The sequence below is a fragment of the Telopea speciosissima genome, chromosome 1 (genome assembly GCF_018873765.1).
Source record: "Telopea speciosissima isolate NSW1024214 ecotype Mountain lineage chromosome 1, Tspe_v1, whole genome shotgun sequence".
Classification (NCBI taxonomy): Eukaryota; Viridiplantae; Streptophyta; class Magnoliopsida; order Proteales; family Proteaceae; genus Telopea; species Telopea speciosissima.
The window spans coordinates 28,445,007-28,517,095 of record NC_057916.1 but is presented as its reverse complement, the minus strand read 5'-3'; the positions used below and the strand labels follow the sequence as shown (position 1 = coordinate 28,517,095).

Sequence of the window (72,089 nt, the reverse complement as noted above, 5' to 3'; positions counted from 1 at the left end):
TTTTTGGGGGTAAAATACTAGAAAGAATTGAAACTAGCTAGAGTCTAACAAAATACAACACTATAAAGAATCCAAATTGTTGGGTCTAGCCAGTTAGACTATGTTGAACCACTAAACATGCGTCGGACCGAGATGTTTCAGTCTCTAGTCTGGTTTTAGAATATTAATGTGATTAAGAATATCCTATAAGCATTTTGGAAGAGTCATCCAATTGGTTCTTGGACGATTGCTTGAAAGTACTCAATCGGTCCTAATTACGCGGGTGTTCAGAGAGAAACTACTACGATCCCATATCAGTCATGTGGGGGCTGCTTCCACTCATAAAATGATTCGATGTGGGTTGATATATTCTTGGGTTCTCTCATTTTGTAAGCCTGTTTATGGGATTGAGTTCTTCCAAAATTCATATCAGTGGTATGCCCAGAAGAGATGAGCTGGTGCCAAAGTGAAATAGCTAGAAAAGACTATCTATCGTCAGGTAGAGAACCTTAGAAAATACTCTCCGTAATTCGGAGTGGACAGCCGTGGACGTTGGTTCAAAAACATGATGGATTGTTACGATTCCTCATCTTATAAAAACTTGATTATTTGGATCCTTATGCTTGAGAATGAAGAAACAAGCTTTGAGATTAGCTTGGTAATGAACACTTATTCTTCAATTCTGGGAGTTTGGAGACCTTTCAGCCAATTGCTTCGCGTGATAGAACTCTATTATTAACTCCTGAGCTGGTTTTTCAGGTCTATGGTCCCTTCGTTTCTTAAAGCTTTACGGATCTTTGCAACATTTATTTATATAATAAAGGTTAATCTCCGTGTAATTATGCATGGTTAAACCCATATTATAATCATTCTTTTTTTGTTGGTTTATCTGTTATTTTTTTGGTAGAATGTTGGCTAATTATCTCAATTGTATAAAATTCTTTAATTATTTGAAAAAAAAAAAAAAAAAAGGAAAAGAAGAGAAAACACCATACACTTGGAATAAATTATGAGAAGTCATGGATCACGTTTTAATAAGTATCCAACCTACCAAGTACCAAGAGATAGGCTAGCTGCACCTGCACATGTGCTTATATTTGGAAAGAATCTCCATTTCCACACACTTACAATGACTACAATACAAGAACCATAATAAAATCATAATGTAGCATCCCTTTTTATTATTATTTTTTTCAAATGAAATAAAAAACCATATAGTAATCCTAATATCATTATTTATTTTAAGGGAAAAGGCTGGGCATACCATTGATGTACCGTAACCTAGCGCACCTTGTGTCTATCTTGCTTTTCACTATCTTTTGAAATGACCTCCTGCCCCTCTTGTATGATACTCTTGCATCCCCCCACTAGTTTACCTCACATGGGTGGTGTGTCTATCTCTCTCCATTTTTTTTTTTTTTATAAATTTAAGAATAAAATATAAAATACTTGTATAATTCTATCATAGCAAGATCATTTCAATATATAGTATACCCATTTAGTTGGGTTTTGAGTTGATATGAGTTCTTCATTAGTGCATAGACCCCGGGACTGAGTTTTGTTGTCCACCAAGAGTACCAACAAGAGCTTCGTGCATAAGGGATATATAATATGGGAATCTTCTTGTGTAACCAAGTGCAAAAAGAAAGGTCGTAACCTTAATTTTATGCCCTTTTAGTGTATGATACTTTTTTTTTTCAAGGACAGTAAATCTTGTCATGCTACATGCCTAGTCAAAAAATGTGCAATTTTTAATAATGATGAATCATTTAAAAATTATTTTGAAAATATTTTTTTACCCCTACACTAAATAACTTTTGAGAATGGACAAAGTACGATCAAGAGAAGGTTTACAACTTCTCACTCCATTTGGATGACAACAAAATCCACACTATATAATAACATGGGAAAGGGTTATCTGAGTAAAAGTACGCTATTTGACAATGTATTTTTTATTCATTTTTTTTTTTCAGGAAAGTGAAATAATAATAATAATAGTAATAATAATAATAATAATAATAATAATAAAACATATGTGAGAGGGTGTAAAAAACGCCATTAGGCTCCCCTAATAACATATGGTAAAAGGTTTTCTTAGCTGCTAACTGTGGGTACGCTAACACTCTCTCTCTCTCTATCTTTCACCTCATCTGAAATGATCTCTCTATCCCTTATTTACGAAAATGTACTGTTGCACCTCATTGGTGTGCTCCCTATGCCGCTTGCTATAAGAGAACCTTTTCCCTAACATAGTATAAATAACTTTCTTCTTATGACAAGACTACCATTTTGGCTGGACCCATCCAACCCTAAATGGGGCTAGCTAACCTGATTTATAGCTGGGTTTGGGGTGATTTTTATGTTCCTCAGTTCTGGAGCGCATGCATGATTTTGTTTGTGGAACCACGTAGGGCTCTAATCAACCAAGTCGATCTCTTATAAGATTGTAATCTGTTAATCTATGACTACACGATACTGAGGTGGTTGGATACATTCAGCATAAAACAAAGATTGGTTGAAACCACAGCAACAAGTGTGGGTGATGCCATATATCTTTATTAATCAAGCTTACCAACCTGTATTATGTGAGCAAATCTTATAAGGAAGGGCTTACACTTGTATGATCTTAGTAGACAAGAGAGTAGTCACTTAGTAAGTCAGAGTGGGAGATTTTAGATTAGATCCTTCAACATGGTATTAGAGTTCATAATTTTGATTATTTTCCATGTATGCGGTACCGTCTCATGCATTCCCCCTACACGTGAGGGAAATTATTGGGTGTTATAGTCCCACATTGGTTTATTCAGGTGCTTGATGCATTCCTATGCCATTGTTTCTTTGATCATGTTTTGGATGTTAAGAAAATTAAGCTAGGTTCAACAATATTGTATATATAGGGAGATAGCACAAACATTCAGTTAACATGCTTCATTGTTTCCTTGGAGGTCGTGGGTCTGACTCTCCTATCTTTACCTTGTGCCATAAGCCACCCCCTTTCTCTCACTCGCTACTTCCCCACTCTTTCTTGTTGAAACGAAATCCTATACACAATTTAGAAAACAAACAAAAAGAAAAATCAAACAATCACATAACGTAAGGATATACGTGGTTAGGAAAGTGCCTACGTCTCCGGAGAGATATGATGAGAACAATTTCATTGTCAATGGAAAAAGGGTTATAAGCTTTCTTACTCAGGCCTTTGTATTTTTTAAGAATTCGCAATAACCCTAATAACACTCATCACAACAAATTAAAGGAAGCAAAGAGATACAAATTTCTTTAAGCATCCCCATGAAAATCCTAAAATAACGATTATTCGAACTCAGCCCACAACCCAGTCCACCCTCCACACAAGACATCAACCCTCAACAAAACCCAAAGAGTTTCCTTAGTCCAAAATCCTTTTATACTCATAAATTTCAATGTGATGAGAAGAAATGACACCAGATACTTGCCATAAGCTAATCCGTATTAATTAATCAAAGAATTTCAGTACTCAATTTCATAATGGTTCTCCTAACCCTAAAAAAATAAAAATCATAATGTTCCGTGTGAGTATTGACCACTGTCATGAACTGCTTGATTTCTTCAAATGATCAATCACTTTCAATAAGACTTACATAGAAAGAGGTTTTATTCCATGCGTTTCTAGAACTACTTTGAGAACGATATTTCACCAAATTCTCCTTAAATTTCCTTTCTCCATGAATGGATACTTAATTATAATTATTATTATTATTATTATGTTATTATGCAAGGCATAAACCCATAATTAAAGAAGTATATATAATATTCTTAGCTACTCCAGCATTTGATTCAAAGAATAACAAGAAGAAAAGTAGTTTAAGTAACAAGAGGGACTTCTTTAAAAATTAAGATAAGCAAGGTTTGTTGTTATTATTTGATTTTTAATTTCTGTGGATCATATCATACAATAATATCCTGTTGTTGCTTGGATCTTTCTTGGAATGACATACAGTAGTACTAGCTAGATCAAAATATAGTTAGTCGATATGACTTATGGTGATTTTAACTAATTAAAATAGATCGTTTTTAACTGTTTATTGTATAGATAGAGTATAAACATGAATTCTCCTCAAAGATTAAATAAATGAACTGTTAATTAAATTAGTTGTATCATTTTGTAATTAATGTGGAATTAAAGGACTACTAGATAGTTAGATAGATATCAAGTTTCTAATACTCAAACCTTTAGGGCTTGAAGGATAGCTCAAATGGTCAAACTAGTATATCTCAACCATGAATGAAGCTTTTTTTTATGTTTTTGTTTGTTTGTTTGTTTGTTAAGAATCAGCAAAGCTATACATTATAATAGGGAGAATGTTCTCTGTGCCGCAGCGCAATCTGTGCCCAGGCACATGGGCAGCCTGTGTAGGGGGGCAGGATGGTCATTGTGCCCACCCCCATGTGTCTGGGCGCAGGCTGCGTTGCGGCCCAAAGAACAGTGCCCCATTAAAATAACTAGAAAAGACCATTGAATCATCGCTCCACCTTCATCATGGCCATCAGAGCAAGGACTCAATCAAAGTAGAGTACCAATAGATTGTGAAAATCTATATCTGGGCCTCAACTTTCTCATTCCATTTCTAAAACAAGAATGGGGAAAGTTTTCATACACGGCCGTGTCCCCTCTCACAAAGAGTTGGAAAAGTCATAAACTCCCATCCATTAATTAATGCCTTGAAACTCCCACCCTCTCACACATACCACAGCCGTGTATGAAAACTTTCTCCAACAAGAATAGGTCCAAATGTATCTTTCTTTCTGTTTTTTTTTTTTCTTCTCTCTTTTTAACCAAAGATGCTTTTATTAAATCAAGCATTAGAAGCTAACAACTTTTGTAATCCATGATCAACTTTGCTATGGCCATGCTCTTGTTATAGTAACAAGGGATACCATATTAAGGTTCCGCATTTGGTTTTGATAAGGATTTCTCCTTGGGGGGGGGGGGGGGATAGTGTTGGGGGTAGGATATCTTGTATTCTGTCGCATGGGTTTGTGGGCTGATTCCGAAGGACTATTAAAATCCTGTAGGGTTTAAAGGGTTTTGAGGGTTTGACGGTAATTCAAGAAATTTGTATCTCTTTGATTCTCTATAAATTGTTGCGATGTATGACTATTAGGGTTACTAGGAATTCTTCGTAAACACAAAGAGGCGTGAGGACAAGAGGTTGTAAGCTTATTCTCCATTATTAGTGAAAACCACTGTCTCAATAGACATAGGCATCTTACGGAACCATATAAATCTTTATTTTGTGTGATTACTTCTTGTTTCCATTCATTTTTTTTGCATTGAAATCTATTGAACAAAAATTAGGAATTAATTCATTTTGTAAATAGGAGCTGCTAATGTTTTGTCTGTGCAAAAAACATATTAAATTAGTTGATTTTGTATTTCCTTGAGTCACCCAGTGTCATGTCACACGCAATTTCCTATAGGACTAATTGCCTCGTTCCTCATCAGCTGAGATACTTAAATATTTCTTTTTTAAGTCCTATTAATTATGTATGGTTTCTTGATTGCGTGCGTCTTGAAAGAGATTAATTATTTTTTAATCTTCTTTTTTTGTTGTTTAATGATCAAGAAATATAAATATTATAAAGGGGAATTGTCTTGTTTTTTTGCAATAAGTGTAGAATGAAGACGTCTTTAGGTAGAATCTACTAAGAAAAGACTGTCTCACTTGTATTTAATAAGAAGCATATATATATATATATAGTCCTCACGGAAATGCTTTGCTAGCCAATTGGGATAAGTAGGGAAGGTGTAATATATTACCTCTTCTTTTTTGTCTAAGGCAACCGACGAAATGATACTGAGGGAGAGGTCTGAACTGTCAATTCAGACTCCACGTACCAATTCCTTCCTCTCACCTATTTGATGCAAGTACACCCCCCCACCCCCATGATTCCGATTCCAATCCAATTATGGGGTCTAACACTCAAAACCCTAAGGATCAATTTCTTTTGTTTTTGATCAAAGATTTTCATATGACTAATGCACGAACAATCTGCTTTGATATTATCACGTAAAATTTAAGTTTTAAGATAAAAAGTCATTATTAGGATCATAAGCCCAATAATCGCACAATACATTAAATCAATGTGAGACTAAAATGATACAATAGGGGGGGGGGACTCGATCCTTGCAAATAATAAATATAAGGAGAAAAGTTCTTTGTGGAGGAGTGTATTGTCCATGACTAGACTCAGTTGGAGAGGGGGGGGGGGGAGGCGAAATGACCACCCCACTCCTATGAAAGGTGGAAATTCTACCAAAAAAAGAGGTGGAAATCCTACCCCCTTGATGTTTCTGTTCGCACTCTCATTGGCCCCTACATACACATGGTTCACGTTCCCCCTAAATAGTTCATTGATTTTTACTTTTAAAGTTATAACAGGACTTGAAATGCCTTAATTTGACTCAATATGTTGATGGGATTTTTTTTTTTTCAGGGGCTGAAGGGGAGGTGGGGGGGGGGGGGGGGGGATATTTACTAAATGATGAAGGCCATGACTTATGGGTTCCAAGCATGAGCACTCAAGGAATTGAAATCCACAATACTCTATTTTCATTTTTTTTTTTTTTTTTTTTGGGTTGTTTGAGACTTTGAAACTCGACTCCCAGTCCTAGATGACCCACCACCCCTCTCTATTAACCCTAAAATGAATACAATTAAAAATGAAAAAAATAAAAAATAAAAAATAAAAAATCGGGTTTCAGTGAAATTTGGAATGAAGTGTGGACTGTTACAGAGGAATAAATCTATTTAGAAGTTGAGCAATTTAAGGCCCACTGTGTCACCATTATAATATTCTAAATAGAAAATATTTAATAAATAAGGGGCCCAAGCCCACGTAAGTGAAGGTGATTGAACCCAAGAAAATAGTGGGGCCTATCCAGCCTAAGACCAACAACCAGAATAAAAGGTGCTATCACTGTCCTCGTGGATAAACATTTAAATAATCAAAAGAAATTTATAAGTGTGAGATGATAACAAACGGGCAAGTTAAAAGGCACTTTTCTAGATAACAAAATCCCATTTCCTAATTCATTTATTTGTTTCTTTCTTTCTTATTTTAGTCAATAGGAATACACTGATTGAGCTAAAACGCTCCTCTGTCTCTGTATTTCTGTCGGTTTTGTTTACTTAATTAATCCTAATTCATTCATTTTTTTTTTTTTCTTTCTGATTTCTTGATTACCCATTAAAAAAATAGTATATTTTTTTTTTGTTTTTATGAATATCAACTTATTGCCAAAAAAAAACCAGAAAAGAGGAGGGGAGAAGAATATAAAATATGGTGGCCGAAGAGAAACCAAGTAGCCCCAAAGAATTGAAGCACATTGCTAGCTAGACAAACTACACAAAGGAGCCAACAAACGAACAGAAAACAAGAAGAGAAATTCAAGGGGTCGAGACCAAACAATGTGGATGCCCCAATTATGGACAAGCTAGCTAGGAAAATATTTCTGATTGATTCCTTGGGATGGGGCTCCTCTGTACGTAGGGCGACATGGTGTGTAATGCATATTTGACGGTCTGCAGTGCACAAACATGCAGCTCAACATCCCACCTGTGTGTTGGGCTGCGTGCCCAAACATGCAGGGCCATTGGATGGTGTGCTACACGCCATGGCGCGCTACAGATGACCCAATTAAATCCGACTCCTTGCGTTTGAAGATCACATTGTTGCAACGGTTGTGAAGATCACATCGGATATCATTGATTGGAACAAGCGTTTGATGACGAACTCTTTTTCAACTTGAAGGGTATGATGGAGGTCCAGCCACGACCATATCACCAGTCTAGATTGAGTCCAGGATTACCTCACCAGCCAAGATTGACATAGATGACCCAAATCCACCCACTCATGCCCCATGTAGAGGATGATTCAGCAATTCTTGAACTTTCCCGGGGGACTCAACAAATTTTGAAAATTTCCAAGAATCTAATTTTGGTATGTCTTGAAAAACAAGTATGTGATTTTGGGAAGTACTAGATCGATCATCTTTCTTGTATTTTGGATTGTGTTTATGCTAGCTTATTATAGGAATGGAATGGGTCTCTCTAGGCCATTCCGTAGCTGACTTTGCTTTTAGGTTTGACAAAAATTTTATTTGGGAGGAAAATGTCATTCTCTCGTTTGTTTCTAGACATCTTCTTGGGATCGAAATAACCCTCTTATATATACGCAAAGCCTAGATAATAAGTAAATGGGCCGCAGCTTATTATTTAGGGTGTATTTCTTCATATTAAGCTCTTCTTCTTCCCTACCTAGAAACAAATATATATATATATAACTCCATCAAGTTTTTAATTGGTCTCTGACTTATCTAATAATGTTTCACAGTCGCTAGCTGTTCTTTTGGCGATCCACATCTAATCCCAATTGATCGATCCTCTCGTTGACATATAAATACTAAATTTAACTTTGTCTAATATATTAGCTATATGACGCATCAGTAAAAAGGTATTACAACTCTCTCTCTCTCTCTCTCTCTCTCAAGAGGGAGAGAGAGAGAGAGAGACAGACCATGTGTCTCCATTTTGTTTTGTACTGTCATGCATGCATCGATAACAGCCAAGGGAGTGAAAAAGGGTGCCCTTTTGTGAGAAGTAAAATCAAGCTTCCAGGTAATGTTTGGCTTTTGCCTGGTTTATTGGTAAAGGATTCCCTTTTTTTATTTTGTTAGGATCCTTGAGAATCAAATTTTAATGTAATTAATATGTCGGGGGTATTATATGGGTATTTTGGTAAATTCTTGTATAGAGTTTCGTTATAAATATGTAGCGAATTGAAGGTTCTTTCTCTGTAACGAAATCTGAGAAAGGTATGAAGATGAGCGACTGTAACCCTATTCTCCATTGATAGTGAAACATATCTCATCTCATCATGGACGTGGAAAATCTTTCTAAGGGTGTTCATTGTGTGATTGTTGTTTACGATTTTCATTCTTTTTTACATGATGTTAGATTTCGATTTTCAACATAATATTACTCCAATTTAATCTCCATAACCAATTGTGTGTGTGTGTAGAGTTTAGCATATGTTTGGATCCTTTTGAACATTCCCTTTGAGTTGTGAAGTCTAAAAGAGCATATATAGGACTTCATGTATCGAAGTCATCATAAATTATTAACTAGAAATTAAGGGTGTGGGATTACATGGAATCATTTATGAGTGTCTTCTTATGTAAAAGTACTGACAACAACAAATTAATCCCCACCATACCCTATGTTGGTTCTCAATGTGTTTACTAAAGAAAGAAAGAAAGGGTGTAGCTAGGTCTTAGAAGAGTTAAGGAAGTTAACCTTTTTAACCTAGCAGATCGAGACTATAAATTAAACTTGTTTGGAAGCTTGCTACAAAACAGAAAAGCATGTGAGTGGACTGGATCTATTCTCGTTTCATGAGAAAAGACTATTTCAAAAGTAGTGTGTTCCCCCAGGATGCCTCATGGTGTTGGAGAAGGATATTGAAGTGTAGGTATCTTGTTGACCATGTCATCAAGTCTAAGATTGATGATGGCTCCTCAGTCATTCTTTGGCTGGATAATTGGCACCTTGATCACGAGATCCTAATTGATTCCTATGGAGATACTTTTCAGGGTTTGACATAATGGATCTTTATCTTCTTAGGTTGCCTGTCCTGTACAGTTAGTATGGTTCCTCTCATAGGGGGCGGAAATGACCACCTTATCCCCTGCCCGAACACACTACTCGAGTGGAGTCCACCCCCCTCTTATTAGAGGCACTAGGGAACTGTGCCGGGCAGGGAACCTGAGAGGATAATTTTCCTGACATAGTGGCTAAGGTTTCTTCCATTTTGAGAGGGTGCTTGATTGGCGCTCAGGCCGGCCTTCCTCCCCTAGTCTCTTGGAGATTGGGGCATGCATTCTCCATGAAATCCATAGAAGGCTCCAGGGATTTGGAAATTAGGTTATTGGTTGGAGACTTCGAGTGGTAGATTCTCCTCTGCCTCAAGTTGGAATTTGTAGTTGAGATCTCGGAGCTCTAAGGTCCCTTGGTTTAGAGTTGTTTGGTTTCCTTACCACATACCCCGTCACAGTTTTATAGTTTGGAGAGCCCTAAGTAACTCCTTAGATACCAAAGACCTTCTTCTTTAAAAGCACATCCCCTCCCCCTTCCTCTTGTTGCTTATATTGGATTAATGCTCGAGAATATACACATCATCTATTCTTTGACTGTCCTTTTTCTTGCCAGAATATGATTTAGCTTGTTGTACAAATGTTTGGCCAACCCCTAGACCAATCATGCCTCTTGATCAAAGAGAGTGGAGATGGATTAAAAGGAAATTTAATGGGAAGATTTGTATTAACTCGTTGGAGAAGAAGGCCTCATGCGCAACCATTTATCACACTAAACTGAAAGGAATTACAAGAATTTGGCTTGAAAGCTAGATCATTTTCTTAGATTCTCGACACTATCTCCTTCGAGGTGCCAGCTGAATTTCATTTTACTCCATGTAGTGTCTCTCCTCAGAACATCCCGTATTGTATGCTCTTTGTACCTCCCCATATATCTAGTTACATCCGGTTGTAAGGAGAGGCTCATGACTTTTCTTGTTTGGAGTTCTCTTTTTTTATTTTTTATTTTGTGGCTGTTTCCTCCCCCCTAGGGATGTAAACAGATCGGATTCAGCTCGGATAGTGCTATATCCGCATCCGCATCTGCATCCGATTAACTTTTAGACGGATTCGGATAGTGCTAAACGGATACGAATCGGATATTTTATCCGTTTACATGTAAATATAGCTTTTCGGATAGCTATAACCTATCCGTATCCGCATCCGTTTAGCTTTCGGACGAATTCAGATAGTGCTAAATGGATACGGACACGAATACGGAAACGGATTTCGGCTATTCATTTATACCCCTAGTCCCCCCTAGGGGTTTAATGTATGTTTGAGCTTTATTGTATATATTGCGCAGTCACAAAAACAAAACAAAAAAAAAAAAGTTTGGGATTCCTACGCACTCAATCATCGTAGGAACATTTAGCACACGCTTGCGATATGTGTTAAATTATGGACAAACCTATATTTTCCATTTCTCATTGTTAAAGTGGTAAAATGAGGATTTGAATATCTAGGGACTACGAAGGATGCATGTACATAGGCAGATAATTGAGAAAAATACAAGGATGGATGTGAACATAAATGGGAGGGTATTTGATTGAAGGGAAGTGGTTCTCTCTCTCTCTCCCTCCCCCCCAAAACACAGGGTAGTGATGACTTTTCACAAGAGATAGAGAGAACACTTCGGGTCTTCAGGTTTTTAACAGCCCCTCGGAATCAGCCCACAAACCCGTGTAACGGAATATAAGATATTGTATCGTCAACACCAATGTGGACTGAAAAGATACAATAAAAGTACGACATAGGAGTAGATCTCTCAGTGGTCGAATTGATTTTAGAGAATTGTTACCTTACTCTGTTAGGGGTGTAGTAGTTTGATTGTTGTGGCGAAGTCAACTTTGTGTTAATAACTAGAGCTGGATCTTTATCCCCTTCAGTTCCCTACCCGGCCCAATTCCCTAGTGCCCCTAACAAGGGGAAAAAGTTCCTGTACTGTAGTGGAGGGAGCTGGAGCGTCCAGCCCAGCTAAATGACAGGAAAAACAAGGGTGGGGTGGTCATTTCAAAGGTGGGTCCCAAGTCCGCCACTGCAGGACAGAAGCCGAATGTGGGGGGAGCAATGACCACCTTACTCCGGTCCAAACACTTTGCCCATGTGAGGTCCACCCCTCTTGTTAGAGGCACTGGGAACTGGGCCGGGTAGGGAACTGGAAGAGATAATTTTCCAACTAGAGCTCAGCTAAGACATAATCCACATGTGGCGCCCCATTGGCTAATGGATACTGTTGCATGGATAATTTACTCTGACTTCACGTGGAGTGAAATATGAATTGACCATAAAGGGCAATGTATTCCGTCTTCCGAGTTCCGATTTGAGTTCCAAAGTAGGCTATATAGGCCCCCTCCCCCTCCCCTCATTAGGCCTACATACCGCACACAGTCACTACTGTGCATGCAAAGCAGCTAAGTACGAAACATTAAAGAAACTAGATTTCCCTAAACATCCAATCTTCAGCAACCACCACTTCACACCTCACCTTCCCAAACTTAGCAAACAAAATAAGACTTTTTTACCTTTTTTTGTTTCCACCTTCTCTATCTTAATTCTCATGTAACTTTCATGTCTTCAACTCAGAGATAACTCCCTCCCTCCCTTCTTCCATCTCCATCTTTACTCTTCTTCTGTAGTGCTTTTATTTTATTTTTTCTTCCATAAATATATCCCACAAGAAGGAAGGAGGAAGGAGGTAGTGGTGGTCTGGAGGAGCTAGAATCAATGGAGCAAGCTCGATATTGGATGTGGGCTAAGAGGAAACAGTGTCTGACCTCTTCTGGTGATTCATGGGAAGAACAAGCCTTTGCAGAAGACTCTTCTGGTCCTCTTGGTGGATGTATATGGCCTCCCAGATCTTATTCTTGCAGTTTCTGTAGAAGAGAATTCAGGTCAGCTCAAGCCCTAGGTGGTCATATGAATGTCCACAGAAGGGACAGGGCAAGACTCAAACAATCTCCTACTGAAATTCTTAATCATGATCAGATTAGTATTCCTCCTTGTACATCTCTTGGTGGTGCTGCCTCTGGTTCACAATACCCACCAACAACTAAGGTTTGCACTTCTTTCTATAATAATCCCAACCCTAACAACACTACTAACACAGCTATTGTTGTTGCATCATCTGAACCATCACCTTCTAGGGTTTCAGTACCATCCAGTACTAAACAGACCTTGATCTTTCCTTCCTATTCTTCCTCTTCTTCCATTTTCTCTCCACCTCAATCGTGGTCCGATTCCGTTGCCTTTAGGGTTTTCTCCGAATTGGATTCGAAGGAGATTGAAGGAGTGAAGAATTTGAATATACCAAAGAATTTCAATTTAGTTTTCCATCAAAGCCAACTAGATGGATCAGGTGGTGGTGGTGGTGAGAAGGATGATGATGTGGAGGAGGAGAGAGGTTTCATTAGAAAGAGACAGAGAAGTGATGATGAATCATCCTTGCCTTTCTTCCTCTTCAATTCAAGTTCAGTTGATAGACATCATCATCATCTCCAATCAGAGGTGCTTGGACTTGGTAAGAATTCCATGGAGGATTTAGATCTTGAACTGCGGCTTGGTGATGGCCCCAAGGTGAAGTAGATCAGTTTCATATTCTATATACCCTTGAAACAAAATATATTACTTCTCTTCTTATCTTTTTTTCTTTTTTCTTTTTTTTTTTTTTTGGGGGGGGGGGGGGAGAGAATGTTTAATTTCTGTCTGACCCTCATGGGCAAGGCCTTGCTTCTTGTGGCTGATCATCTCTTATTTTCAATGCTTGAAATTTGCAGCTTGTAACATTTAACAATATTGAGATCTCAAATAGAATGAAAAGTTTGTGTATTTCATGAAGAAAAGAAGTTGGGTGGCACCAAATTCTTATTTCTTTCTAGTTTCTGCAAGTTATGGTAATGATGTAGTAGATTGATCAGAATCTATATGTGTCCCTTACATATTGAAATGGATGGTTGTCATGGTTGTGTTCCATCCCCAAAAGAAAGAATGATAAACATAGTGCTTCTTGATGAACACCAGTTGTAAAATTAGATTCAGGGTTGATGTAAAGTGGAACTCGATAAATCGGAAAGGTTGTTCCATTGCGACTTAGTAGTCTTGGTTTGGGTTAAGAAACAGCCTCCCCACACAAAATGGGGGTAAGATTGTATACATTATGTGCTCTGTATCAATAGAATCTCATCACCTATGCATAACGATTTGATATGGTACATTCATAACATAACATATGAACAATAAAAACTAAAATTCTTATTGATACTGGAACTCATAGATGAAATCAAATATGCTTGTCAGACCTCACATTGACAAGAGCCTCGTGCACTAGGTACATCTTTTATTATTATGATTGATAGCTAAGTACAAGTTCAATCCTGTCTAAGAGGGAGAGAGAGTATTGGAGGTTGATGAGATGAACATGTGTTAAGGGTGAAGAAACTGAGTGAAAGTGCATGGAAAATCGTGAGGTGTTATACTTTTTGATCATCACTGACATTCCATCAGTGTATATCTAAACAAATCCACAAAAGAAACACAGAGACAGGTGGGTTCCCAGGGACGTGTAAGTCAGATACATCACAACATCGATTCCCTTTTCACTTTTCTTTTCATTTTATCTTGTATTATTATCATCATCAGCAGTAGAGAGAGAAGAGATGCTCAGAAGAAGTCAGATCCTTAATTTACAATAACAGTCATCTCCCCTCCCCGCATAAGTCCATCTGCTTGTGTTCTCTTCCCTACCTTTTTCTCTCTTCCAAAACCTCCAAAAAAGCGCCACCAACTCTATGGAATCAATCGATTTAAGTAGTAATAGAGTTCCCACAAAACCCTATTTTAATCACACAGAATATTATCGCATCACGACTCCTAGAGCGCTAACTACGCTTCGTTTGTTTCTTCTTCTGTACGTATTATTATTATTATTATTATTATTAGCTACTTATTATCCCTGTCCACAACGAACGAGCGAACCCTGGATACCTAATATATCAATCAGCTGAAACAAATCTATCTATGGCTTTTTATAGGTAGAAAAAACCCTAACCCTAACCCTTACCCTAACCCTAAACCTAGCAAGAAATGAAAGTCTTTATAGATGCCGAAGGTTACGTGCTAGAAACCGTGCAGAATGTAAGGCGATGTTTCAGTGTAAGAAGGGAAGGAACTTTGATGATACATCGTTGTTTGACTTAAATGGGGTTTTTGCACAGAGAGAGATCGATCTGCAGAAGAAGAAGAAGGGAATTTAAGTTATACCCAACAAATAATTTCCATTAATGGATTGAGAAATGAAGATTGTTTTAATGATTTTGAGAGGTTTTTGTTTTGTTTTGTACTACGTGGGTTCTGCAAGGTAAGAGATAGAAGTACTAGTTTTGTGTAAGAGGTGGTGTAAGTAAGTAAATCAATAGAGGAGGTGAGGTAGGTAGTAGGGGGGAAAATGAGATTGTTTGCTTTGGTTTTGACGAAGTGCTACATCTGTGTAAGAGAGCTTAAATCAGATTGGTGGTTGGGGGTTGTCTACTACTTTAAAGGGTTGTGGTTGTGGTTGTGGTCAGTTTTCATACATAGTCACAGCTAGCGAGGTCTGATAAGTGCGTGCAGGGAGGGAGGACTTAGTGAGTGAGGCCCGCAGTGGCAGAGGTTCACATGGGCATCAAATGTCGTTTTTCAATTCTTTTTTAAAGAGTTAGAGGAATTGTAGAATCCAGTACGGAATGAATTCATATCCTCTCCTGTTTAAATTTTCTTTGTTTACTGAATTTTGGGATTCCATAATATCAATCAATAATTCCCATCAGTTCTTGGTTTCTGTTTTTTTTTTTTTTTTGTAAAATTTGTTATGAGAAGTATTTATTATTGTTTGGACAACCCATAGTATATTTGCATGGGAGTTCTCTCTCTCTCTCTCACACACACACATGAGATTCAGCAAGGAAGACATAGAGAATCATCGAATTAAATCAAATAATATATATGTGCACAGACTTTATATTCTTCATATATATATATATATACTCATTAAATAAGTGGAAGATATCTCACTCTCCTCTCCTCTCAAATCTTCATATTTTTGTTTAGGATTTCGTTTTAGGTCTTGAGGGTGAACCTTGGCACAATGATAAGGTTGCTCGATCTAGTGCAATCAGCTGATTGTGGGTTTGAGTTAGGAAACAGCCTCTCTACAATTGAGGGTTAAGGCTGCTTACATTATGACCCTGCCATACCCCGCAATGACACCTTGGCAAGAGCCTCGTGCAGTGGGTACACCCTTTTTATTTTGTATTTGGTTATATTTTGTTTCTATTCAGGCACTTATCCTTCTCAAAGAGATTATTCCTACCTCAGATGTATTTATGCTTTTTCTAGTTATTTGATATCATTAGTGAAATACAATACCATAAACACCATTTATGCAAAGAATTAACCCTTTAGGTTTAATTAGAAATTGATAGGATTGAGTTTTTTTTTTTCCCTAATAATCCTATATATATATGACCCTTATAAATTTCCCATACATTTTGCTAGTCCGAACTATCTCATTAATCTAAACTATTGATTGTATTATAGTAAAACTACTAAATTTCCCATCTGGGTCAGTTGTAAACTAAGTTTCCAATGTATTTATGCTATTAGTAATCCCTTTCCATTAATGAACATTTTTTTTTTTTCACTGGAGTTGTACTAACCCTTGATACACCAACATTCTTCCGGGTAGGGGTGTCAATTGGTCCTGTTCTGGGCTATCGGTCTGATTTCCTAGCGGTTCTGGCTCTAAGAAGTCAAGACCAGATCCGGACCAATAAGCTCACCGGTTCCAAATCTGAGATCCAGGACCATTAAGTAATGGGTGGTCCGATTCCGGTTCCTAAGCGGGTCCAAACATTATTATAATGTAGAGCCCAAAACAAGGACAATAGAAGTTGCTCTAGAAAAATGGTAGACGTTCCAGTGTGTCAATGTATATATTATCATCTCATGTGAACAAATATGTTAGACTTGAACAAATTTTGATGTCTACAACTTTCACATAATTCCTCATATTTAGACTTTGTTTATGCAGAGAAAAAGAGAGAAAGAGTTTAGAAATAGCAAACTATTATAATAATTTGCCATCTGTCATCACCAATTTGGTGTTTCGTGAATAATGATTTTTATTGAAGTAATAATCTATACATTGCAGTTGTTAAGTGTGAGTGGAGATAATACCAAAAACACAGCTTTTGAAGTTGTTTTTCTTTTGTATGACATCATTCGTCAGATTTTATTAGATGATAATCCAGTCCTGGTCATTTCTACCGGTTTGGCAGTTCCTTAACGGTTCCTGGGACCAGACCAGATCCGGACCAATAAGCTATTGGGTGGATCGGTTCCAGTTCCTATCGAGACGGTTCCGGCCCGATTACCGGTTCTGGTCCAAAATTGATACCCCTACTTCCGGGGGATCTTTCAAGTATGGTTTAAAGTCTTAACATATTTATGTGTGTGTGTGTGTGTGTGTTTTAGGGTTAGAAAACCTAAACCCTACAAGGTAGAGTATACATAACATAGATTAGAGTTTGAGTCGCTTAGGCCGGGTAACAAATCAAATATATATGAATAGGAAACCGATTAATGTGATAATTAATTAAACCAATCTGGAGAGTCGTCAATATTAATTAAGCATAGATTGACTTGAAGCTCGATCGAGCATGGAAAGCTTAGTTTGGATTTATGTTATTGTGATTCTAACTAAATTTCCCATAATTAACATCATAAAATTTAGAGAAAAATAACTGTATGGTGAGGGATTCTGCTTCACTAGCCTCTTAATTTGCTGCTTTTCCGGAATCTTCAAGGTTCCTAAAATGTCATTAGCGGCCCCCCTATATCAAATTAGCTTCTTGTGGTGTGCCTGTGGATGCTCGACACACACGGCCATCACTTTGGAAAAATGAAATCTTATTACAGTTCAAAATTACAAACCCAAAAGAGCCTCTTACCTAAGTCCTAAGAACAAGAGGACCGGCTTTGTGTACTGAATTTATCCCATTAGTGTGGCTCAAATGACTTCGGTGCATTAACAGTAAGATTGCTCTATTGCAACCTGGTGGTTGTGTGTTCGAATGAAAGAAATAGCCTCTCTGCGAAGCGGGGGTACAACTGTGTACATCTGCCCCTTCCCAAACCCTGCAATAGCAGGAGCTTTATGCACTCACTAGGTATGCTAATAAAAGAAAAAAAAACACGGTTGGGTCAAAGGCAGGATCCTGGTTAGACCTTAATCTGGCATCCCTAAGCCCATAAAATCTTCAGCAAAATTCACTGAGTCTGTGACCCATGCAAGCATGTAGGTAGGAGTAACTAAAATAGGATGGGTTGTTTTCATCCCTTGGGTTAGGGGCATTTGTAACTCTTTTCTTGGTGGGTGTCAAAACTTAGCCCGAACCATTAAGACCGATCGAAAAAATCCGGACCAAACCGAACCGATCCTTATTGGATTGGTTTTGGGCTAGGGTATTGCAAGATTGGCTGAAAACCGGACCACACCAGACCAACTGATAACAAATCGAAAACCGAACCGAATGAAACCGATAAAAAAACATAGAGTATAAGCTTATGAATAGGTGGATCGATTACCCATTGATTTCAATATAAGTGAGCAATTTTCTGGTTGTAAGGGGTATTGCTACAAATCAATGAGCATGAGGTTGAAAAAAAGGAAATTGATTTGTAACCATGCTTCTTCCATTGATCTCCTTGTTTATAATACAAAATTAGTTGGTTATCCAAAATGATTTGATAGTAGGGTTCTTTTTGTGATTTCAATATTAATTATCTTCTCAGTGATTATTCATTGATTTCAATTTTAATTACCTTATCCTTACAATTAATGATAAATAACTATATGATTTGTAACGATGATTTCGCTACAAACTCTATTTATCCATTGATTTGAATATTAATTATCTTCTATTCTTCCCCATATAATTTATTCATCTTTGTTTGAATTACAACATGAACTGATGAACATATCAAACCATTTTTCTTATTTTTGGTTGTATACTTTTTTGTTTTTTTACTTGGGAAGGTGAATTGAAGTGTTTTTATTGAATTTTTCATCACTACAAATTATGAATTTAAGATTTCATTGTGGCTCAAACCCGAAAGCAAACCGATCTAAACCGGTATTAACCCGATATTGAAAACCTGAAATAAACTGAAACCGCACCGGACCGAAATAGAAACTGACAAAAAACTGAAGTTTCTTAACAGTTTGGTTTTGGACTCACCATTCTGAGACTGAAACCCGATTCAACCCAACCGAAATCAAGCCGAACCGACTGGGTTTGGTCTTGTAGAGAGTGGATTTGTAGACACCACATTTTGATACCATATAAGTGCGTTTTGGCAATGACGACCAAAGCCCAGTTGATTCGCATGGCAATTGAATGATAGAAATTATCACTTTATCCCTATCTTACTTTTTGTGTCTAAACTATCCCAATTAGAGTCAAAACCATTAAGATAACCTCATGTAACCGTTTTAAACTCATATGTAAAATTTCACCCAATTTTGGCACCTTTTATGAAAATGATCATTTTGCTGCTAGTGTTTTCTTTGATATCAGAACTGCCCAATTTGGTTGTAATGCTTCAGATGAATTTATTTGGTTATATTAAGCTTGCTCGTAAAATTTTGTTTAAATCCGATGTCAATCAGTACTTCGTTAACTGTAAAATGATCATTTTATTCTTGACGTGTTTTTCGATAGCGGACCTCTCAATTTGTCCCGAAACCCTTTGAATAACCTTATTAGGTCATCTTAGGCCTACACCTAAAGTTTCGTAAAATTATGGTGTCATTCAGACCTCGATCGACACAAAACATGATTTCTATACTTACCATGATTTCCAAGGTATTTTTAGGTAGAATCTGGCCACGTCTGCAATACAAATGGAAATTACACATCAAGACCTTCGTGCTGATATGTGATGCATCAAAATCGGACTCACGGATTGGGAGAAATTAATGTTTGAATTCTGACCCATGAAATAGAATCTAAAAAAAGATGAAAAGAACCCGAATTAATTCGAATCAATTCAGTCCAACCGATCCGACCCAGCCCAGCTGAGCCAAAGCTAGCCCCATGGGGCCATGTGAGCATACCAGCGCGCCATGGGCGCAGGTCAACCTCGCAGCTCCAACACCCTCTTTTTCTCTTGGTTCCCTGCATTTAAAGAAACCCAGGGCCACTTAGACATTTCATCGAACATGTCTCGGCCTATAAATCTGGCCTCATTTGAAAGGCTTAGAGGCATCCAAAATCCGTGAAAAAAAATACCCTCACATAGCCCTCACTCCCATATTTTCCTTTTTTTCGGTTATCTCAATCCCATATTTTTCAAGACATGCTCGCAACACACCCAGATAATGCTCCAATATTCCTATACAAGTATTTCCCAAATACCCCTTGATTTGGGCAGTGATCCGGTCGGCTTCGGCAATCAATTCCGGCCATTCAAGGATACATTCACTAATCCAAGCCTCTTCCATTGCATCTAGGTAATGTTTTTTTTTAATGTTTGATTCACTTTCCATTTATTTGATTTTTCTAGTAAAAGTAGTATGTTTTGAGTCATTTGACTAAAATGATCTAAACAACAGTTTATTTGTTTTTTTTTTTATTTTTTATTTTTATAAATACCCCTCTTCATCCTTCGCAGGTGAACATACATATCAGAACCAATCATATGTTTATTTTGTTTTCATAAATATCCCTCCTCCCCTTGTAAATGGCATAAATAGAACAGATGATTGTCTCTCACATGTACATGCAGAGGAACCGAACTCTTAAATGAGAATCTGTGAACCAAATGAATGTAGGTGCAGGGGGATCTCAACTCGAGTGAGACACGTTATCATAAGTCTATGAGATGTTAGGTTATAAGGCTTACGTAAATGCTCCCTCATTAACAATGACTCCTTCCTTGCTATTTGACGTGGGAATAAAGCTCATGATATATACTACTTCTTATTGTATTGGTAGATAAATATTTGTCCAGTCATAGAAAACAATTCTCTACTCCTTCTCGTGGCATAACTTAATATATGCATGCATATACAAGTAGAGAGATAATTAACTAATAATAGAATGGACAATTTCCCACGCCATCCTTTGGATGACAACAAAGAATGTAAGAGTAGATAACATTATTACGCATTATTAGCCTTTCATAGTCGTTTGGATCTACCTGACCACGTCTGTAGTCAAATGGGTATAAAAATATAAGGAGAAAGAACATTACCTGGTCGCATACGGTGCAGTCGTGTATCATTGAAAGGTGGAAATCCTTGAAGGTGTGATGATTATTTAACACAGCCTTGTGTTTGGGTGCAGTGATCGCACACCGCATGTGACCAAGTAGTGTTTTGCTTTCTCAAAAAAATATCCCGAAATTAGTTTTTCTGATCGATATTGGTGTCATTTGATGTGATATGATATGATATTTCAAGGCAAAGGTTTCATCTCATGCCATTCCCCCCTCCCCCCCTATACAGATTCCATTTGTTTTTAATATATTGTTATAATTCCCATCCCATCTCCTATATGCAATGTTTATTCCGTTTATTTTTTTTTATTTTATTATTTTTTAGTGCGAGGTGGTCCTTACCAGGGGACAAGGCCCCACAAGGAGGCAAGGACATGATCCACAAGGGATCAACGTATGGTACCCACAGGGGCTCCATTGCTTCTTGGAAAATGAGTAAAGGGTTGCATGTCAAGCATGTCATACAGGAGGAGTGCCTCGAACTTGAGACGTCAAACCCCAAGCCATAACTATCACGAATGATGCCAACCATCACTAGGCCAAAGTCTGTGTCTGTGTATGTTCTGTTTAGAGCATAGAAGCAAAGTTTATTCAAAATAACCCTATATATAAAGGATGCAATTTCCCTTCAAGCACGATGAAGGAGGAATTCTTTCAGTACATGGATTTGGGTGTCTTGGGATGGGCATCGAGAATAGTGGGAGTATTATCGACTTTGTACAGTAAAGAAAGTAATAATGATCCTAAATGGATATACTTTTCCTTCACTTATAATGGAAGAAAACTAATTTTTCAAATATAAATATCGTGGTTATAAAAAAAAAAATCCATCCCTAAACGATCCCATTTGTGACATTATTAATTGGAGGCAGTTTTCCTTCACCTGTGGTCAATGGTGTGCAGAGAATATCAAGAAACGCATAGAGCTCAGCATCTTGGGAGTGCCCAAGAGGGCATCCAACGGCTGAACTGTGCCGCACACATCCTGACAGTTGATTGGTGCACGCCGGGATATATGCGACACATCCTAGCCATTGGATGCCCCTTGGGCACTCCCTCGGTGTTGGGCTCCCTGGAGAAGAGCATCAAGAAACAGTGGAGGATATTATCAACTTTTTACTATATAAAGGAATATAATAAAGGGGGGCCGTTTTCCTTCACCCACGGTCAATGGTGTACAGAAGGGGTATAGGAAACAATGAGAAATATTATCGATTTCATACAATAAAGGAAGTAAAGCATTTAATTATAACCCTAGATGGAAATAAATAAAGACATATTCCTTTCAATTTGGATCCTCTACTGCCGAGCTGCCTGATAAGATCGTGCTGTTCAAACACGGTGCTACGTGCAATGTCCGCCTTACCCCTGTCCAAATGCCTTATCCAAGTGGGGGTAAGGCGATCTTTGCGCGCAACATCATGCTGGGCAGCACGATCGTGCCGACCAACTCGACAATAGAGGATCTGGATCCGTATTCCTTCACCCAAGGTCAATGAGTCAATGGTGTGCAGAGAATATCAAGAAACAGTGAGGAATATTGTTGAATTCGTACGGGGGATGTACTTTTCTTTGACACACGGTGATGAAGGAAACTTTTTGCCTTAGTAAATAACGTAAATGCGGAGTTGTATTGGTTGTGTAACCAATGCAATAGGGCAATCTCCATATGTCACATGTTGAGCCCGTCACACAAACCCAATAAACACGTTTTGATGACCTATATATATATATCCAAATTGCTTAGGTTGCATGAGATCGAGGGATTTTTTTTTTTTTTTTTTTATAATAAATCCCAATTAAAAGCATTTGTGATATGGTATTTAAATCCATGAACTTTATTAACCAGTAGAAAAAAAAAAAAAAAAACTAATTAAAACTTCTCTCACGATATATATATATATATATACAAGTAAGTGGATAACTAATCAACTAAACCGGATCAGCTCATATTACTGAGTACCTAGCTTATGACTGTTTGATGCATATCGATTATTGGACCAATGGGCCGGGGGAGGAGATGCTTTCTTACCTGCTTGCTTCTTTTCATGACTTTTCGTAGTTTATCCCTTCATGGAAGACGTGTGTAATGTGTGCTACATTTTGTGTTACAAAAGTCCAACTTAATAACAGTTTCTTTTGAATTTTTACAATGTTGAGACAATAATTAAGCTGATTAAGCTTTATACATATTATGGGAATTGTCAAAGAAAGGTGTTTCTTGTTCTCTCTAATATACCTAAAAATCTATAACTTTAATTCCTGGCATTGGCATTGGCATTGGATTGTTGAGAGATTGACCAAATTGTGAGAAGCGCATGAACGGGAAGGAAAGTGACATGATAATTGTCGCTTCCAGCCCCCATAATTCAGATTCTCTATGGCGCGCTGTATGTAGCGGTCTGAGCGATGCAGACATAGGGCACAACACAATGATCACCTTACCCCTGCTCGAATATTCTCCTCTCAAGCCAGACTTTCTTAGTTCATACTCAGAATTTATAAACAAACAAGGCAGGGGAAAGAAAGCTAGAAACACATGTATAATATAAACGCTGATAGCTGAAACACATGTATAATATTCAAATCAAATCTTCAAACCTTAATTAGTCTCTTTAAACTCCTTCAAACTAATCTAAGATCTGGTAAAAGGGCACTTTTGACCAGTTCACATTTTTTTTTATAGATTTTGAATATGTTGGAATTGTGAAGAGTTTATAAACTACTTGTTCTCTTCATTTATTTGTTCCCTTTTGATATTATCCGATTACCTCATCTGATCAGCTACCATGGAAGAAGTTGATCCTCCAAGCCCAGAGAATTCTGATCATGGAGGAGGAGGAAGCAACTCATCAGACCAACAGATTCAGACTCAAACCCAGAGGGTGAAGTCTTATGACTGCAACTTTTGCAAGAGGGGTTTCTCTAATGCACAAGCGCTTGGTGGCCATATGAACATCCATAGAAGAGAGAGAGCAAAGCTCATAAAACCCTCCACCATCATCACCAACAAGAAGGAACCCATGAGCTCTCTATCTTTAGTATTGGAGTCCAGTAATAATGAAAACAAGGCTTCTACACTAAGGCCGCAGCTCCAGTTGTTTGTGGAGAGACGACCATCAAGCAGTGGTGAAAGGGAGACAAAGACGACCTCTGTGGATTATAAGGAATTGGACTTGGAGCTTCGGCTGGGATCTGAATCCTGAGAGATTCATATGATCAAGATAACATGTACACCACTGGTTCCCAACAGTACTTTCTCTGAATTTCGTTATGTCATAACCTTGTTTTGAATTTTTTATTTGAGACTATTTCTTATTCTTTTTTGGGCAAGAGTTCTCTGCGTGGGGGAGCGTGACCCCTGCGTGCACACGAGGCCAATGGGGGAGCACGCGTGGCAGCATCAATAGGGTGATCATTATCACATTTCATGGTGGCAGGACGGTTATTCCCCTTCCCCACCCCCCAACCCCCCAAATGTGTCTGGGCGCAGGGTTGTACACTCCCCCCACCCCTCCCAACAGAGAACATTTTTTCTTTTTCATACTTCTAATGTTCATAAACAATATTTGCCAATAGAAGACAGGAACTGTGTACAGTATATATACATATGTTCTCCGTTTCACCCATTACATTATACATTGTAAGATAACACAAAATATGGAAAATAATCCTCTCCAATTCCTTTAAAGTGTTCGCCGCCGCAGTGCCTTTTTTTGCTTCTCTTGGGCGGGGTTAGAGAGTAGAATCACTTAATTTTTTATTGCTATTTTATTGAAAAAATTAGAGATATATGTTCTCCATCTAGAAGGTCCAGGGGTAGTACCGATTGGAAGCAAGGTAGATTGAATTTTAAGAGGGATTCTATTGCCTGCAAGTGGGTTTTTTGTGCTATGTTGACCCACATTTGGAAGTAGAGAAACTTTTGATTATTTCGCTACAAGATGAAGATTTTGCCTTTTATCATTAGGGATATCAAGGCAGATGGGGAGGGGGGTTAGTTTTGATTGCCCATTTGGGTGCGTGGGGGATTTCTTCTTCTCCTCCCCTTTGCTCTTGGGGGGTTTAGTCCCGATTACTCGTTTGGGTTGATCCTTAGTTCTCTATTCTCTTTCCTCGTTCTATAGTTTTTTTTCCTTTCGTTTTAAAAAGGAGATGTTACATATAACAAAGCAGATATCAAAGCGGATGATTTGGAGGATAGATAAAGAGTTGATATTCCTAAGGGGATGAAATCCCCTAGAAAACTCTACCTGGCCTAGAAATGAAGGGGTCATTTGATCTAGATGTGGGGCTTTCTGAGTGTAGGGGGTCCTACCCCTGATCCTTAATGAAACTGCCTTTACGTTGTAATTGTTTTTATTTATTTGCAACAAATTGATTTTACCTATAAGAGGAACCCCTTACTCACCTCTTTTGTGAGTGTTCCTTCTCTCAGTCCATCTGGTCTGCTTTCGTATCCTCATTCAATATGGGATGGCAGCAGCCCCAATCTGTCCTTGAGCTAAGTTCTTGGTGGAGGAGGAAGGCTAGGACGGTTTCATTGAAGTAAGCTTGGTTGGCTGGATTTTTTTTTATTCCGTTCTTTCTTTGGATGGAACGTAACAACAGAGAGTTTGAAGGTGTGAGACACAATCATTCTCAGGTTAGGAGCCTTGTACGGAGAGAGTTAGGTAATGTTTCCTCGGCCTTCTCCCATCGTGTCTCTTCGATTGATGACTTTGTTTAAGGCAGAAGAATGAATCTTCATCTTCAAGCTCGTAAACCTCAAGAAATGATGGAGATTTTTGGGCATACCCTTCCCAAAACTAGTTGAAACTCAATGTTGACGGATGTTCCTTGGGGAACCCAGGCAGAACTGGTGCGAGTGGTGTGTTTCGCGATGCCAAAGCTAATGTGATTTTCTCCTTGGGTGTAATGACAAACTTTGAAACAGAATTTAAGGCATTAATCTTGGGGTTGCAGCATGCCTGAGATCTTGGCCTATCCAAATTGTGGATTGAATGCGACTTTGCGGCAGTCTCGATGTTGGTATCCCGTAATTTAGTCTCCTAGTTCATTTGACAAAGGTGGTGTGGTCTTCAATCGTTTCTTCACACTATTGATTGGAAGATAACACACAGTTATAAAGAAGCTAACCCAGTAGCTGACTTCTTGGTTAAATTAGCTGCAAGACGTCAAGATTCATCATCGATGGTGTCTTTCCCTCCCTCAGTTCAACATGACCTTGTGATACATGATCAATGCAGACCAAGGCTTTGGGTGTTATCTCTTTGACCTTGGCTTGTTCTGCATTTTTAATTTCCCGCTGCTAACGGCAATGCCGGAAAGAAAAAAAAAAAAAAAAAGAAGAAGAATCAACAGACAAGCAGAGTATATTAACATTTTGCACGTCAAAACAATGGAAGAATGGAGAGTATATTTCAGTAGATTCGTCATACAAGATGATCCACATGATTATTGATGAGAGAGAGAGAGAGAGAGAGAGAGTAGATTTGTAATGCAGGAAGCGATACACCAGTCCAATTGCAAGGTAAAGAGAAAATGTAAGAACGAAAATAAAACAAAAGAACCAGGAGAATTCTATAACAGCAAAGGTCCTTCGGGTGGCTTTTAATGGCAGTTTCCTCAGCATCACTCTTTAAGTAATTCTCATGGTGAATTTTAAATCACAGAATGGTTACATTGAGACATTATTTTAACTTTTAATTGACCAAGAACATGACCTTACAATCCTTAGCCCTCGGGGAAAAAAGCAAGAGGAAAGGGAAGAACCAAAATAAAACCAAGATATAATCAAAGTGTACAAAGGGAAAAAAAAAAAAAAAAACTAATGTCACAGGGGTATGTGAATTTAGTTGTCATCACAAGGGCATCTCCTTTGCCACTTGGCATGAATGGACGAATAAGGATGAGTCCAACCCACACTCATTTCACAGTTCAAATTTGAATCTAGTTACAAAAGTTTTGGTCTGTGGAATACCAAAGTTTTTCATAATTGAATACGAAGTATATTTCATTTTTCTTTCTGAGAAAAGGTTTAGCTTACAATTGAATTTACAGTAGTTGCTGCTAGACTCAATTAAATCAAGTTGCATAGAAAATAATGAAATAGCAGAACAACTTGCTCAACTCACAAAAATAGACGCATCACATACTCACATGTACGACCATCTTTCCCCGTTACAGAATGGCGATTAATTGAGATTACCCACAAAGCAGTGTGTCTCGTGTTGCATTTCCAGTTGTAGGATTCACCCTGTTGAACAAGTATGCAAGTCAAGTAGTGGACGGAGGCCTTGACTTCTATAAAGAAACTGAAGAAATAACCAAAGAATACACAGATTTTCTCACCCATCAGCAACTTTGCAAAGATATTTCCGTTGATCATCTCTCAAAGGCACATCTGTGAAGTCTAATAGCATTTATAAGAAAAACAATAATCAAAATTAGGGGGCAACAGTTTTGGAGCTCAGCTAAAGTAAAATATGACATGTTTCAGTCCTGATACTTTTCGTTTGGAAGCACCATCATAACAAAGAGAAAACTAATTACTACCAGGCAAAATAACCTTTTTACTACATGGTAGTTTATGCAAGGTTCAAATGTGACACCTTTCGAGCCATTTTTTTTATTATTTTAGGCCGTGAGGAGGGGAGTGTGGAGGATTAAAAGTTTGCTAATTGTTAGACTGGAAACATGCTAAAAGATCATCACAAAGATCAAACGAATTTTGACTGTTAGTTCCTTGAGATCAGAACTTAGTTGGATGGTAATGCAAACCAAAAAAAAAACCCAACTTTTGGTTCGATGACACATGACTCATCAGATGGAACACAAACTGCAGCAATAGCATATTACTGTTACTTGTACAGCACATGATTAGATCATACAAAGACGTTTCAATGACAAACTTTAACCAGATTGGATCATCTCAAGGCAAAATGTCCTTTACAAATTCATCTAGGAAGGGCTTTCTCCTTGGTCCACCATGGTGATGTGGAAATTCCAGCTGTTCAATAGATAGGATTTGGTCTGGATGTGCCATTTATCAAATTTAAGAACCAAACTCAATTGTATAGTCCACATATATTGGCATTTTCCTTTCTATTCTCAGCCATCCATTTGTTTTCAACTTCAACCATCTTCCATAAGTTTCACATTTTCAATCATAAACCAAAAGATCATCAAGCTTTATTTCTCCTTGTAGCCAACTTATTTTAGCTGAAAATTTAATACGTTAAGTAGGTGAACCTGGGCCCCTGTGTGCCACATGGAAAATATTAGGGCTGTGGATGAAGGTCTTACTAGGTGATCCATGAAGGAAACCAGAGCCCTAATTTTAACCATCAGTTGTATTTACTTTTCTCTGAGCCATTACTTAATACAAATAAGTAAAAAGATTCAAAATAAATCAAAAGAAGCAACTTATATACGTATACAGATCCTGAGAACTAAAGTTACAATCACATCAAATCAGTCTAGTCTGAGAGGTGTCACTGAATCTAATGGTTCCTGGTGGCTGATTTCCACGAAGGAATTGCTTCTCTTTTCTCGACTCCTTTTTCATCTTTCATAGTCTGAAAAGTATAGGAATGAGCTGTTTTCACTTCTACGTACTAAACATAAGCTGCCCTGTTATTTATAAAGGGACTACCCAGCGCACGAAGCTACTGCCACTGCAAGGTCTGGAGAAGGTCATAATGTTTGCAGCCTTACCGCCGCATAACGGAGAGGCTGTTTCTTGACTCGAACCGGTGACCACCAGGTCCAAATGGAGCAACCTTACCGTTGCGCCGAGCCGCCGAGGTCCGCCCTCTAGGTTGCCCTGTTATTTATGCAACCCATAAAAGGATTATAGGGGTATCATGGTTCAGGATGGACTCAAAAGAAACCGCTGGAAAATAATGTGAGGGCATAAATATATAGTCATCACAATCAGCCTAATTAGCAGCAAATGAAACTCCAGCTAGCTTGGGAAACAATTCAGTTGTCAAAGGTATTTCATTACTTATTTTGCACACACAACAGAATTTCAACCCAGAACCATACATACTCCTTTGAACTCAGGCACATACACCTTTTTGCTTTTCATTTCTTCATCTGGCTGAGCATCCTTCTAGAGCTCACCTAATGAACTCCACAAAGACCACAAGAACCCATACATTGCAGGCTAAAGCAAAATACAGAAGGAAATCATCTATCTACAGGCTTTCCACCTATAAGAAAGGAGCCGTTTGTTGCCTAATGAGATGATCCAAATTTTGGATTTCATCCAATACAGCTTCCCAAACTAAATATGTAAAATTTGACTGATCAAGCAAGCCCTGTACCAACTCAACCTCAAAAGATGGCAATCCCCTGTAAAGCTTAAGTTAAGGGTGAAGGGGAAGATTTAGATAGAAACAAACAACTCCAAAGCACTTGTCTTTGCACTTGAGTTTGATTTCATCTCATCAAGAGTGTGTAACAGGCTCAGCCATTTCTTCAACTTCTAAAATATTTAGATTTGCACTAAAAGAAGGCTCTATAGATTTTATTCCAGTTAACTCCAAGTTTCTGCTTAGGAGTGATCCTTTCAAGCAGAAACTGCAAAGGAATCCAAAGAGGATCGACACCATAGGGTTGATCAACAGGGAACAGCATTTAACACCTTTCCCAACTTCAAATTGAGAACCATCATAAACTCATTAGTAGGTGGAGGAATTCCTTTCCAACACTCCCTCCAAAATGATTAGTTACAGTATTCCCCCGTCTCAAGCCTTCTAACCATCGAAAGACTTAAGGTTCTTTCCCAAGCCATAACCACTTACAAAAAAGAGCTTTATTTATAGTCCTTAAGCGATGAAGGCCCAGAGCACCCAACTAGAAGAATAAGTCAGCCTTAATGGGGTGTAACATAGCATAACTGCACAAGGATACTTAGATACAGAGCCTACAGGAAGTTGCTTCCAATCTCTGGCTGTCCATATAATGTAAAGTCTACCAATACCCTAAGGATCATATTATTTTGCACTTGCAGGTTGGGACTGAGCACCTACACTAACTGATCTTTGACTGATCTATAAGAAAACATGCTTCTTTTAAATTCAATAAACAAATCCAACATGTTTTTTAAACACCATAATTTGCTCAGGCACACTGCACATAAAAAGAACTCTTGTGATACAACGTTGCCTGGACGTGAATCTTGTATATTCCTTCTTTATTAATATAATTTTTGCTGACCTTTAGCCAAAGAAAAAAACTCTTGAAAGAAAACGTTAGTGGTGTCTGACATACCTGCTCCAGTTATGACAGATCCTCTGAAGGATGTGTTGCCTGTAGCAAGTGCACCTTCCAGGTTTGCATTTTTCAAATTCACCTGCACTAAGTAGTAAGCATATGTATGTGTAATCATTAATTGTTAAAGATTTTTCATGGCACATTGTCAACTATATTACACATTTCAATACCAGCCATTACTCCTAACCAGTTGTGGAGACTACATCCCACCTACCTAAATCTCGATCCATCAAATCATCTTTAACATCCTATCCAGTTAAAAGCAGTGATATTGACAGAACATATGCCTAAATGCAGCAAAAGAGGTCCACGGAACTTGTAAGCCTCTGTGACAGCTCTGTTTAAGAAGACACAAATATTAAGATTTTTATGACAGTAGCATGTCAAAGAGGAAAGTTAATCTTGAGGTCTTCTATTTGATTGATATGTATGGATCAGGTATTTCAGAATTTTAAGACAATTGGGAATGACATAATTCTGTCTGTCTGACCTCTCTAAAATCAGTCTCCTTTCTATCTATTTTGAGAAGAGAAAATCTAAGGTCTGGAGCTGCCCAACCTGTACACAGGTCTGGGGTGCCAATAACATGCCATTTTTCATGCCACACTTTTGAAGATCAATACCTATACACGAGTAGGTCCCACATTAAATACAATACGCGTAAAAGGATCAGTAAGATACAAACGATTTTTAACCATCTGATCTAAATGCTATTCTTTTTAGCTTTTTGAAGTACATGCTAGAATCATCCATCCATGCCAATCCTGTTCCATCAGAATATATTGAACAAGACTCGCCAAACATTAGGTACTGAACCAATACGATTGCACAGCCACGTAATAAGGGCCCAAGAACTGAGATTATGCTTTTGACAAAATCTCTTTACTATTCCGCCCCTCTCAGTTAGATTTTAGGTTTAGTTAGAAGAGGAGAACAAGATGAGAGGAAGAAGGAGACAAGGAGAAACAAGAGAGAGTATTTCGGTTGAATGTGTCTGTGTAGGAGAGACTTCTCCATACTCTATATTACTTGAATAGAACTAATAACTTATTACATCCATCTCCCTAGGGAGGAAAAGGTAAAAAGAGACAAATAAGATAAAATACATAATAAGGCAACTAGTCCACAGTCTAGTTCCCAAACTACCCCTGTTACATATCTACTAACAACTCTAACACTCCCCCTCAAGCTGGAGAATATATATCATGCACAAGGTTCGAGAACTCGGGTCTCGGTGGCATCTCGGCCAGGCCAGAAACAGAGTCGAGCCAAGATCTCGCTGAGCTGGCGAGATCTCGGCGAGTTGCTGCAATTTTTTTTTTTGGACTCGGACCCCCAACTCGGTGGGTTGTACACATATTTTGGGTCTGAAACTTGGTATCCAGCATATTTCAGGCCATTTAAACACAATGGCATGCCCAAATTTGCCAAAAAACAAGTCCAAATATGAGTTTCACTTTGGACCATAGGTTGGTAGGCGACGAGTCGTACTAAAACAACCTAATCTACATATAATTTAGTAAAACATAGCAAATTAGCAATCAAAACATTCTAATTAGTACACATCAATCAAAACATTGAAATAAAATGTACATTACATCAATGTTCCCTTAATTTGTTACAGAAAATGAGATTGAACAAGAAATTCATCCCCATATCGATCCACATAGAATTCCCATGTCATGGAATTGCTATAGTGTTGCAAATAGTGTGACACAGTTTCCATATAAGTCTTCTAATCAACATATACCAATTTCCCCATCTTAGGGGGTACATGGGAGGCTGTTGGTATAAGGTGTAAGATCCACTGCTACTGTCATATTGAGTTTGAGGCATGTATGGCTGGTTTGGGACTAGGAATGTGTACCCAACACCTAACGTAGAGCTTTGACTGTCATACTCAGCTGCTGACGGCCCATACTGACCATAGGCACTATAATCAGAACCGGTGCTCTGCTGGCCATAGTCATAGCCATGATGATGCTGAGATGATTGCCATGACTGATGCTCACTAGTAGTATCTATACTCATGCTTCCGAAACTTGTAAGCATGGTGTTCATACTGTTGTTGTCCTCCTCCTGAGCATATGATTGATGTGAGTGTTTGCGACCCTTCTTTCTGTTGTATGTTTTAGGGTGGCCACCATGGTCTTTATCTTGAGTGGCATGCGTAAACTGATACTCACCGGTGAAACGCATAGGGTCCTCCTGCGTTCCAACTTCTTGCTCGTACTGCTCGCGTATCTCTTGTTTACCACCAAATACTTGTGGGATGGTTGGCTGGTAGGCATCTTGTTGCCTAAAAGTGGTGGGATCCTGCTCAAAAATGGGTTCTGGACCTTATACTCGTGGTCGGGTTTGGGGTCATGGTATATTTCTTGTCCCAGTGCTTCTCCTCCTCTCATCTTCTTACACTGGTGTAGTTGAGCCAGATCCACCAGCTCCTCTTGCTTGCTCATATGCTCTTATATTATCAAAATGAAAACTTTGTCTACTCTCAGCCAAAGTCTACTGGTAAATTCTCCATTCAGCCTTTGATTGAAACTCACCAGGTGAAGGCCTAATGTCAGTATCATCTCCGCCACGGACCTCTGCACCAGCCCTCTCTAGTATTGCCTCATTAAACTCTTGTTGCATTCTTTCCCTCTCAGATTTTTTTAATCTTCCTCCTTTCAAATGTTGTGCCATTGCCACTTTCACTTGGATAGGAACATTTGGGCATGATGAAACATCCTTGCCTGTACCAGACAAGTGTTGCTTTAACCTGGTGGCTCCTCCAGCTAGCAACTTCCCACAATAATTGCATTTGGACTTCTTTTTGTCTGCGGAAATGGGAATTCCATGTTGCCATGCTATATCAGACATTGTATACAAAATGTCTTATGTTTTACACTGTTACATAAAAAACATGTATTAATAACCATGGATCACTTAAAGTAAGGTATTGAAGGCTTAAAGTGTGTTATTCATATCTCTTAAACGTAATGTCAAGCTACTAGAACTATGAAATAACTATCTCTTATTTATCCCCTAACCCTAGTATTTATTTGTTAATTAAAAATAATATTTTGAATTTTTTTTAAAACTATTTATACCTTAAAGTATAAGAAAAATATAATGTAATGATGAATTTGACACCATTTGAAGTTGAATATTATGTACATATGTTGTACATAATTTTCCATAAGCAATAAGTATTTTTCCTTAATATTATATATATATTTTTAATTTTTATAATATATTTATTAAATCTGAAAAATAAAATAATTTTTTTAATGGGTGAAAATAAAAAATAAATCCATGGGGCTGTAGAGCATCCCAAGTAGTTTAACATATATCAAAATCATTTTCAAACAATCACTATTCATCCTATTTTTTTCATTTTCTTTTTTTCAAATAAATCATTTATTTTTTCAGAAATTATAATAAATAATTTATTAACTGAAAAAAAAATACGACTCCATGAAGTGATAGATCGGGCAAAGATGTTCAACATATATTAAAACCACATGAATCTAACAAGGATTACAAAAAAAATTTTTGGAAAAAATAGATTTGGGGAAGAAATAGAAAACACCTTTGAAATCTTGCAAATAGGTGATGATGCTCCAAATTGGCACTTGAATCTTCACTTTGGCACTTCAATCTAACTCCAAACCGTGCATTCCATCCAACAATCGAAAAAAAAGAAGAAGAAATTTGAAGGAGAGGTGTTTTTCCCCTTGGTTTAGAGCCTATCGAGTTCTGTTCCTGCTCTCTCTTATGTTGGAAATGGGTTTTTGGGTGAAAATTAGGCTGAATACAAGTAAATAGCACTTTTGGGCCCAACCGAGATATCGCCGAGATCTCGATATCTCGGCGAGATATTGGTTTTTTTGTATTGAAAATATCTTGATTTTAAGCTTCGAGATATCACCGAGATCTCGGCAGGACGAGAAATTGCACTTTTAGGAACCGACTAGTAACTCGACTCGGTATTGCCCAAAACCGAGAAACTCAGCGAGATCTCGGCGAGATCTCGCGAGTTCTCGAACCTTGATCATGCATTCCCAGCTTGCTTAGGAGAGAACTAAACTGAGGAGAGGCAAGGGCCTGGTGAGGATGTCTGCCAGCTGATCACCAGTCTGTACAAAAGGAGCACAAATGCAGCCAGAGTCTATCTTCTCCTTGATGAAGTGTCTATCAACCTCAATATGTTTAGTTCGGTCATGCTGAACAGGGTTGTGGGCAATACTGATGGTAGCCTTGTTGTCACAATAGAGTCTCATAGGGCCTTCAGTGTCAAATTCCAGTGCCTGAACAAGTCTTTTCAACCACATGAATTCACACACTCCATGAGCCATAGCTCTAAATTCTGCCTCTGCACTGGATCTGGCTACAACATGTTGTTTTTTGCTCCTCCATTTAACCAAATTACCTCCCACAAAGGTACAATAGCCGGTAGTAGATCTCCTGTCTGTAACAGAGCCGGCCCAATCTGCATCAGTGAAACCTTCTACTCTCAAGTGGTTATGTCTGGCATACAACATTCCTTTCCCTGGGGAAGACTTCAAATACCCAAGAATGCGATACATGGCATCCAAGTGGCCACTCTTAGGAGCTTGCATGAATTGGCTCACCACTCCCACTGCATAGGAGATATCTGAGCGTGTCATAGCAAGATAGATAAGCTTCCCAACCAGCCTTTGGTACTTTCCCGCATCAACAAGTGGAGGACCACAATCTTCTCCTAGTTTGTGATTCTGCTCAATGGGAGAATTTGTTGGTTTGCAGCCCAACATCCCTGTCTCTGTCAATAAATCAAGAACAAACTTCCGTTGACATATGTTGATTCCTTTCTTGGTCCTTGATACTTCAATTCCTAAGAAGTACTTCAAGGGGCCCAGATCTTTGATTTCAAACTGTTGTGCCAAGTATCTTTTCAGTGTACCTATCTCAGTTATATCATCTCCTGTGACCACAATATCATCAACATAGACAATAAGGGCAGTGATGGTACCATTGCCCTGCTTAGTAAAGAGAGTGTGATCAGCTTGGCTTTAAGAATATCCATTCTTCAGAATAGCTTGCCGAAAGCGTTCAAACCATGCCTTTGGTGATTGTTTGAGACCATATAGTGCCTTCTTGAGGAGGCACACTTTTCCTTCAGCTGAAGGCATCTTGAAGCCTGGTGGGGGTTGCATGTACACTTTCTCTTCCAAGTCACCATGGAGAAAGGCATTCTTCACATCTAATTGATATAATGGCCAATCTTTGTTGGCAGCCAGTGATAAAAGAACTCTTATAGAGTTATGCTTAGCCACAGGAGCGAATGTCTCTTGATAGTCAATCCCATAGACTTGACTGTACCCCTTGGCAACCAACCTTGCCTTGTATCTCTCCACAGTACCATCAGATTTGTACTTGATTGTATAGACCCATCTGCATCCAACTGGGACACGTCCCTTAGGAAGATCCACCAACTGCTAAGTATCATTCTTCTCAAGAGCCATCATCTCCTCAGACATAGCTTGTCTCCACTTTAGGTCAAGCATAGCATCATTGACATTCCTGGAAATAGAAGCTGTAGAGAGAACAATAATAAAGGCAATACTTGTAGGAGAAAGAGCATGATAGGAAACAAACTGGGCTATAGGATTAGTACAAGCTCTTTTCCCCTTGCTAATAGCAATAGGAAGGTCTAAATCACATGGAGGAGAAGGGATGTCACCTGACTGAGAAGGATGGGCCTCAGGATGTGGATCTGGATCCAAAGAGGACTCTTGGTAGGTCTTCTTTCCTTCATTATGCAAGCCTTCACCTCTCTTGTAGGTAATGTGGTAATCCTTCTCCTTATCAGTGCCACTATCAACAACTAAATCTGTATTCACATTCACATCCACAGCCCTGTGCTTTCCAATGTCAAGTGTAAAGGGAGAGATTGGTAGAGGATGAAGGAAATCAGCAACCCGTTCACTTCCACAATTCTCACCCTGAAGAGGATGCTGAGAAGGGGCAAAGAAAGAAACAGATTCAAGGAAGGTGACATCCTTGGAAATAAGACACTGACGAGAAGAAGGATGATAACACTTGTAACCCTTGGTAGTACAAGAGTACCCAAGGAAGAAACACTTGAGGGCTTTGGGATCAAGTTTAGTACGTGCAGATTTGTTTACATGCACATAACAAACACACCCAAAGACTTTAGGAGGAAGAGAGAAAGCAGAAGCCTTGGGAGATAAGATGTCCAAGGGAAATTTGAAAGCAAGAAGTTTGGTAGGCATGCGATTGATGAGAAAGGAGGCAGTGAGGAGAGCAGTAGACCAAAAGGTCTTGGGGACATGCATGCCAAACAAGAGACTACGGGTGATTTCCAATAAATGGCGATTCTTCCTCTCAGCAACCCCATTTTGTTGGGGGGTGTCAACATACGCTAGCTGATGGAGAATGCCATTATCAGTAAATAAGGTTTGGAGGCCACCAAACATGTATTCCCCCCCTTTATTAGATCGAACAATTTTGATCCGAGTGTCAAACTGAGTAAGAATCATCTGATAAAAGGTTTTAAATGCATCACAAACATCACTTTTATGCTTCATAAGAACAGTCCAAGTAGCACGAGAAAAATCATCAACAAAGGACACAAAGTAACGATAGCCATATAAAGAAGTAGTAGAGGAAGGTCCCCAAACATCAGTGTGCACAATATGAAAAGGAGCAGTAGTTCTAACGACAATGTTTAGCAAACATACATGGTTCACATTGAAAAACATGAGAAGAAACAACAGAAGAAAATAAGTGGGGCAACTGTTTCCTCATTACAACAAAAGATGGATGGCCAAGACGACGATGCCATAACATAACAGACTCCACAAAACTACTATCAGTACGGCCACACACATAAGACTGAGTTGTGGGCAAAAAAAGGTCAAAAAGATAAAGGCCTTGCTCTTCACGTCCACTACCAATAATCCTCTTTGTCACCAAATCCTGAAAAAGACAGTGAGAAGGGAAAAATGTGACGCAGCAATTCAAAGATTTTGTCAAGTGACTCATAGATAAAAGGTTAACTATAAGGTTAGGAACATGAAGAACTGAAGTAAGAGAAATAGATGAGGTGACAGGAATACTACCCTTACCAGATATGGAGGATAGGGAGCCATCAGCTATCCTAACCTTATCCTTACCAGAGCAAATGGTATAGGAATCATAATTATGGGACGTACTAGTCATATGGTCAGTGGCACCAGAATCAATGACCCAAGACTGGGCTGCAGTAGAGGCTGAAGTAGAGACCTGTAAGGATGATGAGGAGCTGGCTACAGAAGGTGTAGAGGATGTGCTAAGTTGTGACATGACCCGGCGAACCACTGTTTCCATAAAGGTAGAGTCATCTTGTATAGCATCTGCCTCAGTCATCACAGAGTGAGCTCGAGCTCCCCCTCTACGGCCACCACGACCACGTGTGCCAGGAGGACGACCATGAAGAGACCAACACCTATCTTTAGTGTGTCCAATTCTCCCACAATGATCACATTTAAACCGGTCCCGAACAACTCCACTGGCACCAACGGTCTCCACTGTATTGGCTACCTCTCGGGTAGGCCCCAATCCTCTACCACCTCCGCGGGTGTCTCTAGAAGAACTGGAGTTGAGGGTTGACCTCTCAAGAGAGGATACTGAAGCTGGCTCCATAGCAACACGCCGAGTCTCCTCACTTTGTAAGTAACTACAGACCTCACTAAGAGATGGAAAGGGAGACCGGCCTAAGATCTGAAGCCTGATGGGCTCATAGTCAGGGTTCAGGCCACCAAGTAAAGTGAAGACACGCTCCTTTTCAAGAGTTTGATATACCTTAGCCTCATCCTCTAGGTCCTTCAAGTGGAGATCCCTGTAGTGGTCATATTCTTCCAAAAGGCCAAGAAAGGCATTGTAGTACTCAGAAATGGTCCTATCACCCTGCCTCATGGAGTTAATCTTTTGGTGGAGCTGATAGACCTTGGCAGAGTCACCCACTCTATCAAAAGTCTGTGAAACACTATCCCAGATTGCCTTGGCAATCTCCTTTCTTATAAACCTTCATCCAATCTCAGGAGTCATAGAGAAGATCAGCCATGTCATGACTGTAGAATTGTCGGCCTCCCATTGGTCATAGGTAGGTGAACCAGGCTCTGGAGCTGTAATAGTGCCTATAATGTACCCCAGTTTCCGTTTGCTTTTCAGTGAAAGCCTCACAGAGTGTGACCAGTCCAAATAGTTGGTACCATCAAGCTTCGCAAAGGAGATCTGTGTAGGTGTGCTCTCATAAACAACTGGAGGAGATGTGGGAGGGGGCTGTGAAGTAGCCGAACCAAGCTCAGAGGTAGGTGTATCAGCCATCTTATATGGGAAGAAACACTTGACCATAAAACAGAGAGCAAACAGCAGTTGGGGAGTACACACTCAACCCAAAAATAGAAAAGTCCAACACCAAACTGGAATTCCAGCAAGGAGGAACCAGAGAAAAATGGGCAGAACTTCACCCTAACACTGTCCAAGAAGGGGAATCCACTCAAGACCTCAACTAGACATGTCCATAATCATCCCACAAGCAAGAAGAAAGTCCATATTACACAAAAAAGCAAAGCACAAGCAACTAGCAGCAGTCTCTGTTTTACCTGGGCAGAACAGATGTTCACAAAACTGAGCTATGCTCAAAAGAACTCAGCAACCAGCAAGAGGGGACACAAGAGGCATGAAGAAGACCCAAAAACGATCTCAGTGGGCTGCTCCATGGTCCAAATACTTGCTGAAATGCAGGCAAAACAAGGACTGCAATAGAGAACTGGCGGAAGCCCTAGCTGAGTCTTGGTTGTCTTCAAAACTCCATAGAAACTTCAGAGCTGCTCAAATAACTTCATCCACCATTGAAGCAGGTTGTGTAGGACTCAGATACGATCTTAAAGAGCTACTCCATGATCCAAACACAGCCCGAGAGAAGGAGATACAAGGCCTGCAGCAGGAACCTGGCAGAAAACCTAGATGAGGCTGGGTGAGCTCTAAAACTTCATAAGGGCTTCAATGTAGCTCAAGAAGCAGCATCAATCACTTGAATAGGTTGAAAAGAACATATTTCAGACTCCTTCACAAGCAGTTTACATAAGAGCCTCTTCCTTGGAATCCCTTATCTTCTCGGATTCCAAAGAGAGGAAAAAATGAGGAACAAGGAGGATGGATACGACTCTCAAACCCTTAGCTCTGATACCAAGTTAGATTTTAGGTTTAGTTAGAAGAGGAGAACAAGATGAGAGGAAGGAGAAGGGATGAGAGGAAGAAGGAGACAAGGAGAAACAAGAGAGAGTATTTCGGTTGAATGTGTATGTGTAGGAGAGACTTCTCCACACTCTATATTACTTGAATAGAACTAATAACTTATTACATCCATCTCCCTAGGGAGGTAAAAGGTAAAAAGAGACAAATAAGATAAAATACATAATAAGGCAACTAGTCCACAGTCTAGTTCCCAAACTACCCCTGTTACATATCTACTAACAACTCTAACACTCTCCCCCTCCCCACCCCCCGCCCGCTCCCCAAAAAAATAAAGAGAAAATAATCCTCACAAAATTCAAAAGGATTTTACAAGTTCTTCGGTATCATATAAACCATCTGATATGTCTATACTATAGAGTTATGAACTACGAGAAGTATAAGCAAACCAATCCAATTTAGTTGTTAAAAAGCTTAGTTGAGTTGCGTATAAGACCCAAATATTTTCAATTAAGGTTGTTCACTTTACACCTTCTCATAGTTATTTGTATTATTGATGGTCCTTTATTTTTTATCTAGTTCAAGTTTGCAATAGAGTATCTAGGAATGAAACAATGAATACCCAGATCCTAGTTTTGGACACATGGAAAGCTAAATATCTCTTTATAAGGGGATTCATATCATACAAAATTCTTTGTAGAACAAAGAACCAAGGGTCTAGACAAGACACGGCATAATCTGAATGTTGTAAGGAATAAGAGATGTTAAATGGGACTTAAAAATTAGGTAAAAATCACCTTTGTTACATTTGCCAATGAGAAGTCCACACCTCTGAGATCAGCATCAGAAAGATCAGCTCCTGAATGCAGAATTGAACCAAAGAAAATCACATGAACAAAAAGGGTTGCAGCGATATCCACATGATCAAACTAGATTATAACAGAAAAATAAGAACAAAAGATTATGTGGCCAATCCTGAATAAGAGACCCTCTGGATTCGACATATTATACATGCCAATAACACAAATATGTATGTTGATGTCCAACATAGATCAAGGTATCTGATATTGAAACCCAATAAATGAAAGTTTAATCAATAACTATATACTCAAAAACTGGCCATCTAATATTTTGGTAGCAATGATATATAATAGAGTTCTCACTCAGCTTCCCCTCCCCCCCCCCCCCTCAAAAAGAAAAAACTCTCTCTCTGAAAGCAGAATGTCATCAAACCCTACACCAAATATCCCTTAACCTTCGCATTCATTAAGCATACCAAATTGGTATTTCATATAGTATTTTCAACCTAAGGTTTTAAATGGCTATCACGTCCACTAACTATTCCATCCAATTTCTGATTCTACACCTCTTGGGAGCGGCCAACCCTAGGACTCAGGTAAAGAGATTCAAATGGTCTGATGCTCCAATTCCCGGGGGGATAGATCATTGCCATCTTCATCCTGAAACCCCCATCACCTATACTGATAAAAAGCCTTTCCCCACGCCTTCGCCCTTGAAGAATAATTGATTAAAACCTAAGAAATACAGAATCCAACCACTGAATCACTTACCTGAATCCCCCTATTCTTTCACGCACACACATAAGCAGATTGACTTAGAGAGAGATATTGGAGTAGATACAAAGTAAATAGGCAACATTTTGCATGAACATTTCAACAATATGGACCAAGAAATTTCATGGAGGCTTGGAGATATTGTGGCGAGGTGCATTTTCTATTACTCTTCATGAATTATGGTGTGAGCATAAGAACGAAGTATGTGATTACCAGAAGAGCTCATCAAGTATTCTTTCGAAGAAAGTGTGTAATGTGCTGCACAGCATTGGTTCAATATCTAGGAACAATATCACAAAGCTACCACATGAAAATAAGATATTCTCTAGGCTCGGTATTGGTGCCCAAATTCCAAAAGCTCCAAGAACTCTTGAATTAATGTGGCAACCTTCGTAAACCAATTGGACCAAGATAAATACTGATGCAACTTCAAAGGGTAACCGAAGTGAATCGGACATCGGGGGAATATTCAGAAACAGTATGGAAGGTCTCAATGTTCTTTTACAATATATTGGGGCAAATAACTCTGCAGAGGTTGCAAGCTTTTCTAAAAGCTGCTGAGATAGCTCAAAGAAGGAAATGGACAATCTGTGACTGTGATTTGAGACTAACTCAAAGTCTCTAGTCTCAATAATTAAAACTAAGTCATTCCCATGGAAGTTCAATCAGAGACGGATGAATGTCAGTAAATATTTAGTCTTGCAATTGGAAAGGGACACACTGTTGCTGATCATCTAGCAAACTTGAATGCAGTTCCAGGTTACCTACATCAGTTTCACATGACCTAGAGTCGGGTGCCTTGTCTTGTCCAAGATCTCAGGTTTGTTAAAAACTGCAAGATTAACTGCTGATAACAGTGCCGAAGGTGGTTTAATTTTGAAAAAAAAAAATTTTGTTTTTTGAGGGGGGGTGTGGGGGTACCGTTATTCCCAAGGTATGCCTTGACATCCAATCATACACCTTGTCTTCTGATTTTATATAATATTTGTCGCTTTCCTTTTTAGCAAATAAATAAATAACTAAATACCAGGAAAACCTTTCCTTCTTGATATGCAGTTAGTAAAAGGTTCCCTCAACCATTTTGAACCAATGATTTATAAACAAAACATACGGAAGGACTAGAAAGGCCCATGTTTTATATTTCAAGATATCAAGCAATAAAATGTGTCTAGAAAACAGAAACAGGGATGGTGATAACAGGCTAAATGGCTGACAGACCTTCCATATCAGGCTGGGTTTGGTGTGGGCAGATTGTGTTTCTGCTTGGTTTGTTTCCAGTCGGTGTGCCTGTGCTGGGTTCTGATTAATAAAATGACCCCGCTAAAGGATCTTGAATATTTATGATTCATATCTCTGTTTCGGTTTTCCTGCACCTTCCTACTATCTTTTTAAGGGTGTTCTTATCCTTTTCCTTCCTGCAGTACAAAACACAGTCCTTGTATTGACCCAGCAGCAGCCCCTTTCGGTTCATTCAGTTCAGTTGAGGTAACAGTCAATTCAGGCTTAGGTTACTGGACACACAGAAATTATCTGCCATGTCCTGTGCTTCCACAGCTCCAGTATATATGAGGCTTTAATTTGTTGATGTTGCAATTACTTTGCGTTCTAAAATGTGCGAATTTTCTTTCCAGCATTATGAAATATCTACAAATTGCTAAGTATAGGGAATAAATAGTTAAGTACTCCAAAATCCATATCCAACAAGTGATAGGAATGTAGGATAAGAGAAGAAACCTGTTAAATCAGCATCAAAGAAGCTCGCACCTAGCAACTTTGCACCCTTAAAATTGGCTTGTCGGAGTATAGACTGGAACCAAGTAAAACAGACACTGAATGTCACTAACCGACCAAAGTTAGAGGGACTTTCATCGGGGTGGGTAATTTTCTTGGAAAAAAGACAGGGTTATTGGGTTCACCGGAGATTGACCGGAATCCTTCTCTAGATTCAAGAAGGATACCACGAGAGTTACAAGATTGCAGCAAAAGATAATCAATTCTTGCTATGCTTACCGTTTTAAAATCTTGCTTGATCAAAGTCTTTCCACTAAAATCCTTCCCTGTCAGGTCCTGACCCCTTGTAACTTCAGAACCGTATGGACCTCCTCCCTTCGACATTGTCAGAGACAGAATCAAAATCAAAATTTTACTAAATTTTCCTTTAAAATAGGAGAGAAAAGTAAAGGTAGAAGCGATAAGATAATGAGGGGCTCGGCATTGAAATGGTAAGACAAGGCACCTAGAACGTGAATTGGACTGGTAAACAACTTAAGGTGGATTTGTTGTAATTTCAATCGAGCATCAAAAGTAAATAGAAGAGATGTAACAATTACCTTAAAAGCAAGAGCGGGATCAACGAGAACTAGAGAAGCAGATAGAATAGCTAGCAAGCCAGCTCTAGATAATGATTCTCCAATAGAAGAGAACATGTTCGCAGGAGATTCGAGTTTCTTCAGACCCTGTTGAAATATGGAACAAGGAAAAAAAAAATTTGAAAGACGGATGAAGGATGGTTTGAGAATTGAGAGAGAAAGTAACAGAAAAGAAGGATAGAAGTGATTAAGGGTCGAAGGAATTCATCACTTACGGGAAAGTGTTCCCTCTGAGTAGGATAGCTCGAGAAGGAACGTTGACAGGAAAATGGATATCTTGCTCTTGAGAGCTGAGGTTTAACAGAGGGAGGCGACGATAATGGCTTCGGTGTAGAGGTGAAGGGCGAGACGCTCAGAATTGCCATTGGGAGCAGCCGAGTAGAGATGGGAAATGGGAACGACAACTAATTGACAATTGTCGTTGTTTTCACTTTATCCGGATAAAGTGGTTCAAAGGTACGACCAACACGAACGGTCGGACCGCTCCCATCTAACCGATCTGCTCTAGAGCCAACATCTACTTTCTGGCTCAAGTTTCAACATGATCGCTGAGCAAGTGGCATAGGAGAGTGCATCAATGAACTGCGATCAAATATAATCATATATAGTAGGGAAGACAAGTTATTTCATTTGAGGAGAGAGATAGACATCGAATTGTTAGCATACCCTGTCCCAACAGCTCAAAGTATTTTCTCTTTCTTATATTTTTAGAAAAGAGAGGTTGTCTCTCCACTTGCTAGGATGGCACGAAAGTGGGGAAAGGACCATGGTTCAAGTAAGCGGAATTCATAAATTCTGATTCTGATTCAGCTAGAAATTGCCTAAACCTTAAAAATTAAGTATGAATTGGCCGATTCAAATAGGCCGGCAATCTAATTTGAATCCTCGAACCATGGATGGGATGAGTGATGGGGGATGTAAGGTTTAAATATACTCTTGGCCAAGGTTCAAATTCTCATTAATAAGCAAACGTGGGAGTGAAAAATAATTAGAATGGGCTATAGATTCTCTCTCTCTCTCTCTCTCCTACATATTAAGAAAAAAAAGCCACCTACATAAACGATGATTGATGAGACTCTTTCTCCTTGTTTTCCATTACCCTCTCTCTCTCTCTCTCTCTTGTTGTTTTGTTGGAAAAAAAAAATTGAGTAGAGGGAGTGTTGAAATTGTTCCTAAGAAAATCCCATTAATATTTATTGATGCATGGTATTTCCGTATATAAAAATTTTTTCCTTTAATAAATCCATAGGTTTTTGGATTGTAACAAAGAAGCACTTTTGATGGATTTGACTTTGCAAGAAACACCGTACCCAGTGCACAAGGCTCCCGCAGCCTTACCCCTATTTTCAGAGAGGCTGTTTCCAGGACTTGAACCCATGACTAAGCGTTCAGCAAGTGAATACTTGACCAACACGCCAAGCATGACCTTCAGAGCTCTATGAGCTTTTAGTAAAACTATAAAAGCTTGCTTTTCTATTTTTGGTAAAAAAAAAAAACTTGCTAAGTTGCACATGACCTATAATGTGCAACTTATTTTATCAAATTCACTTGTTAAATAAGTGTAGAAGTTTTTTTTTTTTTTTTCGTGATTAAGATCAAGGTTTAATCCTCTTAATCACATTAGATTAGGCATTTGATGGTTTCTAATCATACGTTTTCATCCATGCAATGCTTTGTGTTTCTTCTTTTGTTGGAATTTTAAATGGTTTAAAAGTGATGGTTTTGTTTTCTTTTTGCAAAAGATTTGTTCAAAAAATTTTTGTTTTTTTTTTGTGAAAGATTTGTTTGTCTTTTCTAAATAGACACCTAAGTGACCAATAAGTGTGACTATTGAAAGACATGTTTGAAAAAGTCAACAAACATGTTTTGAGGAAATGACGGGTATTTATGCAAGTCTTTTAAAGACAATATTTGGTGGTGTCCCTTCTTCTCCTATTTATAGGGAAAGAAAGTTTAACCAATTTCTCTAATTGTTTTGTAGACACAATTTCAGACTCTGTTTGTTTCGGTTTTCTCTATTCATTGTTTTGTATGTCCGATTGAGCACAACTCTAAATTGTTCCAACGTGGCCTAGTAAGTGACTGCAACAACTACTATATGAGTCTACAAGATTGTTTTATCTTGAAGGCTAATTCACTCGAACCCGATTTGCACCATGTGGGGGTACAACTCGGCCCCACTAATTCTTTATGGATCTTCTTGTGTTTTCAGGCTCATGATACCGTATATGGTGTTTATAATTAACATGGTTGATTGGGTTTGTCTATGGTATACGATAAGTATTTATTCTCCTATTTACATTCTGAAATTCCAACATCAAGAAAGAATAATCTCACATCAGAAATTTAATAAATTATGAGAATAAGAAGAAGAAAAAAAATGTTTTTTGAGCCGCTGAGGCAGGATACACTAACACTTCTGTGTCTATCCCTCTCCTCCTCACATGAAATGACCTTGCTCTCTCCTATGTACATTATTGTTTTTGTCACACATCATTGATTCGCTCCCCCTATACCACTTGCTTAGAAAACCCTCTTCCACATTTTAATATGGGAACTTTTTTCACCAAGATTTGTTTATACGAAACGCATGTGTATGGATGAAAGGGATTTTCTTATAAACACCTTTAGGATGTCCAATAATTTGCAATCTTATTTTTTTGTCGTTTTAGTACAACACATTTTTTTTTCAATAAGACAAATTCTTTCGCATTTGTACTCAAAAAATATGTAAAACAATGATAGCTTTTGATAATAACATAATGATACGTCGCCTTTAAATAATTTTTTAAAACTCATTTTTAGCCCCACTTAAAGAACTTGTGAAGATAAGACGAAGCAATTAGAAGAAAGTGTCAAATTCTACATAAACCTATAGAGGTGTTATTTGGACAATCCCTTTATATAAAAATGCAAGTTCTAAATACACTTCTAGAGGTGTCGTTTAGACATTATTTTATTAAAAGATGCATCTTTATAAAAAAAGATTGTCCAAATGACACCTCTATAGGTGTATTTAGAACTTGACACCTTCTTATTCTTCAAATTAAGTCGAGAGTCAAAAAAGATTTTCAAATTAATTTAAAAATAACTTATCAATTTGTTATTATCAAAAGATATCATTATCTTGCACATTTTTTCCGTATACAAATAAAATGGTAGAATTTATCTTCATCGAAAAGAAAATGTGTGAAACTAAAAGGGTTAAAAAGTAAGATTACAAATTATTTGACTTATTGATGAATGCCAATAAGAAAATCTCTTATATAAATGTGTATTTTCTAATAAACATAATCAAGTCTCTTCAAGACTAACAGACATAAAATGACTTTGATGCCCTCAATCCTTTGTTCAAAGTCATTCTGTGGCACCTCATTGGTGTGCTCCTCTGCACCACTTGCTCATGGAACCCTTGCCTTTAATCTTGTTTAAATAACATTTATATGTGAATATGTGTTGTTGATAACAAGTGTAGTATTACTCAACACTAGTGAGATGCATCAGAAGATAATGGGAAAAATTTACTATTCTCTTAAAAATAATGTTTCAACTGGTGCGTATTAACCCCTTATTTCAGATTTTAATTTTATTCTGTTTCTAACCATTTCTTCTCTATTTCTCTGTCAGGGAAAGTGATCATTTCTTGATTCAAACACAAAAACCACATTGATCTTATCATCCAGTTCGGTGTCAAACAGGCTTTAAACAAGACCTAAAAAAATGCATTTTAAGGGTATGACAGCATCCAAATTTGAAGGTCCCAGTCATAACTAAAGTCACATTGAATAAAATCTGATTCTCTTCAATCATTGAATTGATACATTGCAGGTGAAGCAACATAAAAAAAATAATGGAGTATGAATCCAATCTGTCAGCCTCGTCTTAAGGACCTCAGAATAACTGTAGTTGGCCGCAAAGTTATCAGAATCAAATAAGTTTTTTTTTTTTTTTTTTCTTTTCTTTTGGTTGAAATCAGAATCAAATAAGTTGCCCCAAAGAAATTGTTGTAAACCTGTAATTGTGCTTTTCTTTACTCAACACTAAAAAAAACTTGTCTTAGGAGATCCACTCTTCAATCTGTCTGCATATCTAGTGAAATCAGTGATCGATCTTGAACAAAACTAGGGAATCCAATGTGAACGTTACGTTTTCGTCAAGGGTCATTGGATTAGGGATTCCTTCTTTGGTACTTCAAAGTACCAAAGACCTCCCCCCCCCCCCCCCTCCAAAACGCAAGAAATTGCGTCTCTAAATTTGTGAAATGATCAGAATACCCTGGTTTATAGTATAGCATCACAATTTTGTTAGTGGTAGTTACAAACAGCCCTAAATGACACAGGATGGTAATTTAATTACCAATGATTCAAGAAGATGACAATCCAGACACACTTAATTAGAATTGAGAAGAGCAAGTTAGGAGTTAAAACTATTCTGTATATTCAGTAAGATGCTTCAGGAAACAGCCTCTCTGCGAAGCAGGGGTATAGCTGCGTACATTATGACCCTCCGCAGATTCTGCAGTGGCAGGAGCCCCATGAACTGGGTACTCCCTTTTTTTTACATTCAGTAAGATGCTTGGTGATACAACGACAGCAGAATTTGCAAATATATAAAAATGGAAATCAGAAATAGTTCGCACCAACTTTATGCATTTGGAGATAAATGTTTCATCATTGTATATATCAAATACATTAAATATCTTCCCCCAGCCAAGAACGACTGATGGTTTTTAGATCTTAAACAGTTGCGAATAACAAGGGCAACACAAACAGGATAAGGTAGGAAAATATTGGATTCCACATTAGTATGTTGACTCAAATATCAGTTTCCTTGAGATTTGTCAAGATTCTTGTTCAAGGATAGGGATTAGTAGGTTTAGGATCAAAGGAGTTTAAAGGACATAAAGGAGATTACCAGCATGTAATGGTGGTCCATTTGAGTATGAATGAAACTGAAGATTGTAGTGCTCTAATGCCATTGGCATCATTGCTACTGTGCAATCTACTATGAGGTTACTTACCATTAACCTAATCATAATTAATTGGATATATTGTATTATCATTTCTCTTTTGACAGACTAATATTTATTTAAGTTTCTCTAGCCCTTATTCTCAGACCAGAATTATCTCGAGGCGCAGAGCCCTTGAGTTCAGATATTAAGGTTTAGTAGAGTAGACTAATAGTACTACCACCCTAAAATACACTGGTAATCTGCAAGTACTTGAATGGTGATTTATATGAGTCAACCAGACCTACTTAAATGGCACCAGAAACTACCCATAATTATAAGATTTGGGACACTAAAGCTGAAAATTCAAGTAAAAGGGTGACTTGATCATGGAAGCATATTTTTCTATTGATAGTTTCATATTTGGAAACCGATTCCCTCCTCTCTTATGAGTTCCAGCAGTTTCCTAGTATGGTTTTAGTTTAATTTTATTATTAATCCTTATGAAAAGAAATAAATATTATTGGGAATGCTACATTGGGTTGTCATGTGGAAGAAGTAACTGGAGGGCCTTGCAAGTTTATGAGTTTAGCCTTGGGCATGGTTGTTTCAACCAACCTTTTAGGCCATTAGCAGGCAGATAAGAACTTGTGAGATAAAGACAAATCCTCTTGTGAAACTAGGTTTTTTTTTTTTTTTAAAAAAAAAACTTGTTATTACTAGATTGGGTTGTCGCACGAGTTTCTCTGATTCTCTAATTAGTTTTTTAGATTCTTATTGTGTTCAGTAACTATTTTATTAGGTTGTGCAAGAATTACTTGAGGCTCCATTTGGTTGCAAGGGAATTAAAGGGAAGATAAGGGAAATGAAAATTTCAAACCTGAAAAGGAAATTTTTTGTAATCATTACCCCCCACATGATCATATTACTAACTCCAACTCATTCCATATTTGGTTATTGAATTTCACTTTACTTTGCATCCAAATCCCTTGGTTTGAAAAGTAAAATAAAAATTACATTTAAAAATTATCATTCCTAAATACGGTAAGAAATTCAAGTGTTTTTATACAATCGTTTTTTGTATCATGATACAAAAGTTTCCTTTTAAGTTTGAAAATTTCCACTTTCCTCCCCTTTAATTTCCTTTGTAACCAAATGGAGCCTGAGGGATCATGTAATTAGGCCTTGTGCAAAGCTTATTGGACCACCTTCTGTTTTTTATAGAGCTAGATAAAATTTGTGAGAAGAAGAAAAGTTGTTTTCTACGAGATGACTAGACAATACTACTTTGTATGGTTAGGGCCTAGAGTTAGGGTTTCCTCTCTTACTATTTAATATTTTCTTATTGACATTTTTTCCCCCTCTTTTACTTTTGAGGGAGGGGAAAATTATATGGGATTCTCTCTTTGATCTATATACTCATAGTCCATCTTTTTTGCTTGTTAGTGAAGCCTTGGTGTGAATCATGTAAATCCTTAATTATTTAATCTCATAGGTGTCTATCACACTTTTCTATAAAACAAAATTTTGTTTGTTTGCTAATTACATTAAATCAACATTGTTTATATATTGTTGAAATTTAATTTTCTCTATTCTAGTTTAACTTTTAATCATTTTAATCTATTCATATGCCTATTATGCATAGGATTTATATCGATCCTTATTCTTGTTCTGCCATCACATTGGCTAACTAGAAGTTAACAGCCCATTCTAACAACTTCTTCATAAAGGATTCTGAAGTAATAAAAGATGGTTGTTGCATATATACCTGAATAGTGATAGAAGTATTGCATCATAACACAAATCTACTGCTGATCTTAACAACAATTTTGAATTTCACACATAAATCTTATTAGAAACAACTTCAATTGAATGAAAGTTACTTCAACACCACCTAATCACTTATATATCGATAACTTGGATAAGTGTTTCAGTACCTATTATGCATGAGTATGACCATAGAACTCATAATTCAATGAAGAATTACATGTTCATTGACAAGATTTTTCAAGTTGAAGTCCATTTGCTTATAAACCTATTTTGAAGGAAAAAAAGATCAACTTAAGGGGTATTGCTAGTTCTAGGTAGAAAGATTTCTTAGCAACAAAAACCATCCAATAGAACTAAGTTATCTAAAATATAGAACAAACTAATTATAAGGGAAATATGTAGAAGTTTAATAGTAAGACCCATTAACTGTTTTATAATATGCACAATCAAATCATCTTAATTAAGAGACACAAGGATCATGACAAAATCAGACTGGTCTTCAAAGGAAAGTGTGATGAACTCAAATCATGGTTCCCAAAAATGATAGAATTTGAAAATTTTGTCTAACAAATATGGTATTAACATCTGAAGCTTGATCTACTTAAATTCAATCAATAAAATGGACTAACTAGGTTAAATAATTATGTTTATATCAAATATCTATTAGAACTTCAATTTCTTTGTTTCTTGTAATTAATCTCAATTTCCTCATTCAATAACATAGAAAACACACTTTATAACAGCTTTACCAGTTTTGGACAAAGAAACACACTTTGCAATGGCTTTACCAGTTTTGGACAAAGAAAAGAAGAATACTTTACAAGATTAGTAAGAAGGCATCTTCTTTCAGCTCAAAGAACAAGACAGATCCAAACTAAACACTTTTTAGTCACTAAGAATGGATTGTATACTTTCACCGGTGGTGGTACTACTGGAGCTCGGCTCTCTAGAATTATGTTTGAAGACCTTGAAAAGACCCAAGGATTGAGGCATCCTTTGATGTGAAAGATTGCACTCTACAGCTCCGACAAGTCTACAGAACAGACTCTCTCTCTCTCCCCCCTGCTTTTAAAGCAATACATGCTTCGAGACAGACTCTTACTCTATAGAAACAAATTGATCTACATTTGAGATTAATCTAGAATCAGAGAAACAGCTATACTGGTCAATCCTAATGTGAACATATTAAACCAATTACAACTGCCCCCCCCCCCCCCCAAATCTCTCTCTCTCTCTCTCTCTCTCTCTCGTAAACTGAAAGATCTTGACCAAAATGACAGAACACAGAATATTATAAAAAATAAGGAAATGATAAGTATGATTTTTACTTACAGTCTTTGGTAAAGAAGATCAATGGAGGAATAAGAAATATAATTTGTGCAAGAACTTTTTAAATGAGATGTCGATTCAGGAGTTCCAAGTCTGCAACTTTAAATTCTGAAACTTCTACTTTCGTCACTGTTTCCTACAAAATATGAGTACAAAAGGAGTTCTTCCACAAAAACAAAACAAAAAAGAAAAAAACAGATTAGACAAAACTGCAGAAAGGAAGAAAGATTCAAGGAAACACTAGAAAAAGAGTTCATCAGAATATATATGTATATAAATATAAAACCTAACAAGAACATCATCAGATTCACATTGCCAAAACTCAAAAGTGCCTGGAATGAAAACAAAAGAGTTGACCTACTTGATTGTGAGATCACATGAACATCCAAGAAAAACCCCAAAGTAACAAACACTGTTTCAGGAATAAGAAAGGGGGGTTTTACTGATCTGCTCTCTCTCTCTCTCTCTCTCTCTGGCTGTTAGTATGTTTCATGTTATGTGTTACAGCTGTTGATGAAGTGGTTTTCAGTAAGAGGGAGGTGGACGAGGAGTGGTCCAATAGACGTCTTGCGGCATCTGACCGTTGGGCAGAAGATTTGGGGGAAGATTGTAGATGGGCATAGACGATGGGTCTGCCAGTGCCAGACCCTGAGACTGCGACATCGATACACCACCCGTCCCCGTTGGATTCACTCCCGAAGTCTGCTGCAGCTGCAACCCATCTCCGGCACCGCCAGTCTCGTCTTCCAGCGGTAGCCGCTCGTAAGTAGCATTTGTAAAGGTCGCCGCAATCACCATGACAGGGCCAGACGCAACCAGAGCACCCACAACACTCCCACCCACCACCTGCCCTTGCCCACCGGCTAGATACACCGTCAGCCCAGTCGCACCAGGCGGTGACGGCGCAGGGAGAAAGGCCCCAGAGAGGGAGAGTATCTCAAAACGGCCGTGGAGGGTGACGACTGCCCCCGGAGACGCCGGCTGTCGGAGGGTCACATTAGTGACGATACCACTGCCGCTTAAGACGCAAACCCCACGCTGGCGGCGGCGTGCGAATGTGTTGAGGCTGTCGGCGACGTCGTTGCCGTTACTGATCTCGAGAACGTGACTTCGAAGAGCATTCGGGCTTTCCCTGGTGATGATGATGGGTGGCCTGGGCTTGTTCTTGGACCCAGGTGGTCTACCACGTGGCCTCCGCCCACTGCCGGCTTTGACAATTTCATGGCCGCTTCCGGTTTGATCTTCCGCGTCTCGGTCGTTGTCTCTGCTCTCGTCGTCTTCAGGGTTGTTAGAGTCGCTGCCATTGCTGTTCGCGGTGGTAGCAGTGGTGGCGTCCATCAATTCTTGCTCTCTTCTGGTGGGTCCAAGTGGACCCATGCCGCCATGGTCGTCGTGAGGGTTCCGTAGGTGAAGGGATGGAGCCGCCGACGATGCCGGGTCGACCCCTCCCAACGCCATGTTTCCAGTCCACCACCGGTTTGCCAGTTCTTCTTCTTCTTCAGTATCAAATCAAACCCCTTTGAATTGTTGCTGTTCTTGATTATATTTTTTGCTCTTTTCTTCTTGGTTTCTTGGTTTCTGGTGATGGCTGAAGAACAAACAAAACCCAGATGGAGAAAATCCAAAACCTTATCTCTTGTGCTGAGTTGCAATCACTAACGATAGGAACTCGAATAACTGTCAAGTCTCAATCCAAGATGCTAAAATATTTGATCCCCACATGGGATACCTTTCTTTTTCGTTTTTGCATGAAACCCTAATCGCTAAAATGAGATCCAACAACAATTTGAACAGAAACCAAAACAAAAAAAGCCCCAGAACTTCTTCCCACACTACTAATCTATCTGAAGATCTCCTTCATCATGAGAGACAACTTTGAATGAATCGGGGAAGACAGATAAGGGTAACTTAAAGAGGTTTAGCTTAATTATAGCTTTACACTTAATTGATTCACCTCTTATCAGCTACTGCTTCAACTGCACTTCACCTCCTTGTAAGACCGATCGTTGCACCGACTTCTGTGCCTGAGAAATTAAACCAATAAATCTCCTTCTCTGTTGATTTGGTTTCTTCGATCTTACTTCAAAGGGCGGCCACCACCCAAGCACTGATACGTGTGTGAACAGTATGAACTATATTTCTTCGACTTTTGCTGTTGGGATTTGACGCTTGTGTTGTAGCTGTGAGCGAGCGAGGAGGAGAATCTCTGAAACCCTTTCTTTGCTTTTCGCTTTCGGCAGCTTCTCTCTCTCTCTTTCTCATTTGGTGGGTCGCATTCATTCACTCACTCCTACTCTCCTACTTCTCTACTTGTACTCATACTTATTTTATTATACTAAAAACTTTCGAAAACGGAGCTGAAAGAAAGAAAGGTGAAAGAAACTTGAGATTTGGCTTTTGCTTGCCTCTCCAGTTACGGCAAGTACAGCATCAAACAGGAACAGGAGTGTGGTCTGAGTGCTCTGACAGTGAGGGGATACGATAACGAACCAAGTAAGAAGACAATGAATCAATGAGCAGGAAAGGACAAGGATCCGTGAAGTGAAGAGGAAGAAGAAGAAGAAGAAGAAACCGTTACCATTGCCATCATCAAATACTCATCTGTGTCTGTCTCTGTGTCCCTGAGATTCTTATTAAAGTGGGGGTTGCAGATTTCGCTCCTCACATTGACGGACATTGACACATTAAGTGCATTACCTTCCTCTAGGGTTTTTCTCTTTCTTTTTTTCTTTTTTTTAAAGTAAAAAGGGTTTTGGTCATCATCAGCATCTGGGAACTGAAATGGGGCGGTTTAGGGCTTTGTCAGCTGTCGACCAGCCAAAGAATTATTAAGAATCTAAATACCTCATCATGGTACAAAAGAACATAGTAGATGAAAACTCCATAGACAAAGTGTCCGAAATACCCTCAAATTCATGTATAGTGTCGAAATATTTCGACAATTAGTTATGGGATTATTATCCTCTTCAATTCCTAAAGTGTGGCAGTGCTAGGTGGAGATGTCGACACCTTGTAACTGTTACATCTACCATTGATATGGACCGTTGAATGCAGCAGTTGTCAGGTGTCGACACTTAGCACTGCCGTACTACCACACCTTAAGGAATTGGAGAGGATAATTTTCCTTAGTTATGGGAGAATGTTTTCTGTGCCGGAAACGCAGGTTGTGCGCAGACACATGGGGGTGGGCAAAATGACCACCCTACCCTCCTAATGGTTGACCCATGTGTCTGGGCGCAGGCTACGCTGTGGCATAGAAAATATCAACCCATTAGTTATATGCTTGGTTTTATAATACATCACGTAAATGTTATAGACTTTTATGTATGAAAATACAATGGAGAAATACACCATGTAAATAGGATAGAACAGAGTGTCGAAATACTCATGGTATAGAGCAATACCCCTCAAGTTCATGTTTGTATTTTATTTAGTTCTCCAAACAGTTTTTGCTTCATCGACGGGGGATCCTACTCCCTTAGAGAGGGGCATCCTTGCCAAGGTGCATGGCCAATAAGAGCGCGCATCGGGACATCTAATTGGATGGTATTTTTTATTTCACGGGGAGTAGGGGGAGTAGGGTGGTCATTTCGTCATTCTTGTGTGTCTAGGAACAGGCATCACACAGCCTGACAGCCTTCTTTTCCTTTGATTTTATTATTGAAATCATAGTTCTATACTTTTATAAGTGGTTTACAACAATACATTACGTAAATGGAATGGAATGTATCGAAACACCCTCATGTTATGAAATAATACACTATGTAAATTAAACTGTTGTTTATGAATTGCTTCAAATATTCTCAAACTCATAATTGTGTCATATCTAGTTCTTCATAGAGTTGTTGTTTCGCCCTTTTTATGTTTATTTTTAGTGGGGGGGAATGTTGTGTATTTGTGTGCAACCTGAGCCCAAACACAACCCCCTTGAAATGATCGTCTTGCTCCCCTACAAAATGAAATCCCCCTATCAATGCCCTTGCACATCCCCTCATTGACCTTACATTGATGAGGGGCCACGCGACCAAGCAGCGTTCTTCTTCCCTTGGTTTTATTATTAAAATTTTAATTCTCTTTAGAAAGCAGCATAGTTGGAAAACCAGGGTTCTAACCCGACTCGTCTTTTAGTAAAACTTGGTGACTCAGCCTTGTCAAACCCAGTCAAGGCAAGTCATGTTTTTTATTATATTTTTTTAATGCAATAAATATGTACAAATTAGTAAAAAAATTAAAAAAAAATACATAAAATATAGGAAAATCAGAAGAAAAAAAAATTGAAGGAATCCCATTTCAATGATTTTTGTGTTTATACCATTGAACAAGAGAAGGGATTCGAGGAGTAGAGTGCTTCTTCCTGTTTTAGAATACAGATATACTATTTTACATTTTTACTCAACTCAATTTCTAAGTGAATCGACTCCATTGTTTTTTAGAAAACAAGTAACTCGCCAAATTTATTATGACTCGAATAAATTTACTTAGTCTTATTTGATTCGGATGCTTTATGATCCAGTTTCATCATTTTTTACTCTAATCTAATTTACATAACTCTTGATCAAATTATCCAAAATTTTTATTTAACTCAAGTGACGAAACCTGATTTTTCAACTATACTATTAAGAAACATAAATTAAACAAATTGGGTAGAAGGATTATTGAGGTGATGGTGGTGGAATGATGAAACTGGTGGAGGCGGAAGTGGCGGTGGAGATAGAGGTGGTGGTGGTGGTAGTAGTAATAGAAAGTTTGGGGTAACGTGCGCATGAGAGAGTGCGGAAAGTGGGAAAACGTCAGTGTCACGAGTCCCTACATGGTATCGATTGCCAAGTTCGAGGAACCAAAGTACGAACAAACATTATTTTAACAACCCACACTCATCTCCTCCGTCTCCCTCTCCCTCCATTAATCTTTTTACTACCGTGTCTTTGTTTGCTGGCCCGCTGTAACAGCAAACAAGAAATAACCACGAAGAGATATACGAGTTGACCCGGAAATTTTTCTAGCAAGAATCGGAATCCACTCAGTTGGGTCTGTCCCACTGTTAGTAAAAATGCGTTTAAAACTCTGTTTTAAATACGTTCTTCTTACTTTACTGTTTTAAATACGTTTTGCCGTATGTAAAATACGGTAAACGATAAATATTTTTGTTTTAAACGCGTTTAAAACACGTTTTCTTTGTTTGTCTTTTTTAAGACCTTGGACTTAACTGATCATATCTCTTTCTCCTGAACTTTGATCGGCTTGATTCTTTCACCGATGTAATGATGACTCGAAGGGCTACATTTTTCATGATATCACATTCAACTCAAAGTCAATGCATAGATACAAAAAATAGAAGCATGTATTTCAAATAAAAATTCATCAATTTATATGAGAATAGTGACGTTTTTTTGGTTTCGTTTTTTTAAAATATAAATAATTAAAACTCGTATCATCTATTTTCTGTTTTTTTTATCGTTTTATTTGACTATCTATTTGTAATTTTTTATTCTTTAAAATTCGTATCGTAAAACTCCATTTTATTATCGTTTTCGATTTTATTAATTATACTCTGTCCCCACCCTCAGGCCTTCATCAGCCTTTCACCATTGACGGGACAAAACCCCCCGAAAAACAAAAAAAATTGATAGATCCCAACTGAGACCGTCCACCTGTTCCTTCTGCTTGACTTTCTCTGGTCATATTAACACATCAACCACTCTTCTTTGTTTTCTTCTCTGGTAGGTTAGTTTTCTCAAATCTCAATAATCCAATTGTAAACATCATTAGATTGTCCATTTGCCCAAAACTCTGAAAAGTCAAAATTTCATCGAAGCCGTAGACATTATGACATTTCAAAATCATTTTGATTTGATTGATGGTTGCTTATTAGGCAAATTTTCTTAATGGGTGACTAGGATAACCCAGGCCCTACATCAATTTATCTTTCCGTACCTTCTATGGTTTCTTTCTTGTAATTTTTTTCCTTCACATGATTCTATTTTGACAAGCTAATTGTTGAGTGGGCCTTCAAATAGCCCTTATTGGAATGATTTTGGGCTGAATGGAACCTAGGGCCTAGGGATGTTAATTAAAATCCAACCGGTTCGATCAACCCAAACAGATAGGACCAGACCGGACCAAACCAAACCCTTGGTGGGCTTTTCTTGATTTGGGTTTATTTGAAATCGGACCAACAAAAAAACATATTTCTTTACATTATATATATATAGTACCAACCAGTTAAGCCCATCCGGATAAACCCCAAAATCAAATCTCATTTTAACGAAGATTTGGCTTTGGCTTAAACCGATTTGAGTCAAACCGACTATTTGACACCCTCAGTAAAACCAGACCCTTCTCACATTTTGGCTAAATCAAAGTTAGCAACCCATCTCTTTTTGTCAATAAAATCTCACTTTACCAATTTGAATTTGAATAAAAAAAAACCCAAAATTAGTGCATTTTGTTGGTTCATTTTTGTATAGGAAGATGGTATGGGAAATAAAGAAAAAAAAAAAAAAAAAAAAAGGGGCAGATCATGTTCCCGCATGGTCTCGGTTCTTGTGTAATAATAAGGAAGATGCAGAAAAGCCTTTGAACATTGCTTAGTCTTGAGGATTACTCTCCTGACTTTCTTCTCGTCACCCCACTGCCACATGCTAAGGGAGAAGGAATCGTACTTATTTTTTTAATTAGTATTAACTAGCCCTTATGCCCCTATTAATAAAGTATTAAGCACCTCATGGCATATTCTCTCTCCCCCCATTGAGTATAATTTTTTTTTTGGACAAGAGAGCACATTTTGGTCGTGTAGCGCCAGCAACGGCATGGGGCTAATGAGAGCACACGCAAAAGTGTTAATAAAGATGCAATTTTTTTTTTTCATGGGGGCAGGGCGGTACTTTCGTAAACTTTTGTGTCTAAGCGTAGGAGCTACGTGACCAGTAGGATTCTTTTCCCCTCTTTTTTATTGATTTTACGCTTTACAGCAAACATGGGATGGCAGTACCTCATTGGAACCAACTCGGTTGGTTAATGGGTTGGACTGATCTTTGACTTGGGATTAAGTAGTTTAAATAAACCAGATTGGTTCTGGGTCTTACTTTCTATCACAGTCGGTTGATCCAACTTGACATGGCCCATTGCCTTCCACAATGGGTCGATTCAATCAAAATGGTCCGGCCAACTCAACCCAACCCAACCCTTTGAGGTTGATGCAAAACCATCATAGATGAAACTTGGAACAGTTGAGCAGGTGGCTTTTCCTAATAATAATGGGCACATTACAAGCTGATTTGTTGAATTTAGTAATAAAATAAGGAAACAGTATCTGAATCGGGTCCATTAGATTCGAATCCAAATCAGATCTGGATCTAAACCCTAGAAATCCAATTTAGATCGGCCGCTTCAGAACAATGGGAATCGAAATTGGGCTCGGCCGATTCCAATTCAAAATGCCCAACTCGCCAATCCACCTGATCCAATTCCCATTTTTTTTTAAACAGTGAGTTCCAACTGGGAGACGGTCGACCTTTCCACTCAGCCAAGCCTGATAAATCTGACATTAAATTTAGTGTTTGCATCAACCATGAAGAACCCCCACCCCACCCAACCCACCATGCGTAAGGTTTTTGTCTTTCGATTCTACAACTCTTTAACTGAAAAGACAATTGGTATGACATTCGATTGTCCATCATGAAGTTTGATTGAATCAAAAGTTTAAATTTTAATTAAGGGAGTGGGTTATCCTTGTGAAGATATGTAGAACCCACCAATTAGGACTTAAGAGGCAGGTTATGGTTCATTAATAGGGCAAGAGGAGACAATAGAGACAGACAGTCAGACAGACAGAGAATAGGATTTTTTTTTTTTCATTGGGCATTCAATGGGATTGGAAAATTTGGCATTGCACCATTAATATGATCAGTAGTCCTACTCCATTTCAGATCGTCTATGGTGCGCTGCTCATAGCGACTTGAGCGGCGGCATACAAACAGGGCACAGCATAATGACCGTCTTACTTCCATTCGATAGTTTTATCTGAGCGGAGGTAATGCGATCATTGCACTGCGTCTTATTTGTGAGCCACTCAGGTCACTATGGACAGCGCACCGTAGACAATGTAAATCCGTCCTACTCCAACACTCCATGGCAACTTTGGTTGTCTGAAGATAATATACTTCAATCACATCTTCCATCTTGATTCTACGCACGAAGGTCAAATCAGACTCAATGGGGAGGTTGAGACTTTGCCAAAGCTAGCTTGCTTTGGTTTTTTTTTGGGATATTTAATAGATTAAAAGCAAGCACTTCTGAGGTGTCTTTCACCTTTCTTAAAAGGATTGGACAAACCAAGTGACTCATATCTTGTCAATTATGTGTTTCCATGTGGATTTGCGCTACTGTAACATACAATGAAAATCTCAGAAACAGAGTTATAAGGTTAACCAAAAGTGGAACATATATAAGCTATTCATTGTTGCCCTTATTCATGTAACTCTTTATTTTTTTTCTACGCTATCATAAGAAAGCTATGAACTTTGTGTAAACAAATTATATGAACTTAACCAAAAGTGGAACATAAGCTTAGTAATGAGGCCAGTCTAGCCTCTCATGGCTGGTACATGTTGCGAGCTAGAGTTGCCATAGCTTATGGCTAAAGCAATGGGAGGGGGGCTCAACAGTGAATTTCCATATTATGAAAAAAACAACATATTTCACTTTAGGCTAAATGTTCTCTGTGCAGAAGCGCAGGCTGCACCCAGACACATGAGGATGGACAAAACTGTAGGTCAAACTACGGTCCAGGGATAAAACCATGGCTCCTTAGGGAAACAAATTATAAATCAATTAGGGTATTGCACGCCCTGGGTTAGCCCATGGTGTCCCATGGGTGCCTCATTTAAATTTTAGGGTTTCTCATGGTCGCCCATGGGAATCCTAGTGCATCCCTATTAGGGTTTCTCCTTCCCTCATGTGTCCCATGCAATTATAGAACACAAATGGGACGAAGAAAATCATCTCTAATCCATCACATGGAAAGAGAGATCCATCCCATACTCGAATGCGCAGCGGAAATAAATCGATTCTATTTTCTTTCGCATCCCATAAATATTAAATAATAAAAAACTGAAGGAATCAATCAAGAATTGCTAACCTGGTGAGCCTCAAGTGTTGCTCCTCCAATAGACAATGGTTCTTCCTCCAATGAGCGCTCCACGTAAACGGATCTGAACCTCCAAAGTGGTGCTACCAAGGTTCTTCAAGCCAATCCCAGATGCTCTCAAATTCTTCAAGCACAGATCTGGGTTTTCTCAAAACCTTAACTCTCAATCACAGGTGAGAGAAACAAGAAGAAGAAGAAGAGATCTCAAAGAAGGAGAGAGAGACCAAAACGCAGGAGAGAGGGGGCCAGCCAAAAACGTGGAGCACACCCCCTCTGTGTTTTTGGTCCCCTATATATAGAGCTAGGGTTTTCTCAAAACCCTGAAAGGATTAGAATTAATCCCAATGCGAGTCTGTCACTTTCTCTCTCTTTGATTGACAGTTCCATTTAAACTCAAAGTGTTTCTAATTGGTGAAGAAGCAGAATCTAATAGGAAAAGTATTAATTAGTTACTTTATTTAATATTTATGGATAATTACAATTAGCATCATATCCATTAATTAAATAAAGAACCAATTAAATTAATAAATTTCAAATAACTCCCTATATGATAACAAATTATCATATACAACCCCCCACTAATCAACACCATCATTATGGAATCTAGGGCATGTACACATATACTGCCAAACCCCAATCCATAGTACATGTCCATATAAGAGCGTCTGTGCATCTGATCGGGTCCCGCAAAAATAGATAAAACACTTTGTTCAAATAATTATATATAATATATCATTTTATGTAAAATAGATTTTTGCAAAATCATTTCTAAAACGGTACTGGATCCAGATTCTGATCCGACCATACACAGACAGTCTCAATCTTGGCGTTCCCCAATCGGGCAGTGGTGACCATGTTGAGTAACTCCCTCACTCACAAAGTGTTCACGCATTCCCAAAACGTCGGCTTTGACTCGCTTGAGTCTCAACCATTGATGAACCAAAGAATGCGATCACACTTTGCAATGACAGGGTTCCCTCAGTTAAAGGGTGTCGGTGACATATGTCTATCCCTTCCTACATCTGGCAGTAATACATGAGGGAATCGACAAACTAGATTCTTCGCCAATACACATATCAATCGTGTGAGTACTCGCATTCGTACCCTGACATCACATGTCTAGGTAAATCGACAAAGTAGATTCTTCGCCAATACACACATCAATCATGTGAGTACTCGCATTCGTACCCTGACATCATATGTCTAGGCATACCCAATGCGACGACCATATGATAAGGGTGCCCAGCCCAAACCCTAGTCGTGACTACCATTTTAAGTAAAACTTAAGGACTCAATGCTCAAAAAGTTTATATCGCATGTGATAATATTAAATCAAAATGTCTAAAAATTCAATACAAAGTAAAATCGGATTGAACTGGACAGAACCGGGTTTTATGGACACACAAGTCCAACAAAAATGACTACTCTGTCCCCCCTGATTGGGCAGCCCATGTGTTTGGGCGCAACCTGCGCTGCTGCACAGAGAACTTCCGCCCTTCACTTTATTATTACTATAAGAATCAATCCTACAACTTCTGGTCTTGGGCTCTCAACACCTGAAGAGCTCCCGTTTATGCTTTTTGAGAGGCAGACTTTGCCACTCTAATATGAGTACCGCCTGTTTCATGCGATTTTGATTACTATGGTCGGGGTTTCACTCTCGCCTTTTTTTTTCAAGGACTCCCTAGTAGATAATTTTGGGTAAATAATTTTTACTGCATTACTTATGTTTACTTCTACCCAATTACCTTCACGTTTCCATGCTCTTGCTACAATTATACGACTCCCCTCTTTGGATAATTTTTTATATACTCAACTCAACTCAGTTTAATCCCAACTAAATGGGGCCTACTACATGGATCCTTTTGTCAAATCAGCTCTATTCAAAGTCATAGTTTCCTAAAAGTCGGTTAACCTTTTGGGATTGATGTGTGGTTTGTGGGATTGCACTTTCATCAAAAAAAAAAAAAAAAAGTCATACTTTGTTACAAGTCCTAAGCTATACACCTCATACATACACACACACTACCATACATAGTACTCTAATGATGTATAATTTATACCTTATTGAGTACAAAATCAGATTAGTAAATGTTTAAATTTGTCATAAATGAACCGTTGTAATAAAAAATTTACAAAATAGCAGATTGGATGGATAAATAGACCCCAAAATCCGAGTTTGGATCTGCTACCCACATGGGGACCAGTGGAGATAGATTTGAACCCTCCATGGGGGTGTGGGACCCACTACCCATGGAGGGGTCAGATCTGTTGCCACCCATCCCCATGTGAGTAGCTGATCCAGATTCCCAAGATCCTTTGCCTACATGTAAAGTATCAGCACACGTGGATTGAACCAATTGGCAAATAAAACTTGGAAAATCTTGGAATTATGGGAGGGTGCATGGCATAAACATATGGTTGAAAAATACAAAGTTGTATGGACAAATTCCGGAGGATATTTGATTGAATGAATCTAAAAGTTGACACATGGCTAATCAATAAGATGTATGACTAATCCAACAGCCAATTGGCCAAAACCAACTACTCATAGGGCCCAAAATGGTGGATTGGGTCATGAAACGAGATTTTCCCTTTCATAGATTTAAAAAAATTCTATGAAGACAATAGGATGGAATAGAAAAATAGGATTCATGTAGCCGACCATATTAATTGGGATTAGGCTTGTTTTAAGCATAATAGGAAAACCAGATCTTGACTCAGACGAATCAGCTGAGTTCATTCAAAAAATTCTAAAACCTGATCGAGAATCATGAAGACTCACCATGCTTAGAAAATGACAAGACTTGAGCAACGTCAATCAATTCTATCCACTCAGGTATTTCTTTTATGGTCACGAAAAACTTGCTACAGAGATTGAGGCAAGGATCATGGTAACTATTTATTCCGACTATCTTGCTACACTGGTATCCCATCCCAATCCCCACGCCCCTTTCTTCCCCATCAACTCCAGATCCCCATCCCTCCGATACATCCTCATCTGTCTATTTCTCAGATCTTTGTTGGACCCCACCCTGCCTCCTCGCCCTTTTCTACTAGGTCTCATCTTCCTCTTTAAACGCAATAGTGCCAGCTCTCTTCATGACTTTTTTTCTAAACTAAGGGAACAAAGTATATGCTGAAAAATGGAACGGGAGAGAGGGAGGGAGGAGATAAAACTACAACTTCTTTTCAGTCCCTCTCAGATGATAATATAATAAAATATTGGAAAAAGAAATGCCACCCGATCGTGTGCTGTGGTGTGTACCTGTACCCAAACACAGCCGAGTGCGAAATGACCAGTACACCGCTGCCTTTCCATGGGGACAGGGCAATCATTTTGTGTCCGGCTGTACCTGAGCGCAGGTATATGCTACAGCACAAAACCTGGTAGCATTCTCTCTCTCTCTCTCTCTCTCTCTCTCTCTCTCTCTCTCTCTCTCTCTCTCTCTCTAATATTATAATATTCAGAACTCAAAAGTAAAATGCTGAAAAGTGGAGGGGCACAAACTATGAAAAGCATCACTCGTGTTGACTCGAAATAACACGTCAAGGTCACTAAAATTTTTATAAGTCGAGTCTAATCAAAAAACCTGATTTTACAACTGTTTCATGTTGAGTTGAGCTATTGCAACTATACAATTTATCGGAGAATGTTCTCTGTGCCGAAGGAACAGGCTACGCCCAGACACATGGGGTGGGTGAAATGACCACCTTGCCCCCTGAGTGGCAAGCCCATGTGTCTAGGCAAAGCCTGGGCTGCGACACAGAGAACATGAGCCCATAATTTATAATATCATTAAATATCATGTTTTGGTCCTTGCAGGCTTTCAATTTATGATGCTAGCTTTTCCTTCACTACAACGAAATTCTTTCAGCATCTTTTTTATTTATTTATTTATTTTTGGTTGGGGGGGGGGGGCACCTAGAATATCGAATGCTTCGAGTCTGTACAGTGTCAGAGTTAGTGTTATAAGGCCCAGACACAAGCCCCTAGTGCCTTGGGAATCAAATGCCTTTCCTGCATGCCATACTACAGAAGTTTCCAAACTTTTGGCACTTCTTTTGCTACCAACCCCCCACTCCACCTGTCTTGTTAATTAGGTGTACATAAGGTCTTGCAAAAAATTTGTTTGTTTCAGTCACATCTAACGTATATTCAAGCATTCAGTACAGCCGGCCGTAGGAATAGAATCTTTTTAAACTACATTACTGGGATAAACTACCTAACAATCTCATAACAATCTCAGAACTCGCTATACTTTGTGAACGAGCAAACTTAGATGCCAACGCACGGTCCTGGACTCCATGCTTTTGGAGCTTTTCAAATTTGACACTCACAATATTTCTTTTGCTACCAACTCCCACTCCACCCCGTCTTGTTAATTAAGTCCAAACCAGAGCTTGCAAAATTTCTGTTTGTTTTTCACATCTGATTCTATACTTGCATTCAGTAAAAGACACCCCTAGCTTGTAAGGAGAATCTTCTTTTCCTAATCAGATAAAACTACCTAATAATCTTAACGACAACCTTTCCAAATATCTATACATTGTAATACTTTTAATATATAACAGAGACTCCTGAAGTTTAACTAGATACTTTCTGCGTACTGCACATCAATTTCATGTCACTAAAGAATATGTCACAGATACATCTGAGAGGCATAGGAAAACAAGCAAAAAAACACTAAAAAAAAAACAAAAAACAAATCACTCGCTTACAGAAAACACCACGTGAAAGATCATAACCAAACCCTCTTATGGACCAGAATATTGACGTTCAGTATGCTTACCAGGCATTTCTTTAAACCCAATCCCAATCCAAATCTAAACATCAATCCATGCCATTAAAAGGCATCTTGCACAACCAGGTAATCTCACAGAAATAAATCAAAACGCACCATTGGAGCATTCACAGGTTAATTGCGGAATGACCCCTGCTAGTCAAATCCACAAAGCACAGTTGATTCTTTGTCTCCACATAATGAAATCTGAATATCCAAATTATGGATCTCAAATGCAAACTGGTCCAATGATCAAATCTGATATAAAGGAAGCAATTGTGTTGTTCATGAAAGAAAACAGATTAATGGAAGGGGAGGGGAAAGAGATGAGATTGATCATCTTGGGAGGAAGAAGAGAGAAGAAATAAGGTTTAGTAATGATCAAATTTGTGATCAAAACTCATTTCAAACTCATATTCTTTACTCAAATCATCCTTAATTGATTGTGATGTATTACATAACATAAAAAACTTCTAAAAACTCTAAATTGACTAAAAATCACACACACACTCAATAATTAAAATAAACTCAAAATTGAACTCTACATAACTATTAAGTATTATAATCTTAGGTCAAATACTCAACCTACTAATCCAGTGTACTAACTTTATCCTCACTTTATGGACTTGTAAACTAGGCTCATTACAATGAAACCCATAAAAAAATAAAAGGCCCAACCTATAATATAACTATACAAAGGTCAATTTCGGCCCATTGGGACTGCCACCACCACCTTATGGCCCTCCCAAGCTTGCACATAGCCTCCATACGGGATTAATGTCAAATGCAACTGCATCACGACGAGTATTGAATCAAGTAGTAATTTGATAGATCCATGTTAAAGAAGCAGGGAAACAGAATTCATTAGACGACTCTGGGCTCCATTCACAGCATCTATTGACTTTAAGCCTTATCTAGCCTAGTCAGTGTGTCATGTAATCCAAGAAACACAGGCTTTTATTTCAGATAAAACAAACCTTAGATTTTTCATTTTACAGGGTAAAGGGACTGACCCCGGGTGTAATCCACTCAATTAGGGGAGGGCTATTTTTGTCTAAAGGTGGGGCATGTAGGGTAGAAGTGGTGTCTTTAGTGACATAAAAGGTAGGGAGCATGATGCAAGTGGTGAAGGAACAGGAGAGAGCTAGAACCAACATACAGGTTATGCAACAACATTTACGCAGACAATAATATTGTACCTAAGTGCACCTTTACATTGTGCTCGCTTATACTAGAGGGGTTGGAACTTTTCCCACCCAAACATCTATCCACCAGTACAAACCCAGTGTGAAGAGGTGTGGTGCTTGGCCTGTTGGTGAGACTGAAGGGCATAACCTTCCACTTGAAAAGACCAACTATGGTCTTGAAGGTTTTCTATTCGTCACCCAAACATATGTGAATATGATGATATCTGCTTCAAAGATCTCTTTTAGAAAAGACCTTTGCACCGGACAGAAAAAAAGGGTGTACCCAATGCACAAGGCTCCCGCCACTGCGGGGTCTGAGGAGGGTCATAATAAACGCAGCCTCACCCCTGCTTTCACAAAGAGGCTGTTTCCAGACTCAAACCTGTGACCACTTGGTCACAATGGACCACCTTTGCACCGGATATCATATCTAATATATCATCCAGTCGTGGAATGAGAAACTGACACTTTTAAGGTGATTTTGTTGAAGGCTTGGCTGTCGATACACATATGCCACGAACCATCCTTCTTTGGTGTTAGAAACGGCACGTGTTTAAGCTCTCCTATATATAGCCCTTCCTCGACAAATAATCAACCTGGCGCTTTAACTCTGCATTCTTAGTAGGACTTGGTCTATAAGAACGCTTCAGTGTCACGAAAGCTTGTCTAGTAACTCTGTTAGGTACTTGACCAATATGCCAAAAGCTCCATAGCTGATGGAATGCGTTAAATCAAGCCCTTTAACCTATCACATACTAGGTTGGCCCATACACTAGATTGAACCCCATTAGGCACATGACAAACTCATCAGGCACTAAGTCTGAGAAGTCCGAGATCGTGTCCTATACTAGCTTAGAAAGCTTAACCTCAGGACTCGGGTTGAGGGCTTCCTTCCCTAGTGACAAGGGGCAGTATAAGTCCTGAATCTTTGCTGGAATCTAGAAACTCCTCCTGCAGTAGTGCCAAGAGTTTCTTCTCATTGTCGACCGGCTTCTGATTTATTCTCAAGGATCTTCACTTAGTCCGCTTAGTTGGGATGTTGAGAGGATCAAGTATGATGTGTTTGTCTTGAACTTAAAAATATACACTGGTTTACTGCCACCAACAAGCACATCATTATCGTACATCCACGGGCATCCCAACAGAACGTCTATCAGCTTCATGGGGATCACATCGCACCATACCTCTTCATTATAGTGATAGAGTTTAAAATGTACGGAATACCGCTGATTGAATTCCAATGTGTAGCCATTCAGAAGAGAGAACTTGTTGTGGGAGTTTTCCAAGGTTCTAAAACTCAGTCTCGACCAGGTTGAGTTTTCTGAGATCTCGGCGAGACTGTTTTTTTTTTTATGTTTCGAAATTATGTTTCAGTGGGCATATGGCCATAGTTGGCTCCGAAACTTTAAGGTAATCTTGTTTTAGGCTCAAAAAACATATTTAAAGGTTCAAATAATAAAATAAAATTAAAAAAAAACCACCCAATTTGGTGTTTTGGATTTGCACCCTTGGCTAGCAGTAAAGGCCGAACCCTTATGTAATATTGCCTATTCTACACATTGTTTGAATGATGTGAGACATAATTGGCAAGTAAAACAAGTAAATTATGCACATAATATTGAATAATTATTTAAGAAATAGTTAAAGACTTAAAGTCCCTACTACAAACCACAAAATACAATAAAGTGTTCACAATACAGATTACATAGACACCCAACCTAAGTACAATGAATAATACATAAGTCATAGACACCTTACTACCCTAGTCTTCCACATCTTAACTCCCAAGTCCCAACAATACAATATTATGACTCTATGAGTATTGAGGAGGTTGAGATTCTCGAAATATTCGAGATATCACCAAGATTTCTCCGAGATTCTCGAAATATTCGAAATCTTGGTCGAGTTTTTTTAGTTGTTACATTTTTTTGTTTCGTATAATAACTCGTCTCGAGAAGCTCGAGTTTTCCGAGATCTCAGCAAGATTTTAAACTATGGTGTTTTCTGGGTTGAGCTTAGCCTTGTTGATGAAGGCCTAAGAGACAACGTTGACACAACTCCCGCTGCAGAATATAATCTAAGTGGCTCTTCGGCCACTCTTCATATGAGTATAGAACATGCAGCTCTATCATCAATCTTCTTTGGTTCTGCCACCAAAATGCTGCTAACCACATGAACTTTATATGCCTCATCACCATCCTCATCGTCGTAAAGGTCAGCATCATCATTATGCTCCTCATTATGGTCATCATTATTATAATTATCAGGTGCACAGCACTGGTAAACCTCCATCGAAGCATCCTCATCAATTATCGTAGCAACTGCACTAAACCTTTGTCATGTGGGGCAGAATTTGGTGACATGTCGATACTCTTGACAACTAAAGCACTTCATATTACTGTAGCAGGCCATAGGTGCCTTACCTCTATGATCTGCATGCGTAGGGACAGTAGTAAGAGTAGGCCGTCCAATAGGTCGAGCTGTTGGTGTACCTCACTGGTTCTCCCTGGCTTGAAAACCATTTCTTTGAACTGGGGTTTTCAGTAACTCTTTGGCAAGTACAGCCTTCTGAAAACAATACTGAAGGTCAAAGCTATCAGTCACACTGATCTCCTTATTAATTTGCTGTCTCAGTCCCAGCAGAAATCGTGACAGCAATTGTAAATTCTCCTCCTCAATGCCTGTAAGGGAAGATAGAGAGTCGAATAGCTCCGTGTATTCAGCCACTGATAAAGACCTTCGTCAAATTGAGCTGGTTTTGCAATCGGGCACTAAACATCTGAGGAAGATATTTATTCTTTAGTTCTTCCTTCATCTCTCCCCATTTAATTGGGGTTGTAACTCGTCGTTGCAACTTTCTTTCATACGTTCACCATTGAAGTTACTACACCAACTAATTTTGTTCGAGCCAATTTCAATTTCCGGAGCTCAGGCAGGTTGCACCAATCCAACTAATCATCTAAGCATGACATCCAATTGTAGAACACCTGAGGGTCGTACTTTCCACCAGACTCTTTTCAGTTCCAACTTCACCTTCTGTGTGTCATTAAAACGCTGCTGAGGTGTGCCATTTTCAAAGTAAGGACACATGTGGTCCTCGAAGGAAAGTTAGTTGTGGTGTGTTCCTTTGTGGAGCTCTACCACAAACCGTTGAGTGTCGGTGGTAGTGGAGTGGGCCAGCAGTCATTCATAAGGTCTAGAATGCTCAGAATTACGAGAGGTAGGGGAAGGATCTGATTCCAACCTTTGTTCCATAGCAGTCATGCAATCTGACAACTGCTTGAACATGTCGGTGTTTTGACGGAGTGAGTCATGAATATTTGTTGGGTCAGAGTTCCTCGAACTAGATTCAGCCATATTTCTGATACCAAATGATGGGGTTCAAATCCACCTAACACTAGGTTTCATAAAACCAACCACAAGCAAAAATCGTAGACAAAGGGAATAGGCCAGATTCAAAGAAAATTCAATTAAACAGAATCAAAGAAGTAGATGTAAATAAAATTTCTAACAAATACTAATCAATATATGAGAATAACATACCAGAATTCCAGCAAGACCAGATGGTCAAATTCTAAGATCTAACAGAGTTCCAATTCAGCAACTAATCAAAAAAGCAGAAATAACAGCAAGAATATTGGAGAAATTAAATGACAGCAGATCAGAGAATCTGATCTGGCATTCTGGCCCAAAGTATGGTCGAAGGCTACTGTAGTATGAGAGAACAGAACCTCAATCACAGGTTAATCCAAAGGTTGGAATCTAAGATCAAGAGATTATGACTGCAGGTAGGAATCTTAGAAATCGCTGGGAAGTCTGACATTATCTGTGATGTAAGAAAACAACAGCAATTCAGATGTAGCTATGGAAGTGAATAACAGATCAATGAAGGTAATAGAATTAATAGCGTGAAAGATCAAGCATTCGAAATGTGGTATTGACCTGATTTCAGCAATAAGAAAGTAAAGGAAGAGACAGAAGAAAATGGGGATATCAACTATGGATTCACCACCATAGAACTGGGTTAGAATCACCACTAACCAGCTGTTGAATCAACAAAACAGAATAGCCTGCATCACCACAGAACACCATGAAGCAAAAGCTCACAACAGAAGGTTAAATCGTGGGCTAAAACGCTGGCTATGCCCACTGCCTTTATTTATTAGAAGTAATAATGTGAGTCCAAATAGAACTCTACATTGATAAAGTAATCAAAACAAACTACCAATAGGATTCCTCTAGGTCGGTATACCTGTGAAATGTCACATCAGTCCAAAACACTACTAGGTAATGTCCTAACTACTTAAAACTCTCGAGATGGAGACCCAACTAATTAAAACACTTAAGCAGATAGTATAGTGTTTTAATTAGGTGGGACTCTACTTCAACAAGGAATAAGAAATAAACTAAACAAAAACAAACAAATAAAGAACCAAACTACTATCCCACAATGGAGAAGGCTGAGCTGGTCCACTGCCAAGGTTTCAGGCCTGGTCGACCAAAATATTTCACGAAAACCACAAAATTTCAGTCGAAACCTGGAAGGTTCAGTGGATGGTTTTGAGGCCCAAACGACCAAATTAGGTCCCAAAACTTCTAGGAAACCCTATTTTATGCACTCTAAATATAGTGGAACCTTAGATTGTTAAAAAAAATACCCAAAATGGTAGTTTCACTTCGGACCCTAGGTTGGTAGTACACGTTTTACGTTGTTGTATATATTCTCTAATATGGCCTATTCTACACAAATTTAGTACCAGAACAAACAAGATTCAATTAAAACAACTAAAATATGCATTAGGAATACAAAAACATAAAATTATAAACAATTTCATAATCATCAAATGTTATACATGGTTCTTTATTAAGAGTCAAAGATAGGGGAGTGAAGAATACAAGCAAGTTACTCCACTGCCCATCCTAGATTCCTAATACCACATCAACTTCCCGGTAGGATCAAAACAACCTGTTCCACGCTTGTATGAGAGTGATTTGGCCAAAAACCATAAAAAAACAAGTTTCCACATACCATAGAGTCGAAACCAACGAGATGAGTCAAAATTTCGACCCATTTCGTTTAAAACAATACATTTTATATTAAATGTTGGTATTGCTTTGATCGAAACGATACCAAAACCACACATATCGAAATTTCGCTGAAACAGAAAAATTTCAACCAAAAACTTGCACTTTTTAAATACTGCATGGAGTTTCGTTTAGAGATCTTGCGAAACCAAATTTCGCAAATTTCATTGAAACCATGAACATTGTCAAGGTTCCAGGTTTCATTTTCGAGCCTGGTTTCGATCAGGCTCAAAACCAAAATATTTCGCAGAAACACGAAATTTCGTTCAGGCTTCGGTGGATTGTTTTTTGAGACCCTAATGGCCAAATTAGGTCCCAAAACTAATAGGAAACCCTTAAGTTGAAAAAAACATACCCAAAATAGTAATTTGACTTCCGATCCCAGGTTGGTGGTAAACGATGTATGCTCCTGAA

General features: G+C 38.5%; 4 protein-coding genes across 4 annotated transcripts; 2 read left to right on the top strand and 2 right to left on the bottom strand.

Annotated features, from left to right (window-relative positions):
* Nucleotides 1-12,379: 12,379 nt before the first annotated feature.
* Nucleotides 12,380-13,237, top strand: LOC122642650 (zinc finger protein 10). Its single transcript, XM_043836226.1, has one exon. It carries the CDS (start codon nt 12,380-12,382, stop codon nt 13,235-13,237), a length of 858 nt encoding a protein of 285 aa, XP_043692161.1.
* A 10,520-nt stretch (nt 13,238-23,757) lies between these two features.
* LOC122642564 (transcriptional regulator TAC1-like) lies at nt 23,758-24,174 on the top strand. The gene has a single exon (XM_043836111.1). The coding sequence runs from the start codon at nt 23,758-23,760 to the stop codon at nt 24,172-24,174; it is 417 nt and encodes a 138-aa protein (XP_043692046.1).
* Nucleotides 24,175-26,941: 2,767 nt separating this feature from the next.
* LOC122648931 (thylakoid lumenal 15 kDa protein 1, chloroplastic) lies at nt 26,942-43,841 on the bottom strand. Its single transcript, XM_043842249.1, has 8 exons — nt 43,640-43,841; nt 43,386-43,511; nt 43,066-43,161; nt 42,790-42,862; nt 40,279-40,340; nt 30,251-30,332; nt 27,323-27,383; nt 26,942-27,227 (listed from the first exon to the last, which is right to left on the bottom strand). Exons 1-8 carry the CDS (start codon nt 43,787-43,789, stop codon nt 27,176-27,178), a joined length of 702 nt encoding a protein of 233 aa, XP_043698184.1. The 5' UTR covers nt 43,790-43,841; the 3' UTR covers nt 26,942-27,175.
* An 8,080-nt stretch (nt 43,842-51,921) lies between these two features.
* On the bottom strand, nt 51,922-53,019 carry LOC122660643 (AT-hook motif nuclear-localized protein 20-like). Its single transcript, XM_043855985.1, has one exon. The coding sequence runs from the start codon at nt 52,927-52,929 to the stop codon at nt 51,997-51,999; it is 933 nt and encodes a 310-aa protein (XP_043711920.1). The 5' UTR covers nt 52,930-53,019; the 3' UTR covers nt 51,922-51,996.
* Between the last annotated feature and the right edge of the window lie 19,070 nt (nt 53,020-72,089).

Bases quoted from the DNA above. Each gene is read 5' to 3' on its own strand.
- LOC122642650 (XM_043836226.1), top strand. From the start codon at position 12,380: ATGGAGCAAGCTCGATATTGGATGTGGGCTAAGAGGAAACAGTGTCTG.
- LOC122642564 (XM_043836111.1), top strand. From the start codon at position 23,758: ATGGAAGAAGTTGATCCTCCAAGCCCAGAGAATTCTGATCATGGAGGA.
- LOC122648931 (XM_043842249.1), bottom strand. From the start codon at position 43,789: ATGGCAATTCTGAGCGTCTCGCCCTTCACCTCTACACCGAAGCCATTA. The intron at 30,333-40,278 runs GTGATTTTTACC...TACTTAGTGCAG, and splicing joins CATTGGCAAATGTAACAAAG to GTGAATTTGAAAAATGCAAA. The intron at 27,384-30,250 runs GTATGTCAGACA...AAATGCTATTAG, and splicing joins ATCTGTCATAACTGGAGCAG to ACTTCACAGATGTGCCTTTG.
- LOC122660643 (XM_043855985.1), bottom strand. From the start codon at position 52,929: ATGGCGTTGGGAGGGGTCGACCCGGCATCGTCGGCGGCTCCATCCCTT.